We start from the raw sequence: 72089 nt of genomic DNA on the forward strand, positions 1-72089 counted from the left end.
CCATCATCAAGTTCGCTGACGACACCACTATTGTGGGGCGTATCACTGATGGGGATGAGTCAGAGTACAGAAGAGAGATCGAGCAACTGTCCATATGGTGCCAGCGCAATAACCTGGCCCTCAACACCAGCAAAACCAAGGAACTGATTGTGGACTTTGGAAGGAGTAGGAGGGGGACCCACAGCCCCATTTATATCAACGGGTCGATGGTTGAAAGGGTCAAGAGCTTCAAATTCCTGGGCGTGCACATCTCTGAAGATCTTTCCTGGTCCGAGAACACTAATGCAATCATCAAAAAAGCACATCAGCGCCTCTACTTCCTGAGAAGATTACGGAGAGTCAGATTGTCAAGGAAGACTCTCTCTAACTTCTACAGGTGCACAGTCGAGAACATGCTGACCGGTTGCATCGTGGCTTGGTTCGGCAATTTGAGCGCCCTGGAAAGGAAAAGACTACAAAAAGTAGCAAACACTGCCCAGTCCATCATCGGCTCTGACCTTCCTTCCATCGAGGGGATTTATTGCAGTCGCTGCCTCAAAAAGGCTGGCAGTATCATAGAAGACCCACACCATCCTGGCCACACACTCATCTCCCTGCTACCTTCAGGTAGAAGGTACAGGAGCCTGAAGACTGCAACAACCAGGTTCAGGAATAGTTACTTCCCCTCAGCCATCAGGCTATTAAACCTGGCTCGGACAAAACTCTGATTATTACCAACCACTTTCTGTTATTTGCACTATCAGTTTATTTATTCATGTGTGTATATATTTATATCATGGTATATGGACACATTTATCTGTTTTGTAGTAAATGCCTACTATTTTCTGTGTGCTTAAGCAAAGCAAGAATTTCATTGTCCTATACAGGGACACATGACAATAAACTCACTTGAACTTGGACTTGAACTTCATTCGTTCACACTGTAACATAATAGACAATAACACGCTATAATACACTAGAACACACATATACATGTACATAATACATAGCAATATACGGATGTGCCGGATGTGCGGCGACCTTGCCGGAAGTGTGGCGACCTTGCCGGAAGTGTTGCATGCCTTGCCTGATATGTGGCGACCATGCCGGAAGTGTGGAGACTTTGCCGGAAGTGTGGCGTGATTGCCGGATGTGTTGCATACCTTGCATGATGTGTGGCGAATTGCCGGATGTATGGCGACCCTGCCGGAAGTATGGAGACCTTGCCGGATGTGCGGCGACCTTCCCGGAAGTGCGGTGACCTTGCCGGAAGTGTGACGACGTTGCCGGATGTGTTGCGTGCCTTGCATGATGTGTGGCGACCGTGCCGGAAGTGTGGCGACCTTGCCGGATGTTTGGAGACTTTGCCGGAAGTGTGGCGCCCTTGCCGGAAGTGTGGCGCCCTTTCCGAAGTGAGGCGACCTTGCCGGAAGCATGGCGACCTTGCTGGAAGTATTGCAACCTTGCCGGAAGTATGGCGACCTTGCCGGAAGTATGGCGACAAGGCGGGAAGGTAGGCGACCTTGCCGGAAGTGTGGCGACCTTGTCGGAAGTGTTGCATGCCTTGCCTGATGTGTGGCGACCTTGCCGGGAGTGTGGCGACCTTGTCGGAAGTGCGGCGACCTTGCCGGAAGTATGGCGACCTTACCGGTAGTGTTGAATGCCTTTCATGATGTGTGGCGACCTTGCCGGATGTGTGGCGACCTTGCCGGAAGTGTGGAAACTTTGCGGGAAGTAAGGCGACCTTGCCGGAAGTGCGGCGAACTTGCCGGATGTGCGGTGACCTTGCCGGAAGTGTGGCGACCTTGCCTTAAGTATGGAGACCTTGCCGGATGTGCGGCGACCTTGCCGGAAGTGTGATGACCTTGCCGGATGTTTGGAGACTTTGCCGGAAGTGTGGCGCCCTTGCCGGAAGTGTGCCACCCTTTCCGAAGTGAGGCGACCTTGCCGGAAGTATGGTGACCTTGCCGGAAGTATCGCGACCTTGTGTGGCTTGCTTGCCGGAAGTGCGGCAAAACAATACTACACACTAATATAGACTATATTAGTGTGTAGTATTGTTTTGTGCGTTATGGGGTGAGTGTATTATAGTGTTGAAAGTGTGTTATAGTGTGTTATACTGTTGTGTATTAAAGCGTTACTGTGTTATATAATACATCTATTATGTATTATAGCGTTACTGTGATGTGACTGGTGTTATAATGTATTATAGTGTATTATAGTCTGTTTTAATAGTGAATGACCATTTACTGTATGGTTCTAAATAGTATTTTTCTAGTATTTTATGTATATATATATATATAAATGGTTAAAATGCTATAAGCAATATATTACAATATAACTATAATTGCGCTGCTGTAATACTAATTATCAGTATCACACTGTAACTATAATGAAGTATAATACATAATACACTAGAACAAACATCACACTATACAATACACTGCAGTAACACTATAGGATTATATACCATATAACAAACTAATAGTTAATGCTAATAGTTAATGCTGGTTTATTACTGTTTATAATACTATAGCTTATAATGGATTATAACACTGCAACAACCAATAACACACTATACACATTATACACTATCTCGCTTTAGCAGTATAACACTTAATAACACTTTAAGCAGTATAGCACTTAATAACACACTACAACACCTTATATTATAAACTCAGTATAGCACTAAAACAATAATATACTATAACATGTTATATTGTGCTAGACGTTAGAATGTATTATAATACATTCTAACGTCTAGCACAATATAACACTATAATACACTAAAACACGACAGTACACGCGATAATAACTATATACCAACAGTTTAACATTATAAAACAATACACTAAATACACCAGCACACACTAGAACACCACATTATTATACTCTCGCAATTTGAAAGTATAACTATTCACTGTATAACACTGTACTAAATAATGACACTACAATACTGTATTTACTGTACGTAATACGCACAAACACACTACACCAACACCCAACACCCAATTACACTATACAACTCTTGCTTTAGCAGACTATAGCACTTAATAACACCCTACAACACTATATTATAATCAGTGTAATACACTATAACAGTATAATACAATAATACAGTACACTATAACACAAAACTATAATACATTCTAAAAGTCTAGCACAATAATACATTAAAACACTAATAATATAACACAGGAAAGACACGATAGTACACGCGATAGTAACTATATACTAATTTTAACATTATAAAACAATACACTAAACACACCAGCGCACACTAGACAACATTATTATACTCGCAATTTGACAGTATAACAATTATTACCACTACATTATATTATAATCACGTTAATATTTTTACGCACACAATGAAATACGATAACATAACATAACGCTCTAGCACAATATAACACTATAATACACTAAAGTAAACCACGTTATAATACTCTGTACCATATAATGACACTAGAATACTCTGTACCAAATAATGACACTAGAATACAATAATTTATTATAACACTTGAACACTAAGATATAAGGGATATAAGATATAATACTAAACCACAAGACATACCTCATAACACTACATTATAACGCTATAACGCGATCACAGCAATATAAATCAAAATAACGCATTTTATGACCCTTATACGCTACCCACGAATAATCACCCAACAATACAACAATATGATACACTTTAACTCGTTCGTTCACACTGTAATTTATTGAGCTACCACTGAAACCTTACTCTCTATAGATTTCTCTCCAACCATACCTATCTCTCTATCGGTATAGCACAATCATATTTGTTGCGTGGTAATATAACACTATTGTAGTAGTGCGTTATAGTGTATTTATGCGTGTTATTGTGAATATAGTTTTAGGATGTGTATTATTGTTATGTGATATAGTGATATAGTGATAGTTAAAGTGTGATAATGCTTCATGTATTATGCCGTTATAGTGTATATATAGCGTTATAGTGTATTATGTATAGTGCATTATGAATTAAAATAACGCAATATACATTTTATCACCCTAATACGACGCAAATCACCCTAACCCACAATAACACAATATAAAATATTACACTTTCTCTTTCTTCCAATTTTATTGTACTACCACTGTAACCATACATCTTTATCTCCAACCATACCTATCTCTCTATCGATCTAGCTCAATCATATTTATTGCATTGTAATGTAAAACTATTGTAGTATAATGTAAATTTAAATGATAGTTATGTGGGTGCATTAGTTATAGTAGTGGTGTAGAGTTATAATGTATTTCTGCGTGTTAGTGTGTATAGTTTGATGATATAGTTAAAGTGTGTGCTTCGGTGTAGTGTAGATGATAGTTTATATACTTTTATCAAGTTTTTAAGTATGGTCGCTGGATAATTTAATAGCAGGAGTAAAATAAAAATCCTCTTCTAAAACCGTCAACGTCGACAACGGGCTCACGTACTGGACAAAGCCGTTAATTTTTACATATAAACGTTTTTCGGGAATTAAACACTACCTTCCATTTGGCCTATAAATTCATGACGATGAGATTTAATCATGTTATATTGATGCGTTTGTGTATTAGACTATATTGTTTTATGTGCGTTATGCTGCGAGTGTTGAAAGTGTGATATTATGTTATACATAGTCTATTATGGATTATAGGGTTACTGATGTGAATGGTATACTGTATTATTGTGTATTATTGTCTTTGTTTAATAGATTGTAATTGTATATTAGGTGACAATTTTCTGTATGGTTCTAAATAATATTCTTATAGTATATTATGTATATATAGTAGGTTATAGTGCTATGAGCAATATATTACAATATAACTATAGCGCTGCTGTAATACTGTAAATATCACTATCACTGTAATTATAATGAAGTATAATACATTATAACACTGTAACAAACATCACACTACATCACACTACAATACTACACCACTGCAGTAACACTATAGGATTATAAACAATATAACAAACTAATAGTTAATGGTACAGTTTATAATACTATAAAGTGCATTATAACACTATAACAAACACCACACTACATCACACTACAATACTACACCACTGCAGTAACACTATAGGTTTATAAACCATATTACAAACTAATAGTTAATGCTACAGTTTATAATACTATAATGCATAGTGCATGATGCATTATAACACTATAACACTATAACACATTTAACACAAAATAATACACAACACACCATAACGCACAAACTATATAAAACATCATCACATAATAACACATTTATCACAGTATAATACACACGTTACATATATAACATGACATGTAAATACACTATAAAAGCCCAAAAGCACATTACAATACATTATCACACATTATACTATAATACATTATAATACACCAGCACAAACACACTACACTGCAACACCCAATAACACAATAAAACTATAATATACTAAAACAATTTAATAATATAACAGGAAATCACACGATAGTGCACGCGATAATAACTAAATACTAACAGTTTAACATTATAAAACAATATAATGTATTTGTTAAATAACAATATAATGTATATAATATTATATATAAGTATGCAGATGATACTAAGATAGGTGGGGTTGTGGATAATGAAGTAGATTTTCAAAGTCTACAGAGTGATTTATGCCAGTTGGAAGAGTGGGCTGAAAGATGGCAGATGGAGTTTAATGCCGATAAGTGTGAGGTGCTACATCTTGGCAGGACAAATCAAAATAGGACGTACACGGTAAATGGTAGGGAATTGAAGAATGCAGGTGAACAGAGGGATCTGGGAATAACTGTGCACAGTTCCCTGAAAGTGGAATCTCATGTAGATAGGGTGGTAAAGAAAGCTTTTGGCCTTTATAAATCAGAGCATTGAGTATAGAAGTTGGGATGTAATGTTAAAATTGTACAAGGCATTGGTGAGGCCAATTCTGGAGTATGGTGTACAATTTTGGTCGCCTAATTATAGGAAGGATGTCAACAAAATAGAGAGAGTACAGAGGAGGTTTACTAGAATTTTGCCTGCGTTTCAGCAACTAAGTTACAGAGAAAGGTTGAACTTTAGGGCTTTATTCTTTGGAGCGCAGAAGGTTAAGGGGGGACTTGATAGAGGTTTTTTAAATGATGAGAGGGATAGACAGAGTTGACGTGGAAAAGCTTTTCCCACTGAGAGTAGGGAAGATTCAAACAAGGGGACATGACTTGAGAATTAAGGAACAGAAGTTTAGGGGTAACATGAGGGGAACTTCTTTACTCAGAGAGTGGTGGCTGTGTGGAATGAGCTTCCAGTGAAGGTGGTGGAGGCAGGTTAGTTTTTAACATTTAAAAATAAATTGGATAGTTATATGGACGGGAAAAGAATGGAGAGTTATGGTCTGAGCGCAGGTATATGGGACTCGGGGAGGATACGTGTTCGGCACGGACTAGAAGGGTCGAGATGGCCTGTTTCCGTGCTGTAATTATTATACTCTCGCAATTTGATAGTATCACAATTTGACAGTATTTGACAATATTACCACAACATTATATTATAATCACAATATTTTTACACACACATTATAACACAATAAAATACAATATAACACATAATATACTATATTGCTCTAGCACAATATAACACAATATAACTATAATACACCACAACAAACACACTTTAACACGTTATAATAGTTTAACACACTTTTATACACAATAATACATTATAACACATTATGGTGTGTTATAGTGTATTTATATAGTATATATAGTGTTATATTGTATCATGGTATGCTAGCGATAGTAGATGATAGTTTATAGTTTTATCGTTTTTAAAAGGTCGCTGGATAATTTAATAGCAGGAGTAAATTAAAAATCGTCTAAAAACGTCAACGCCGACAACGGGGCGGATCTCACGTTAATTTTTACATCTAAACGTAATGTACGGGAATTAAACACTAAATAACTTCAATTTGGCCTATAAATTTATGACAATGAGATTTAATCATGTTATATAGTATACTAGTGTTATATTGTTTTAGATTGCGTTACGGTGTGTTAAAAGTGTGTTATGGTGTGTTCTAATGTTATAATGTATTAAAATGTTTTTATAACGCTATAACATTGCAATACACAATCACGCTCTACAACGCAATATGATACATTTTATCACCCTTATGCGCTACACACGAATATTCACCCTAACACAATACAACAATATAATACACGTTCGTTCACTTCATTCGTTCACACTGTAACATAATAGACAATAACACGCTATAATACACTAGAACACACATTAATACGACTATACATGTACATAATACGTAGCAATATACGGATGTGCCGGAAGTGCGGCGATCTTGCCGGAAGTGCGGCGACCTTGCCGAAAGTGTGGAGACGTGGCCGGTAGTGTGGCGACCTTACCGGAAGCGAGGCGACCTTGCCGGAAGTGTGGCGACCTTGCCGGAAGTGTTGCATGCCTTGCCTGATGTGTGGCGACCTTGCCGAAAGTGTTGCATTTTCCGGAAGTGATGACCTTGCCGGATGTTTGGAGACTTTGCCGGAAGTGTGGCGCCCTTGCCGGAAGTGTGGCGCCCTTTCCGAAGTGAGGCGACCTTGCCGGAAGCATGGTGACCTTGCCGGAAGTATCACGACCTTGCCGGATGTATGGCAACCTTGCCGGATGTATGGCGACATGGCGGGAAGTTAGGCGACCTTGCCGGAAGTGCGGCGGACTTGCCGGATGTCCGGCGACCTTGCCGGAAGTGTGGCGACCTTGCCGGAAGTGTTGCATGCCTTGCCTGATATGTGGCGACCTTGCCGGAAGTGTGGCTATCTTGCCGGAAGTGTGGAGACTTTGCCGGAAGTGTGGCGTGCTTGTCGGAAGTGCGGTGACATTGCCGGAAGTGTGGCGACATTGCCAGAAGTGTGGCGCCCTTGCCGGAAGTGTAGCGCCCTTACCGGAAGTGCGGTGACATAGCCGGAAGTGTGGCGACCTTGCCGGGAGTGTGGCGACCTTGCCGGAAGTGCGGCCACCTTGCCGGAAGTATGGAGACCTTGCCGGATGTGCGACGACCTTGCCGGAAGTGTGGCGACCTTACCGGAAGTGTGGAAACTTTGCGGGAAGTAAGGCAACCTTGCCGGAAGTGCCGCGAACTTGCCGGATGTTCGGCGACCTTGCTGGAAGTGTGGCGACCTTGCCTTAAGTATGTAGACCTTGCCGAATGTGCGGCGACCTTGCCGGAAGTGTGATGACCTTGCCGGATGTTTGGAGACTTTGCCGGAAGTGTGGCGCCCTTGCCGGAAGTGTGGCGCCCTTTCCGAAGTGAGGCGACCTTGCCGGAAGCATGGCGACCTTGCCGGAAGTATTGCAACCTTGCCGGAAGTATGGCAACCTTGCCGGAAGTATGGCGACATGGCGGGAAGTTAGGCGACCTTGCCGGAAGTGCGGCGGACTTGCCGGATGTCCGGCGACCTTGCCGGAAGTGTGGCGACCTTGCCGGAAGTGTTGCATGCCTTGCCTGATATGTGGCGACCTTGCCGGAAGTGTGGCGCCCTTGCCGGAAGTGTAGTGCCCTTACCGGAAGTGCGGTGACATAGCCGGAAGTGTGGCAACCTTGCCGGAAGTGTAGTGCCCTTGCCGGAAGTGTGGCGCCCCATCCGGAAGTGTTGCATGCCTTGCCTGATGTATGGCGACCTTGCCGGAAGTGTGGCTACCTTGCCGGAAGTGTGGAGACTTTGCCGGAAGTGTGGCGTGCTTGTCGGAAGTGCGGTGACATTGCCGGAAGTGTGGCGACATTGCCAGAAGTGTGGCATTCCGGAAGTGAGGCGACCTTGCCGGATGCATGGCGACCTTGCCGGAAGTAGCGCGCCCTTTCCGGAAGTGTAGCGCCCTTACCGGAAGTGCGGTGACATAGCCGGAAGTGTGGCGACCTTGCCGGAAGTGTAGTGCCTTTGCCGGAAGTGTGGCGCCCCTTCCGGAAGTGTTGCAATCCTTGCCTGATGTATGGCGACATTGCCAGACGTGTGGCTACCTTTCCGGAAGTGTGGGGACTTTGCCGGAAGTGTGGCGAGCTTGCCGGATGTGTGGTGACCTTGCCGGAAGTGTGGTGCCCTTGCCAGGAGTGTGGCGCCCTTTCCAAAGTGAGGCAACCTTGACGGAAGCATGGCGACCGTGCCAGAAGTGTTGCATGCCTTGCCTGATGTGTAGCGACCTTGCCGGAAGTGTGGCGACCTTGCCGGATGTGCGGCGACCATGCCGGAAGTGTAGCGACCTTGCCGGAAGTGCGATCTTGCTGGAAGTGTGGAGACCTTGCCGGATGTGTGGCGACCTTTCCGGAAGTGTGGTGACCTTGCCGGAAGTGTGGCGACCTTACCGGAAGTGTTGCACCCTTTCCGGAAGTGTTGCATGCCTTGCATGATGAGTGGCGACCTTGCCGGAAGTGTGGCACCCTTTCCGGAAGTGAGGCGACCTTGCCGGATGCATGGCAACCTTGCCGGAAGTAGCGCGACCTTGCCGGAAGTATGGAGACCTTTCCGGATTTATGGCGACCTTGCGGGAAATAAGGCGACCTTGCCGGACGTGCGGCGACCTTGCCGGAAGTGTGGCGAACTTGCCGGAAGTGTTGCATGCCTTGCCTGATGTGTGGCGACCTTGCCAGAAGTGCAGCGTCGTTGCCGGAAGTATGGAGACCTTGCCGGATGTGCGGCGACCTTGCCAGAAGTGTGGAGACCTTCCCGCATGCGCGGCGACGTTGCCGGAAGTGTGGTGACCTTGCCGGAAGTGTGGCGACCTTGCCGGAAGTTTTTCATGCCTTGCCGGGAGTATGGCGACATTGCGGGAAGTAAGGCGACCTTGCCGGAAGTGCGGCGAATTTGCCAGAAGAGAGGCGACCTTGCAGTAAGCATGGTGACCTTGCCGAAAGTATCGCGACCTTGCCGGAAGTATGGCGACCTTGCCGGAAGCATGGCGACATTGCCGGATGTATGGCGACCTTGCCGGAAGTGCGGCGAACTTGCCGGATGTGTGGTGACCTTGCCGGAAGTGTGGCGATGGAAGTGTTGCATGCCTTGCCAGATGTGTGGCAACCTTGCCGGAAGTGTGGCTACGTTGCCGGATGTGCGGCGACCTTGCCGGAAGTGTGGCGACCTTGCCTTAAGTATGGAGACCTTGCCGGATGTGCGGCGACCTTGCCGGAAGTGTTGGAAGCCTTTCCGGCAGTGAGGCGACCTTGCCGGAGGTTTGGCGACGTTGCCGGAAGTATGGCGACCTTGCCGGAAGTATGGCGACATTGCCTGAAGTATGGCGACCTTGCCGGAAGTGCGGCGTACTTGCCGGATGAGCGGCGACCTTGCCGGGAGTGTGGCGATCTTGCCAGAAGTGTTGCATGCCTTTACTGATGTGTGACGACCTTGCCGGACGTGTGGCTACCTTGACGGAAGTGTGGAGACTTTTCCGGAAGTGTGGCGAGCTTGCCGGAAGTGTGGTGACCTTGCCAGATGTGTAGCCACCTTGCCGGAAGTGTTGCATGCCTTGCATGAAGTTTGGCGACATTGCCGGACGTATGGCGACCTTGCCGGAAGTATGGAGATTATGCCTGAAATGTGGAGCCCTTGCCGGAAGCGTGGCGCCCTTTACGGAAGTGAGGCGACCTTGACGGAAGCATGGTGACCTTGCCGGAAGTATGGCGACCTTGCCGGAAGTATAGCGACATTGCCGGAAGTATGGCAACCTTGCCGGAAGTGCGGTGAACTTGCCGCATGTGCGGCAACCTTGCCGGGAGTGTGGCGACCTTGCCAGACTTGTGGCGACCTTGCCGGAAGTGTGGAGACTTTGCCGGAAGTGTGGCGAGCTTGCCGGAAGTATGGTGACCTCGCCGGAAGTGTGGCGACCTTTCCGGAAGTGCGGCCTACTTGCCGGATGAGCGGCGACCTTGCCGGGAGTGTGGCGATCTTGCCAGAAGTGTTGCATGCCTTTACTGATGTGTGGCGACCTTGCCGGACGTGTGGCTACCTTGACGGAAGTGTGGAGACTTTGCCGGAAGTGTGGCGAGCTTGCCGGAAGTGTGGTGACCTTGCCAGATGTGTAGCCACCTTGCCGGAAGTGTTGCATGCCTTGCATGAAGTTTGGCGACCTTGCCGGAAGTATGGCGACCTTGCCGGAAGTATGGAGACTATGCCTGAAATGTGGAGCCCTTGCCGGAACCGTGGCGCCCTTTACGGAAGTGAGGCGACCTTGACGGAAGCATGGCGACCTTGCCGGAAGTATGGTGACCTTGCCGGAAGTGTGGCGCACTTTCTGAAGTAAGGCGACCTTGCCGGAAGCATGGCTACCTTGCCGGAAGTATCGCGACCTTGCCGGAAGTATCGCGACCTTGATGGAAGTGTGGCGACCTTGCCGGAAGAATGGCGACCTTGCCGGTGTGGAGACTTTGCCGGAGGTGTGGCGCCCTTGTCGGAAGTGTGGCGCACTTTCTGAAGTAAGGCGACCTTGCCGGAAGCATGGCTACCTTGCCGGAAGTATCGCGACCTTGACGGAAGTATGGCGACCTTGCCGGAAGTGCGGCGAACCTGCCCGATGTACAGCGACCTTGCCGGAAGTTTGGCGACCTTGCCGGAAGTGTTGCATGCCTTGCCTGATGTGTGGCGACCTTGCCGGAAGTGTGGCTACCTTGCCGAAAGTGTGGCGACTTTGCCGAAATGTGGCGAGCTTGCCGGAAGAGCGGTGTATTATAGTTTGTTGAACGTGTGTTATAGTGTGTTCTACTGTTATAATCTATTATGTGATACGGTGTGATTGTGATGTGATAACGTTATAGTATTATAGTGTCTTTTAGCTTGTTTTAATAAATTGTAATAGTATATTAGAATGTGACAATTTACTGGCTGGTTCTAAATAGTATTTTTATAGTATTTTATGTATACATATATAGTAGGTTATAATGCAATATATTACAATATAACTATAATAGCGCTGCTGTAATACTGTAAATATCACAGTCTGTAACTATAATGAAATATAACACATAACTATAACATCTGTAACATATAAACATATAAACTATAACTCTACAATACTACACCACTGCAGTAACACGATAGGACCTTAGTTAATGCTATTTTACTTCGGAGTCACGTGAGTGACTACGTGAAGAACCCGCTCAGTGCGCAGGCGCGGCATTACGCCAGCAGTGCAACAGCGGCTTGCAACGGGAGCTAGGCACTCTCGTTACAGGATGAACCGGACCGTCAGGTGAGCAGGGGGGGGCAGGAGAGGCATCCGGCAGGTGTTCCCAATGTCGGACGGGACGTCTCTCCACCCGCACGGGGGGAGAGAGAGCCGCCTGAGCCGCTGGAGCGGCTCACGGAGCAGATGCCTGCGAGACGCGCTGCTTGAGGGGCGCTCTCGCATCTACAAGGCAAAAGCTCCAGAAGAACCTGTCCCCCGCTCGACTCCAGCGGAGGAGCGTTCCATTGCAGGGGGGGGCAGCAACAGGCGGTAGGAACAATTACCGGGCGCCCCGCTATCCCCATCACCGCGCCGAGCCCAGTCCCGCTAGTGCCTGAACTGCGGGCTGGATGTCTAGCCATCCGAACAGGCATCCGGCCGGTGGCGTCCGATTCGTCGGACGGGGACATGTCTCCACCTAAATGGAGGAGAGACAGCCGCCTGAGCTGCATCCAACAGCAATTGGAGCAGCTCCAGCGAGATGCGCAGAAAGAGCGCTCTCGCGAAGGGAGGTCAGGCACCCCCTCCACAGTGCCTCATGCACTGCCCTTTGCTCCCTCATTACTGGAGGCTAGCATTGGTGACCAGGGCTGGGCTGGTCTGGAACAGGGGCAGGCGGACGAATTCGGGAGTATGCCAGGGGTGCAGGAACATGAAGAGCTGTTGGGTGTGATGGACCGCTTGTAGCAACCCCACGGGCTGGAGCACCGCTGGAACCAAGAATGGCGGCCAGCATCAACCATTACTGGAAAAGGTGCTCGCTGAGGTGCTGAAACAACACAGCACCAGAAAACGGTGAGGCCCTCAAAGTAAAAAGTGTCAACAGCCAAATCTGGGGGCATGTGGGTCACACATCCAGACCCAAGAACTCAAGCTACAGCGGATCCTAAGGCTCCTGACGTCAGCCATCACAGCCTTTGCTCGTTCCGTGGAGACCACGGAGATGGATACCTGCCAGCAGGATGTGCTGGCATTAATGTGTACCACACAATTTGAGATCAACAATCTCCGGAGGGAAACATAAGACCTGCCCTCAATCCCAAATTTGCTGGCTTGTGTAAAGCCCCAGCTGCGGAGACGGACGCGCTGCCATTTGGGAAAGATTTCAATAAAAACTGAAGGAGATGCAGGAAGCATCAAAAACCTTCGGCCTAATGAGGGCAGGCCCCGGGACGAGCAAACCAAGACCTCCGATACCCAAGTGGCAGCACCCCACGGCATCCACCAGTCGACGTCCGCAATATGGGACTGGTGAACGCTTGGGGTCCGCACATTATCCCCAAAGATCTTTCAGATCAGGGCCCGCAGCGGACCCTCTGGAAAATGCGCCTCCCCCCAACATCGCCAGCACGTCAGAACAAAATCTTCAGGAAAATGAAGAAACAGAATCGCCAATAACCATGGAGGTAGGTGGGTCTGGTCCCTACCAGCATATAGAGAATAAGGGTGCTTTATTAACAGGGGGGAGATTACACTTGTTTAAAGAAGCATGGGGTATGGTCACGAGTGACAAGTATATACTCAACAACATTACAGGATATAAAATACAATTCATGTCCGAAAAAACGCCGCCAGTTCAACAATGGCCCCAAAGGGTATTTCTCCCTCCGTCAAAGAGAAACGTGAGGGACAAGCTGAACTGGTGAGACTTATCACAAAGGGGGTCATCGAAAAGACCAAACATGAACCTTTGGAAATTGTATCGAATATATTCACTAAAACCAAAAAAGATGGTGTCTGTCGCATCATCATTGACTTAACATCACTAAACAAATTTGTTAAGTATATACATTTCAAAATGGAGACATATGTTACTGCCAAACAACTGAATTCCAAAGGACACTTCATGGCAAGCATTTATCTTAAAGATGCTTACTATCTAGTACCCATATACAAGGATCATCGCAGATACCTAACATTTATCTGGATGGTACAAAGCATTGCCCTATGGGCGAACTTCAGCCCAAGATTATTCACCAAAATATTGAACCCAGCCATGGCAATACTAAGAAAACATATTGTCATGGCATATCTGGAGGATATTCTCATAGTAGGGAAAACGATGGAATTGGCTGTGGCAGCAGTATCAGCTACAAAACAGCTCCTCGAAACTCTGGGGTTCGTCCTACATCCAGATAAATCTAAGTTGAAGCCATCCACTATCATGGACTACCTGGGCTTCACAATTAACTCAGTCCATATGACTGTTACCTTGCCAAAGGCAAAAATGGTTGAATTAGCACAATCATGCAACAAATTAATGGTCAACGAGCGACCAACTATTCGACAAGTAGCAAGAGTAATTGGGGAAATGGTAGCAGCATTTCCGGCTACACAATTCGGACCTTTGCACTATCAAAAATTTTACAGAGAGCAAAGGTACGGGCAATAAAACGACATACAGGTCACTATGATCGTGTCATGAACTTACCCACTGAAGCAATATCAGAGCTACAGTGGTGGGCAGAAAACGTTTGGCATAGTTTCAGCCCTATCTTTATCACTAACCATACATTAGTTATTCAAACAGATGCCAGTGCTCAAGGCTGGGGAGCGACTAACTCCATATCCAGCACAAGTGGTAGATGGACTAAACTAGAGTCATCATTACTACTTACACTGGGCATTAACTATCTAGAGATGTTGGGCGCCTTTTATGGTTTAAAAGCATATGTATCTAATATGCAGCACTTGCATGTTCGGTTACAAATTGATAAATACTACGGTGATGGCTTATATTAACCATATGGGTGGCATAAAATCATTATCATGCGACAAATTGGTCAACATGATTTGGCAATGGTATGTCGAAAGACATATTTGGCTATCAGCTACTTACCTACCAGGTAAGCTAAACACCCATGCCATGAGAAAATTAAACGCCAGGGTTGCAAGTTTGAACAGACCTTACCTGGAACTGGGATTGTCCAAACAAACCATCACCACCATGTCGGCATCCCTTCGAACATCCACCAAGAGGCAGTACTTAACCAGCATCAAAAAAGGGGAAGTACTGCCAGGAAACATGGACTACATACGCAACAGCTACAGCCACCAACATACTGGAGTTCCTGGCCATCTACACCACGATGTAGGGATCAGTTACATTGCCATCAACACAGCGCAGAGTGCTCTTTCTGCTTATCTCAAACCAGCGGCAGGACAACAGGCGATGGGATCCCATCCACTGGTGGTAAAACTGATGAAGGGCATTTACAATATCAAGCCCTAAGCCCAGGTATACCCATATTTGAGATATCAGTGTGGTCCTGACATATCTCAGGGAATGGCCACCAGCCAGATCCCCCGGCCTCGAGCAAGCTACACTAAAGACGCTTAGGTTGATGGCACTTGTATCCGCTCAGAGGGTCCAGTCACTACACCTATTGCGACTGGACAACATGATCACAGCTCCAGACCAGATCTGTCGTTATCCAGCGACTGGTCAAACAGAGCAGACCAGGAACACCTAATCCAGTCGTGGCTTACCCACCAGAACCACGGTTATGTGCCATGACCTACCTACTATCCTACATAGACACAACCAGAATATTCGAGGGAGATGAAAAGCCTTGTGGGTCAGTCACAAAAACCTTATGGTGGAGTAGGAGCCAAACCATTGCGAGATGGCTCAAGCAGGTGCTAGAAACTGCTGGGATAAACACTAACATGTACAAATTTTATTCCACCAGGGCAGCATCCATGTCGACGGCTAAAGAATGGACATGCCTATACACCACATCCTGGCTACAGCAGGATGGTGGGAAGGGAAAAGACCGTTCAGAAATTTTATAATAAGCCGTTGGCAAAACCTGGTTTATTTGCAGTAAAGATTTACGAACTGCAAATATTTAATTTAAGCCCAGGGGAGCAACTTAATTCTTTGTTGTTATTGTTTAAAAAATACCATTGTGTTTTTCTACAAATAGACTCATTGGTTCATTACGATAACACTTCCTCCCTCAAGAACTTCGGCAGTGAGTGAAATGAAACTGTTACACGGTTTGAAATCACAGAGCTTTGAAATCTTCACGTAGTCACTCACGTGACTCCGAAGTAAAATAGTAAGATTAAACGAGAACTTACCAGTTTGAAGTTTGATCTGTATTTTATGAGGAGTTACGATGAGGGATTACGTGCCCTCCGCTCCCACCCTCATTATATGGATCAAACTAATAAATTGATGTCTCCTTATCTTTACTATGTTTACTTCAAAATAACTGTGTCTATCTGTGATTCCACACCGCTGCTTGGAAGTAAGCCGCGCCTGCGCACTGAGCGGGTTCTTCACGTAATCCCTCATCGTAACTCCTCATAAAATACAGATCAAACTTCAAACTGGTAAGTTCTCGTTTAATCTTACTAGTTTATTTCACTGTTCATAATTCATTATAACATTATAACACAAAATAATACACACACCATAAAGCACTAAAACTATAACACACTAATATTGTGTAATATACACTAACATTATACTATAATGTACTATAAAACGATATACATCATAAAATAATATTAACATTACAATACGATAACACACTAAAATCTGTTATAACTATATCACAATGAAACACTAGGAATTAGTATAACACTATATAGTGTTAGTGATAGTGTTATACTTTATTATAGTGTGTTACAGTGAGATACTATTTTAGTGATATAGTGTTTTTATTGTTGTATTGTCGTGTATTATGTGTTAGTGTGTTATAGCGTGTTATTGTGTATTAAGTGTTAAATAGTACTATAGTTGTATAGTGTTAGTTTAATATTATAAAATGTTATTCTGAAAAATTACTAGTGTGTATTAAGTATTATAATGTATAATTATAATGTATATAATAATGTTAAAGGATTTTATGTAATTGTGTATTACGGTTTATTATAGGATATCTATCTAGAGACTCTCCATCTGCAACCACATCTATCTCTCTATCGATCTAGTTCATTATGTATATGCGTGTTATGTATTATTATATAGACTGATAATAGCGTTAAATTGCTTCGTGTACTGTGATGTGTTATAGTTTATGTATAGTTTTATAGTGTATCATGGTATATTACATGATAGTGTAAATAGGTGATATTATATTAAAGTGTATTGTAGTTTGTAAGTGTATTAGAATGTGTTATCACGTGTTATGGAATATATCTTTTTGTATAGTATGTTATAAAGTGTGCGTTTGTGTACTAGACTATATTAGTGTGTAGTATTGTTTTGAGCGTTATGGGGTGAGTGTATTATAGTGTTGAAAGTGTGTTATAGTGTGTTATACTGTTGTGTATTAAAGCGTTACTGTGTTATATAATACATCTATTATGTATTATAGCGTTACTGTAATGTGACTGGTGTTATAGTGTATTATAGTCTGTTTTAATAGTGAATGACCATTTACTGTATGGTTCTAAATAGTATTTTTCTAATATTTTATGTATATATATATATATAAATGGTTAAAATGCTATAAGCAATATATTACAATATAACTATAATTGCGCTGCTGTAATACTAATTATCAGTATCACACTGTAACTATAATGAAGTATAATACATAATACACTATAACAAACATCACACTACATCACAATGCAATACTACACCACTGCAGTAACACTATAGGATTATAAACCATATAACAAACTAATAGTTAATGCTAATAGTTAATGCTAGTTTATTACTGTTTATAATACTATAGTTTATAATGGATTATAACTGCAACAACCAATAACACACTATACACATTATACACTATCTCGCTTTAGCAGTATAGCACTTAATAACACACTACAACACATTATATTATAAACTCAGTATAGCACTAAAACAATAATACACTATAACACAAAACTATAATACATTCTAACGTCTAGCACAATATAACACTATAATACTAAAACACGACAGTACACGCGATAATAACTATATACTAACAGTTTAACATTATAAAACAATACACTAAATACACCAGCACACCCTACAACACGATATTATAATCAGTGTAATACACTATAACAGTATAATACAATAATACAATACACTATAACACAAAACTATGATACATTCTAAAAGTCTAGCACAATAATACATTAAAACACTAATAATATAACACAGGAAAGACATGATAGTACATGCGATAGTAACTATATATTAATTTTAACATTATAAAACAATACACTAAACACACCACCGCACACTAGACAACATTATTATACTCGCAATTTGACTATAACAATTATTACGACTACATGATATTATAATCACGTTAATATTTTTACGCACACAATAAAATACGATATAACATAGCATAACGCTCTAGCACAATATAACACTATAATACACAAAAGTACACCACGTTATAATACTCTGTACCAAATAATGACACTAGAATATTATAACACGTTATAATACACAATAATTTATTATAACACTTGAACACTAAGATATATGTACTACAACACAAGACATACCTCATAACACCACATTATAACGCTATAACGCGATCACTGCAATATAAATCAAAATAACGCATTTTATGATCCTTATACGCTACACACGAATAATCACCCAACAATATGATACACTTTAACTCGTTCGTTCACACTGTAATTTATTGTGCTACCACTGAAACCTTATTCTCTATAGATTTCTCTCCAACCATACCTATCGGTATAGCACAATCATATTTGTTGCGTTGTAATATAATACTATTGTAGTAGTGCGTTATAGTGTATTTATGCGTGTTATACTGGGTATAGTTTTAGGATGTGTATTATTGTTAGACTGTATTATGTGATATAGTGATAGTGTCCAAGAGTGATAATGCTTCATGTATTATGCCGTGTTAAAGTGTATATATAGCATAAGATAAGATAAGATAAGATAACCTTTATTGTCATTCAGACCGAAGTCTGAACGAAATTGAAGCAGTCATACATACAATACAATACAATAAAAAACAACAATAAACACATATTAACATCCACCACAGTGAGTCCACCCAACATCTCCTCACTGTGATGGAGGCAAAAGTCTTAGGTCTCCAGTCTCTTCCCTCCTCTTCTCCCTCTGCGCTGAGGCGATACCCCCCGGTCGATGTTAAAAACTGTCCCGCGGCTCAAACACCGCGGCCCGGGGTGGTCGAAGCTGCCGCCCACCAGTCCTGCTGACACAGCCGCTGGCCCGCGGCCGAACCCCGGACTCAGGCCACCACCGCCAGAACACCGTCCAAGCCACCGGAGCACCGTTCCAGCCCCGAGACGGATCGCCCTTACGTGAGTACCGTTACCATCTCAGCCTCGCGCCAGGCCGCCCCGACTGGGCACCGCTCCTCCCTCGGGCTGGGCCGCCCCGACCGGGCGCCGCTCCTCCCTCGGGCTGGGCCGCCCCGACCGGGCGCCGCTCCTCCCTCGGGCTGGGCCGCCCCGACTGGGCACCGCTTCCCCCTCGGGATGGGCCGCCCCGACCGGGCGCCGCTCCTCCCTCGGGCTGGGCCGCCCCGACCGGCGCCGCTCCTCCCTCTGGCCGCCCCGCCCTTTCCGCCTCTCCTCCCTCGGCTTTTCCGCCCCGCCCTTCGCCGCTCCTCCCTCGGGCTGGGCCGCCCCGACTGGGCGCCGCTCCTCCCTCGGGCTGGGCCGCCCTGACCGGGCGCCGCTCCTCCCTCGGGCTGGGCCGCCCCGACCGGGCGCCGCTCCTCCCTCGGGCTGGGCCGCCCCGACCGGGCGCCTCTCCTCCCTCGGGCTGGGCCGCCCCGACTGGGCGCCGCTCCTCCCTCGGGCTGGGAGCGCCGCACCTCCCCGAGCTCGGGCACTCCGACGGGAGCACCGTTCCTTCCTCGGGCCGGCCAGTCCCTCACGAAAGCACTGTTCCAGCCCCGAGCCGGGCCGTCCTCACGGGAGCGAGCCCAGTGCGAGTCCTAGCGGGCTCTGCCTCCTGAGCCTCGAGGTCGCCAGCTCCGCCATTAGGCATCAGCGCAGACGGAGGCAGAGAAGGGGAATACGACAAAAAGTCGCATTCCCCCGCAGGGAGAGACAGCAAGCCCCGTTTCAACCCCCTCCCCCCCCAAAACAGAAACTAAAAACCAAAACTAGACTAACCAAAACGAAAATAAACAACACAAAAAAACACAAAACAAACAGGACTGCCGGAGAGCCGCTGCAGCCAGAGCCGCGCCGCCACTAGGTTTAGTGTATTATAGTGTATTAGTGTATTATGTATTATGTATAGTGCATTATGAATTAAAATAACGCAATATAACACATTTTATCACCCTTATACGCTATATACGCAAATCACCCTAACCCACTATAACACAATATAAAATATTACACTTTCTCTTTCTTCCAATTTTATTGTACTACCACTGTAACCATACATCTTTATCGCCAACCATATCTCTCTATCGATCTAGCGATATTTATTGCATTGTATTGCATTGCATTGCATTGTAATGTAACACTATTGTAGTATAATGTAAATTTAAATGATAGTTATGTGGGTGCATTAGTTATAGTAGTGGTGCAGAGTTATAGTGTATGTCTGCGTGATAGTGTGTATAGTTTGATGATGTATTATTGTGTATTATTGTTAGACTGAATTATGTGATATAGTTAAAATGTGTGCTTCGTGTATTATACAATACAATACAATACAATACCTTTTATTTATCATTTGAACCTCACATGAGGTTCAAACGAAATTTGGTTTCTGCAGCCATACAAAAAAAAGAACCAAGACACACACCAACACAATTCAATTCACATAAACATCCATCACAGTGAGTCTCCTCCTCACTGTGATGGAAGGCAAAACTTGTCTCTCCCCTGCTCTCCACCCCCCTCCCGAAGTCGAGGTCAAAGCCCCCGGCGGGCGTTAGCAAGTCCGCGGTCACTCAAAGCCACGCCGGGCGATGTAGGCCCCTGTCCCGGGTCTTGATTTTGGAGCCCCCGGCGGGCGCTAGGTGTGTTATGGTGTATATATAGTGTTATAGTGTAGATGATAGTTTATATAGTTTTATCAAGTTTTTAAGTATGGTCGCTGGATAATATAATAGCAGGATTAAAATAAAAATCCTCTTCTAAAACCGTCAACGTCGACAACGGGCTCACGTACTGGACAAAGCCGTTAATTTTTACATATAAACGTTTTTCGGGAATTAAACACTACCTTCCATTTGGCCTATAAATTCATAATGAGATTTAATCATGTTATATTGATGCGTTTGTGTATTAGACTATATTGTTTTATGTGCGTTATGCTGCGAGTGTTGAAAGTGTGATATTATGTTATACATAGTCTATTATGTATTATAGTGTATTATTGTCTTTTTTTAATAGATTGTAATTGTATATTAGGTGACAATTTTCTGTATGGTTCTAAATAATATTCTTATAGTATATTATGTATATATATAGTAGGTTATAGTGCTATGAGCAATATATTACAATATAACTATAGCGCTACTGTAATACTGTAAATATCACAGTATCACTGTAATTATAATGAAGTATAATGCATTATAACACTATAACAAACATCACACTACTGCAGTAACACTATAGGTTTATAAACCATATTACAAACTAATAGTTAATGCTACAGTTTATAGTACTATAATGCATAGTGCATGATGCATTATAACACTATAACACTATAACACATTTAACACTAAATAATACACAACACACCATAACGCATAAACTATATAAAACATCATCACATAATAACACATTTTATCACAGTATAATACACACATGTTACATATATAACATGACATCTAAATACACTATGAAAGCCCAATAGCACATTACAATACATTATCACACATTATACTATAATACATTATAATACACCAACATAAACACACTACACTGCAACACCCAATAACACATTATACACTATCTCGCTTTAGCAGACTATAGCAATCAATAACACACTACAACACATATTACAATCTCAGTGTAATACACTATAATTCTATAATACATTAAAACAATAACACAAAACACTATAATACATTCTAACATCTAGCACAATAAAACTATAATATACTAAAACAATTTAATAATATAACAGGAAATCACACGATAGTGCACGCGATAATAACTAAATACTAACAGTTTAACATTATAAAACAATATAATGTATTTGTTAAATAACAATACAATGTATATAATATAACTGCTAAGTATGCAGATGATACTAAGATAGGTGGGGTTGTGGATAATGAAGTAGATTTTCAAAGTCTACAGTGATTTATGCCAGTTGGAAGAGTGGGCTGAAAGATGGCAGATGAAGTTTAATGCCGATAAGTGCTATATAACTGCTACATCTTGGCAGGACAAATCAAAATAGGACGTACACGGTAAATGGTAGGGAATTGAAGAATGCAGGTGAACAGAGGGATCTGGGAATAACTGTGCACAGTTCCCTGAAAGTGGAATCTCATGTAGATAGGGTGGTAAAGAAAGCTTTTGGCCTTTATAAATCAGAGCATTGAGTATAGAAGTTGGGATGTAATGTTAAAATTGTACAAGGCATTGGTGAGGCCAATTCTGGAGTATGATGTACAATTTTGGTCACCTAATTATAGGAAGGATGTCAACAAAGCATGGCGACCTTGCCGGAAGTATGGCGACCTTGCCGGAAGTATGGCTACATTGCCGGAAGTATGGCAACCTTGCCGGAAGTGCGGTGAACTTGCCGCATGTGCGGCGACCTTGCCGGAAGTGTGGCGACCTTGACGGAAGTGTGGCGACCTTGCCGGAAGAATGGCGACCTTGCCGGTGTGGAGACTTTGCCGGAGGTGTGGCGCCCTTGCCGGAAGTGTGGCGCCCTTTCTGAAGTAAGGCGACCTTGCCGGATGCATGGCTACCGCCGGAAGTATCGCGACCTTGCCGGAAGTATGGCGACATTGCCGGAAGTGCGGCGAACCTGCCCGATGTACAGCGACCTTGCCGGAAGTTTGGCGACCTTGCCGGAAGTGTTGCATGCCTTGCCTGATGTGTGGCGACCTTGCCGGAAGTGTGGCTACCTTGCCGGAAGTGTGGCGACTTTGCCGGAAATGTGGCGAGCTTGCCGGAAGAGCGGTGTATTATAGTTTGTTGAACGTGTGTTATAGTGTGTTATACTGTTATAATCTATTATGTGTTACGGTGTGACTGCCGATGCAGATGGAGTTTAATGCTGATAAGTGTGAGGTGCTACATCTTGGCAGGACAAATCAAAATAGGACGTACATGGTAAATGGTAGGGAATTGAAGAATGTAGGTGAACAGAGGGATCTGGGAATAACTGTGCACTGTTCCCTGAAAGTGGAATCTCATGTAGATAGGGTGGTAAAGAAAGCTTTTGGTGTGCTGGCCTTTATAAATCAGAGCATTGGGTATAGAAGTTGGGATGTAATGTTAACATTGTAGAAGGCATTGGTGAGGCCAATTCTGGAGTATGGTGTACAATTTTGGTCGCCTAATTATAGGAAGGATGTCAACAAAATAGAGAGAGTACAGAGATTTACTAGAATGTTGCCTGGGTTTCAGCAACTAAGTTACAGAGAAAGGTTGAACTTTAGGGTTTTATTCTTTGGAGCGCAGAAGGTTAAGGGCGGACGATAGAGGTCTTTAAAATGATGAGAGGGATAGACAGAGTTGACGTGGAAAAGCTTTTTCCACTGAGAGTAGGGACAGAAGTTTAGGGGTAACGAGGGGGAATGAGCTTCCAGTGAAGGTGGTGGAGGCAGGTTCGTTTTTAACATTTAAAAATAAATTGGATAGTTATATGGACGGGAAAAGAATGGAGATTTATGGTCTGACCGCAGGTATATGGGACTAGGGGAGGATACGTGTTCGGCACGGACTAGAAGGGTCGAGATGGCCTGTTTCCGTGCTGTAATTATTATTTTTATTTTATTTATTTATTTATTAGAAGTAGACATGTTATAAAATGTAGTTACATATTATAGTAAAAAAAAAAACTTTTCATATACATCAGTCATACATTATTAAAATTTTCCATTATCAATTACTTCTGCTTCTAGTGTTTTTATTTTTTATAGAAAGAGGGAAAAAGAGAGGGTAGAAAGTTACAAATAAAAAAGAAAGCAAAAAAAAAAAAACACAACAGAAAAACAAGGGAGGTGGAATGGGTTACCTGTAATACATTCCGTGCTGTAATTATTATACTCTCGCAATTTGATAGTATTATAATTTGACAGTATTTGACAATATTACCACAACATTATAATATAATCACAATATTTTTACGCACACTTTATAACACAATAAAATACAATATTACACATAATATACTATATTGCTCTAGCACAATATAACACAATATTGCAGGAAGTGTAGAGACTATGCCTGAAATGTGGAGCCCTTGCCGGAAGTGTGGCGCCCTTTACGGAAGTGAGGCGACCTTGACGGAAGCATGGCGACCTTGCCGGAAGTATGGCGACCTTGCCGGAAGTATGGCGACATTGCCGGAAGTATGGCAACATTGACGGAAGTGCGGTGAACTTGCCGCATGTGCGGCGACCTTGCCAGGAGTGTGACGACCTTGCCAGACTTGTGGCGACCTTGCCGGAAGTGTGGAGACTTTACCGGAAGTGTGGCGAGCTTGCCGGAAGTATGGTGACCTCGCCGGAAGTGTGGCGACCTTTCCGGAAGTGCGGCGACCTTGCCGGAAGTGTAGCGACCTTGCCGGAAGTGCGGTGACCTTGCCGGAAGTGTGGAGACCTCGCCAGATGTGCGGCGACCTTGCCGGAAGTGTGGCGACCTTGACGGAAGTGTGGTGACCTTGCCGGAAGAATGGCGACCTTGCCGGTGTGGAGACTTTGCCGGAGGTGTGGCGCCCTTGCCGGAAGTGTGGCGCCCTTTCTGAAGTAAGGCGACCTTGCCGGAAGCATGGCTACCGCCGGAAGTATCGCGACCTTGCCGGAAGTATGGCGACCTTGCCGGAAGTGCGGCGAACCTGCCCGATATACAGCGACCTTGCCGGAAGTTTGGCGACCTTGCCGGAAGTGTTGCATGCCTTGCCTGATGTGTGGCGACCTTGCCGGAAGTGTGGCTACCTTGCCGGAAGTGTGGCGACTTTGCCGGAAATGTGGCGAGCTTGCCGGAAGAGCGGTGTATTATAGTTTGTTGAACGTGTGTTATAGTGTGTTATACTGTTATAATCTATTATGTGTTACGGTGTGACTGCCGATGCAGATGGAGTTTAATGCTGATAAGTGTGAGGTGCTACATCTTGGCAGGACAAATCAAAATAGGACGTACATGGTAAATGGTAGGGAATTGAAGAATGTAGGTGAACAGAGGGATCTGGGAATAACTGTGCACAGTTCCCTGAAAGTGGAATCTCATGTAGATAGGGTGGTAAAGAAAGCTTTTGGTGTGCTGGCCTTTATAAATCAGAGCATTGGGTATAGAAGTTGGGATGTAATGTTAAAATTGTAGAAGGCATTGGTGAGGCCAATTCTGGAGTATGGTGTACAATTTTGGTCGCCTAAGTATAGGAAGGATGTCAACAAAATAGAGAGAGTACAGAGATTTACTAGAATGTTGCCTGGGTTTCAGCAACTAAGTTACAGAGAAAGGTTGAACTTTAGGGTTTTATTCTTTGGAGCGCAGAAGGTTAAGGGTGGACGATAGAGGTCTTTAAAATGATGAGAGGGATAGACAGAGTTGACGTGGAAAAGCTTTTTCCACTGAGAGTAGGGACAGAAGTTTAGGGGTAACGAGGGGGAATGAGCTTCCAGTGAAGGTGGTGGAGGCAGGTTCGTTTTTAACATTTAAAAATAAATTGGATAGTTATATGGACGGGAAAAGAATGGAGATTTATGGTCTGACCGCAGGTATATGGGACTAGGGGAGGATACGTGTTCGGCACGGACTAGAAGGGTCGAGATGGCCTGTTTCCGTGCTGTAATTATTATTTTTATTTTATTTATTTATTTATTAGAAGTAGACATGTTATAAAATGTAGTTACATATTATAGTAAAAAAAAAACTTTTCATATACATCAGTCATACATTATTAAAATGTTCCATTATCAATTACTTATGCTTCTAGTGTTTTTATTTTTTATAGAAAGAGGGAAAAAGAGAGGGTAGAAAGTTACAAATAAAAAAGAAAGCAAAAAAAAAAAAACACAACAGAAAAACAAGGGAGGTGGAATGGGTTACCTGTAATACATTCCGTGCTGTAATTATTATACTCTCGCAATTTGATAGTATTATAATTTGACAGTATTTGACAATATTACCACAACATTATATTATAATCACAATATTTTTACGCACACTTTATAACACAATAAAATACAATATAACACATAATATACTATATTGCTCTAGCACAATATAACACAATATTGCAGGAAGTGTAGAGACTGTGCCTGAAATGTGGAGCCCTTGCCGGAAGTGTGGCGCCCTTTACGGAAGTGAGGCGACCTTGACGGAAGCATGGCGACCTTGCCGGAAGTATGGCGACCTTGCCGGAATATGGCGACATTGCCGGAAGTATGGCAACATTGACGGAAGTGCGGTGAACTTGCCGCATGTGCGGCGACCTTGCCAGGAGTGTGGCGACCTTGCCAGACTTGTGGCGACCTTGCCGGAAGTGTGGAGACTTTGCCGGAAGTGTGGCGAGCTGGCCGGAAGTATGGTGACCTCGCCGGAAATGTGGCGACCTTTCCGGAAGTGCGGCGACCTTGCCGGAAGTGTAGCGACCTTGCCGGAAGTGCGGTGACCTTGCCGGAAGTGTAGCGACCTTGCCGGAAGTGCGGTGACCTTGCCGGAAGTGCGGTGACCTTGCCGGAAGTGTGGAGACCTCGCCGGATGTGCGGCGACCTTGCCGGAAGTGTGGCGACCTTGACGGAAGTGTGGCGACCTTGCCGGAAGAATGGCGACCTTGCCGGTGTGGAGACTTTGCCGGAGGTGTGGCGCCCTTGCCGGAAGTGTGGCGCCCTTTCTGAAGTAAGGCGACCTTGCCGGAAGCATGGCTACCGCCGGAAGTATCGCGACCTTGCCGGAAGTATGGCGACCTTGCCGGAAGTGCGGCGAACCTGCCCGATGTACAGCGACCTTGCCGGAAGTTTGGCGACCTTGCCGGAAGTGTTGCATGCCTTGCCTGATGTGTGGCGACCTTGCCGGAAGTGTGGCTACCTTGCCGGAAGTGTGGCGAATTTGCCGGAAATGTGGCGAGCTTGCCGGAAGAGCGGTGTATTATAGTTTGTTGAACGTGTGTTATAGTGTGTTATACTGTTATAATCTATTATGTGTTACGGTGTGACTGCCGATGCAGATGGAGTTTAATGCTGATAAGTGTGAGGTGCTACATCTTGGCAGGACAAATCAAAATAGGACGTACATGGTAAATGGTAGGGAATTGAAGAATGTAGGTGAACAGAGGGATCTGGGAATAACTGTGCACAGTTCCCTGAAAGTGGAATCTCATGTAGATAGGGTGGTAAAGAAAGCTTTTGGTGTGCTGGCCTTTATAAATCAGAGCATTGGGTATAGAAGTTGGGATGTAATGTTAAAATTGTACAAGGCATTGGTGAGGCCAATTCTGGAGTATGGTGTACAATTTTGGTCGCCTAATTATAGGAAGGATGTCAACAAAATAGAGAGAGTACAGAGGAGATTTACTAGAATGTTGCCTGGGTTTCAGCAACTAAGTTACAGAGAAAGGTTGAACAAGTAAGGGCTTTATTCTTTGGAGCGCAGAAGGTTAAGGGGGGACTTGATAGAGGTTTTTAAAATGATGAGAGGGATAGACAGAGTTGACGTGGAAAAGCTTTTCCCACTGAGAGTAGGGAAGATTCAAACAAGGGGACATGACTTGAGAATTAAGGGACTGAAGTTTAGGGGTAACATGAGGGGGAACTTCTTTACTCAGAGAGTGGTAGCTGTGTGGAATGAGCTTCCAGTGAAGGTGGTGGAGGCAGGTTCGTTTTTATCATTTAAAAATAAATTGGATAGTTATATGGATGGGAAAGGAATGGAGGGTTATGGTCTGAGCGCAGGTATATGGGACTAGGGGAGATTATGTGTTCGGCACGGACTAGAAGGGTCGAGATGGCCTGTTTCCGTGCTGTAATTGTTATATGGTTATATGGACTGTGATGTGATAACGTTATAGTATTATAGTGTCTTTTAGCTTGTTTTAATAAATTGTAATAGTATATTAAAATATGACAATTTACTGGCTGGTTCTAAATAGTATTTTTATAGTATTTTATGTATACATATATAATAGGTTATAATGCAATATATTACAATATAACTATAATAGCGCTGCTGTAATACTGTAAATATCACAGTAACTGTAACTATAATGAAGTATAACACATAACTATAACATCTGTAACATATAAACAAATAAACTATAACTCTACAATACTACACCACTGTAGTAACGCGATAGGACCTTAGTTAATGCTAGTTTATTTCACTGTTCATAATTCATTATAACATTATAACACAAAATAATACACACACCATAAAGCACGAAAACTATAACACACTAATATTGTGTAATATACACTAACATTATACTATAATGTACTATAAAACGATATACATCATAAATAATATTAACATTACAATACGATAACACACTAAAATCTGTTATAACTATATCACAATGAAACACTAGGAATTAGTATAACACTATATAGTGTTAGTGATAGTGTTATACTTTATTATAGTGTGTTACAGTGAGATTCTATTATAGTGATATAGTGTTTTTATTGTTGTATTGTCGTGTATTATGTGTTAGTGTGTTATAGCGTGTTATTGTGTATTAAGTGTTAAATAGTACTATAGTTGTATAGTGTTAGTTTAATATTATAAAATGTTATACTGAAAAATTACTAGTGTGTATTAAGTATTATAGTGTATAATATAGTTAGTATATTATAATGTTAAAGGATTTTATGTAATTGTGTATTACAGTTTATTATAGGATATCTATCTAGAGAATCTCCATCTGCAACCATATCTATCTCTCTATCGATCTAGTTCATTATGTATATGCGTGTTATGTATTATTATATAGACTGATAATAGAGCGTTAAATTGCTTCGTGTACTGTGATGTGTTTATGTATAGTTTTATAGTGTATCATGGTATATTACATTATAGTGTAAATAGATGATATTATATTAAAGTGTATTGTAGTTTGTAAGTGTATTAGAATGTGTTATCACATGTTATGGAATAAATCTTTTTATATAGTATGTTATAATGTGTGCGTTTGTGTACTAGACTATATTAGTGTGTAGTATTGTTTTGTGCGTTATGCGGTGAGTGTATTATAGTGTTGAAAGTGTGTTATAGTGTGTTATACTGTTGTGTATTAAAGCGTTACTGTGTTATATAATACATCTATTATGTATTATAGCGTTACTGTAATGTGACTGGTGTTATAGTGTATTATAGTCTGTTTTAATAGTGAATGACCATTTACTGTATGGTTCTAAATAGTATTTTTCTAGTATTTTATGTATATATATATATATAAATGGTTAAAATGCTATAAGCAATATATTACAATATAACTATAATTGCGCTGCTGTAATACTAATTATTAGTATCACACTGTAACTATAATGAAGTATAATACATAATACACTATAACAAACATCACACTACATCACAATACAATACTACACCACTGCAGTAACACTATAGGATTATAAACCATATAACAAACTAATAGTTAATGCTAATAGTTAATGCTAGTTTATTACTGATTATAATACTATAGTTTATAATGGATTATAACTGCAACAACCAATAACACACTATACACATTATACACTATCTCGCTTTAGCAGTATAGCACTTAATAACACACTACAACATATTATATTATAAACTCAGTATAGCACTAAAACTATAATATACTATAACACAAAAGTATAATACATTCAAACGTCTAGCATAATATAACTATAATACACTAAAACACGACAGTACACGCGATAATAACTATATACTAACAGTTTAACATTATAAAACAATACACTAAATACACCAGCACACAATAGAACATTATACTCTCGCAATTTGAAAGTATAACTATTATTGCCACACTACAACACGTTATAACACTGTACTAAATAATGACACTACAATACTGTATTTACTGTAAGTAATACGCACAAACACACTACACCAACCCAACACCCAATAACACTATACAATTCGCTTTAGCAGACTATAGCACTTCATAAAACCCCACAACACTATATTATAATCAGTGTAATACACTATAACAGTATAATACAATAATACAATACACTATAACACAAAACTATAATACATTCTAAAAGTCTAGCACAATAATACATTAAAACACTAATAATATAACACAGGAAAGACATGGCAGTACACGCGATAGTAACTATATACTAATTTTAACATTATAAAACAATACACTAAACACACCAGCGCACACTAGACAACATTATTATACTCGCAATTTGACAGTATAACAATTATTACCACTACATTATGTTATAATCACGTTAATATTTTTACGCACACAATAAAATACGATATAACATAACATAACGCTCTAGCACAATATAACACTATAATACACTAATGTACACCACGTTATAATACTGTACCAAATAATGACAGCAGAATATTATAACGTTATAATACACAATAAATTATTATAACACTTGAACATTGAGATATATGTACTACAACACAAGACATGCCTCATAACACTAACCTTATAAGCTACAGACGAATAATCACCCAACAATACAACAATATGATACACTTTAACTCATTCGTTCACTGTAATTTATTGTGCTACCACTGAAACCTTACTCTCTATAGATTTCTCCAACCATACCTATCTCTCTATCGGTGTTGTAATATAACACTATTGTAGTAGTGCGTTATAGTGTATTTATGCGTGTTACACTGGGTATAGTTTTAGGATGTGTATTATTGTTAGACTGTATTATGTGGTATAGTGATAGTGTTCAAATGTGATAATGCTTCATGTATTATGCCGTTATAGTGTATATATAGCATAGTGTATTATGTATAGTGCATTATGAATTAACATAACGCAATATAACACATTTTATCACCCTTATACGCAAATCACCCTAACCCACTATAACACAATAAAAAATATTACACTTCCACTTTCTTCCAATTTTATTGTAATACCACTGTAACCATACATCTTTATCTCCAACTATACCTATCTCTCTATCGATCTCTCACTCATATGTATTGCATTGTAATGTAATACTATTGTAGTATAATGTAAATTTAAATGATAGTTATGTGGGTGCATTAGTGCAGTTATAGTGTATTTCTGCGTGATAGTGTGTATAGTTTGATGATGTGTTACTGTTATGTGATATTGTTAAAGTGTGTTCTTCGGTGTATTATACAATACAATACCTTTTATTTATCATTTGAACCTCACATGAGGTTCAAACGAAATTTGGTTTGTGCAGCCATACAAAAAAAAGAACCAAGACACACACCAACACAATTCAATTCACATAAACATCCATCACAGTGAGTCTCCTCCTCACTGTGATGGAAGGCAAAACTTGTCTCTCCCCTGTTCTCCACCCCCCTCCCGAAGTCGAGGTCAAAGCCCCCGGCGGGCGCTAGCAAGTCCGCGGCCACTCAAAGCCACGCCGGGCGACGTAGGGCCCTGTCCCGGGTCTTGATGTTGGAACCCCCGGCGGGCGCTAGGTGTGTTATGGTGTATATATAGTGTTATAGTGTAGATGATAGTTTACATAGTTTTATCAAGTTTTTAAGTATGGTCGATGGATAATATAATAGCAGGATTAAAATAAAAATCCTCTTCTAAAACCGTCAACGTCGACAACGGGCTCACGTACTGGACAAAGCCGTTAATTTTTACATAAACGTTTTTCGGGAATTAAACACTACCTTCCATTTGGCCTATAAAATCATGACAATGAGATTTAATCATGTTATATTGATGCGTTTGCGTATTAGACTACATTGTTTTATGTGCGTTATGCTGCGAGTGTTGTGATATTATGTTATACATAGTCTATTATGTATTATAGGGTTACTGATGTGACAATGGTATACCGTTAAACAATCAATGTTCTCCAGAGACCTGTGTAAGCAGTGAACTGCACATGCTGGTTTAAATCGAAGACAGACACAAAAAGCTGGAGTAACAGCGAGTCAAGCAGCATCTCTGGAGAAAAATAGGTGATGTTTCGGGACGAGACATCTTCAGACTCAATTCCGATTAGGATGTCTGAAGAAGGGTTCCGATTCGAATCCCCCCCCCCCCCCCCCCCCCCCCCCAACTCCCACACACACACACAAATGCTGGAGAAACTCAGCGGGTGCAGCAGCATATATGGAACGAAGGAAATAGGCAACGTTTCGGCCCGAAAAGTTGCCTATTTCTTGTGCATGTGTCGGAAGGAACAGCAGATGCCGGTTTAAAGAGAATGCTGGAGTAACTCGACGGCAGGCAGCATCTCTGGGGAGAAGGAATGGGTGACATTTCGGCTCGAGACCCTTCTGATATGCTGCTTGTCCCGCTGAGCTACATGTTGTGTCTATCCGTTTTAATCCAGCATCTGCAGTTCCTTCCTGGCCGAACCCGATTGAAAGATGAGAGGCTGGGCGATAGAGCACTGAGTGTGACAAGGATCAAGCTTCAGTAAGCAAAGTAAAGAGAGGTGGCAACGTTATGGAAATGAAGCGGGTAATCCGAGTGATGGCGAGACGGTATCTAATGTGTCGGGAAGAACTGTAGATGTTGGTTTGCGCCGATGATAGACACAGTAATACTGGAGACAAACATAAAATACTGGACGGGCAGCATCTGGATAAAAGGATTGGGTGACGTTTCGGGACGAGACTCTGAAGAAGGGTCTCGAACCGAAACGTCACACATTCCTTCTCTCCAGAGATGCTGCCCGTCCCGCTGTGTTACTCCAGCATTTCGTGTCTATCTTCCGTATGCTCTGATGGTCATCTCGGAGTCAAGTGGCAACTCTGGTCTATAGACACGAGGAACTGCAGATGCAGGAATCACGAGCAAAACACAGAGCGTTGGACGAGCCTGACCCTTTGAGTTCCTCCATCACTTTGTGTTGAAGTCAGGTCTGGACATTGCTTGGCTCAGTCTCAGGCGCCGGCTAACTAGGAAGGTCGAGTCAAAGTCCAGCACTAACACTCAAGAAATAACGTTTGCGGCCTGATGTTCCCAATATTTAATTGAAATCATTAATAAATTAAATAAATAGATACCGGTCTAATCAGTATCTGCGGGATTGGACAGGCTAGATGCAGGAAGAATGTTTCCGATGTTGGGGGAGTCCAGAACCAGGGTCCCAGTTTTAGTCTTCATTTACTGGCGGCGGGTGTCTGTCACTGAAACAGGCAGGTGAGATTTCACATACACCTTGTGTGTGCCTCTCTCTCTCTCTCCCTCTTACACAGGGAGCTCTTACACAGGCTGAGAGACTCTGCCTCTGTGAGTGTACGTCTCTTTCTCCCCCTCTCCCACACACAGTAAGACCGAGGTACTGTGCTCAGTCCATCTGTGTCTCCCACATACACAGTGAAACATGTCTCTAAATGAGCCAATTCAACCCAGGGAGGATATTTATAGTGTGTAAAAAAAAAGTGACATCATTTGTGCCACGTGATGATTTAACAACACTTCACAATGTTCATTCAAGATATAACGGGAAAGCTCGGGAGACGGACAAGTCACTCGCACAAATGCCGAGTACCGTGGGAACTTTATCTACCCCCCGTTATATCGTGTGATAGCGTGCTAGACCACGACCACATCACTGCGTCGTCGCCCCGTGAAAAAGCCGCATTACTCTCCATTATTTTCCCGTCCATATAACTATCCAATTTATTTTTAAATGTTAAAAACGAACCTGCCTCCACCACCTTCACTGGAAGCTTATTTCACACAGCCACCAATCTCTGAGTAAAGAATTTCCCCTCATGTTATCCCTAAACTTCTGTCCCTTAATTCTCAAGTCATGTCCCCTTGTTTGAAACTTCCCTACTCTCAGTGGGAAAAGCTTATCCACGTCAACTGTCTATCCCACTCATCATTTTAAAGACCTCTATCAAGTCCCCCCTTAACCTGCGTTCCAAAGAATAAAGCCCTAAAGTTCAACCTTTCTCTGTAACTTAGTTGCTGAAACCCAGGCAACATTCTAGTAAATCTCCTCTGTACTCTCTTCTATTTTGTTGACATCCTTCCTAGGCGACCAAAATTGTACATCATACTCCAGAATTGGCGTCACCAATGCCTTGTACAATTTTAACATTAAATCCCAACTTCTATACTCAATGCTCTGATTTATAAAGGCCAAACGCTTTCTTTACCACCCTATCTACATGAGATACCACTTTCAGGGAACTGTGCACAGTTATTCCCAGATCCCTCTGTTCACCTGCATTCTTCAATAAGTCTCCTCCTCACTGTGATGGAGCCCTTGCCGGAAGTGTGGCGCCCTTTTCGGAAGTGAGGCGACCTTGACGGAAGCATGGCAACCTTGCCGGAAGTATGGCGACCTTGCCGGAAGTATGGCTACATTGCCGGAAGTATGGCAACCTTGCCGGAAGTGCGGTGAACTTGCCGCATGTGCGGCGACCTTGCCGGGAGTGTGGCGACCGTGCCAGGCTTGTGGCGAGCTTGCCGGAAGTGTGGTGACCTCGCCGGAAGTGTGGCGACCTTTCCGGAAGTGCGGCGACCTTGCCGGAAGTGTAGCGACCTTGCCGGAAGTGCGGCGACCTCGCCGGAAGTGTGGAGACCTCGCCGGATGTGCGGCGACCTTGCCGGAGGTGTGGCGACTTTGCCGGAAGAATGGCGACCTTGCCGGAAGAATGGCGACCTTGCCGGAAGAATGGCGACCTTGCCGGTGTTGAGACTTTGCCGGAGGTGTGGCGCCCTTGCCGGAAGTGTGGCGCCCTTTCTGAAGTAAGGCGACCTTGCCGGAAGCATGGCTACCGCCGGAAGTATCGCGACCTTGCCGGAAGTATGGCGACCTTGCCGGAAGTCCAGCGAACCTGCCCGATGTACAGCGAACTTGCCGGAAGTTTGGCGACCTTGCCGGAAGTGTTGCATGCCTTGCCTGATGTGTGGCGACCTTGCCGGAAGTGTGGCTACCTTGCCGGAAGTGTGGCGACTTTGCCGGAAATGTGGCGAGCTTGCCGGAAGAGCGGTGTATTATAGTTTGTTGAACATGTGTTATAGTGTGTTATACTGTTATAATCTATTATGTGTTACGGTGTGACTGTGATGTGATAACATTATAGTATTATAGTGTCTTTTAGCTTGTTTTAATAAATTGTAATACAGGTAGTATATTAGAATGTGACAATTTACTGGCTGGTTCTAAATAGTATTTTTATAGTATTTTATGTATACATATATAGTAGGTTATAATGCAATATATTACAATATAACTATAATAGCGCTGCTGTAATACTGTAAATATCACAGTAACTGCAACTATAATGGTATAACACATAACTATAACATCTGTAACATATAAACATATAAACTATAACTCTACAATACTACACCACTGCAGTAACACGATAGGACCTTAGTTAATGTTAGTTTATTTCACTGTTCATAATTCATTATAACATTATAACACAAAATAATACACACACCATAAAGCACTAAAACTATAACACACTAATATTGTGTAATATACACTAACATTATACTATAATGTACTATAAAACGATATACATCATAAAATAATATTAACATTACAATACGATCCACTAAAATCTGTTATAACTATATCACAATGAAACACTAGGAATTAGTATAACACTATATAGTGTTAGTGATAGTGTTATACTTTATTATAGTGTGTTACAGTGAGATTCTATTATAGTGATATAGTGTTTTTATTGTTGTATTGTCGTTTATTATGTGTTAGTGTGTTATAGCGTGTTATTGTGTATTAAGTGTTAAATAGTACTATAGTTGTATAGTGTTAATTTAATATTATAAAATGTTATACTGAAAAATTACTAGTGTGTATTAAGTATTATAATGTATAATATAGTTAGTATATTATAATGTTAAAGGATTTTATGTAATTGTGTATTACGGTTTATTATAGGATATCTATCTAGAGAATCTCCATCTGCAACCATATCTATCTCTCTATCGATCTAGTTCATTATGTATATGCGTGTTATGTATTATTATATAGTGATAATAGAGCGTTAAATTGCTTCGTGTACTGTGATGTGTTTATGTATAGTTTTATAGTGTATCATGGTATATTACATGATAGTGTAAATAGGTGATATTATATTAAAGTGCATTGTAGTTTGTAAGTGTATTAGAATGTGTTATCACGTGTTATGGAATATATCTTTTTATATAGTATGTTATAAAGTGTGCGTTTGTGTACTAGACTATATTAGTGTGTAGTATTGTTTTGAGCGTTATGGGGTGAGTGTATTATAGTGTTGAAAGTGTGTTATAGTGTGTTATACTGTTGTGTATTAAAGCGTTACTGTTATATAATACATCTATTATGTATTATAGCGTTACTGTAATGTGACTGGTGTTATAGTGTTTCTATAGTATATCTGTTTTAATAGTGAATGACCATTTACTGTATGGTTCTAAATAGTATTTTTCTAGTATTTTATGTATATATACATATATATATAAATGGTTAAAATGCTATAAGCAATATATTACAATATAACTATAATTGCGCTGCTGTAATACTAATTATCAGTATCACTGTAACTATAATGAAGTATAATACATAATACACTATAACAAACATCACACTACATCACAGCACAATACTACACCACTGCAGTAACACTATAGGATTATAAACCATATAACAAACTAATAGTTAATGCTAATAGTTAATGCTAGTTTATTACTGTTTATAATACTATAGTTTATAATGGATTATAACTGCAACAACCAATAACACACTATACACATTATACACTATCTCGCTTTAGCAGTATAGCACTTAATAACACTACAACATATTATATTATACTCAGTATAGCACTAAAACTATAATACACTATAACACAAAACTATAATACATTCAAACGTCTAGCACAATATAACTATAATACACTAAAACACGACAGTACACGCGATAATAACTATATACTAACAGTTTAACATTATAAAACAATACACTAAATACACCAGCACACAATAGAACACCACATTATTATACTCTCGCAATTTGAAAGTATAACTATTATTGCCACACTACAACACGTTATAACACTGTACTAAATAATGAAACTACAATACTGTATTTACTGTACGTAATACGCACAAACACACTACACCAACCCAACACCCAATAACACTATACAATTCCCTTTAGCAGACTATAGCCCTTCATAACACCCCACAACACTATATTATAATCAGTGTAATACACTATAACAGTATAATACAATAATACAATACACTATAACACAAAACTATAATACATTCTAAAAGTCTAGAACAATAATACATTAAAACACTAATAATATAACACAGGAAAGACACGACAGTCCACGCGATAGTAACTATATACTCATTTTAACATTATAAAACAATACACTAAACACACCAGCGCACACTAGACAACATTATTATACTCGCAATTTGACAGTATAACAATTATTACCACTACATTATGTTATAATCACGTTAATATTTTTACGCACACAATAAAATACGATATAACATAACATAACGCTCTAGCACAATATAACACTATAATACACTAATGTACACCACGTTATAATACTGTACCAAATAATGACAGTAGAATATTATAACGTTATAATACACAATAAATTATTATAACACTTGAACATTGAGATATATGTACTACAACACAAGACATGCCTCATAACACTAACCTTATAAGCTACAGACGAATAATCACCCAACAATACAACAATATGATACACTTTAACTCGTTCGTTCACTGTAATTTATTGTGCTACCACTGAAACCTTACTCTCTATAGATTTCTCCAACCATACCTATCTCTCTATCGGTGTTGTAATATAACACTATTGTAGTAGTGCGTTATAGTGTATTTATGCGTGTTATACTGGGTATAGTTTTAGGATGTGTATTATTGTTAGACTGTATTATGTGGTATAGTGATAGTGTTCAAATGTGATAATGCTTCATGTATTATGCCGTTATAGTGTATATATAGCATAGTGTATTATGTATAATGCATTATGAATTAACATAACGCAATATAACACATTTTATCACCCTTATACGCAAATCACCCTAACCCACTATAACACAATATAAAATATTACACTTCCCCTTTCTTCCAATTTTATTGTAATACCTGTAACCATACATCTTTATCTCCAACCATACCTATCTCTCTATCGATCTATCACTCATATTTATTGCATTGTAATGTAACACTATTGTAGTATAATGTAAATTTAAATGATAGTTATGTGGGTGCATTAGTGCAGCTATAGTGTATTTCTGCGTGATAGTGAGTGTAGTTTGATGATGTGTTATTGTTATGTGATATTGTTAAAGTGTGTTCTTCGGTGTATTATACAATACAATACCTTTTATTTATCATTTGAACCTCACATGAGGTTCAAACGAAATTTGGTTTCTGCAGCCATACAAAAAAAAGAACCAAGACACACACCAACACAATTCAATTCACATAAACATCCATCACAGTGAGTCTCCTCCTCACTGTGATGGAAGGCAAAACTTGTCTCTCCCCTGCTCTCCACCCCCCTCCCGAAGTCGAGGTCAAAGCCCCCGGCGGGCGCTAGCAAGTCCGCGGCCACTCAAAGCCACGCCGGGCGATGTAGGGCCATGTCCCGGGCCTTGTTTTTGGAACCCCCGCGGGCGCTAGGTGTGTTATGGTGTATATATAGTGTTATAGTGTAGATGATAGTTTACATAGTTTTATCAAGTTTTTAAGTATGGTCGATGGATAATATAATAGCAGGATTAAAATTAAAATCCTCTTCTAAAACCGTCAACGTCGACAACGGGCTCACGTACTGGACAAAGCCGTTAATTTTTACATATAAACGTTTTTCGGGAATTAAACTACCTTCCATTTGGCCTATAAAATCATGACAATGAGATTTAATCATGTTATATTGATGCGTTTGCGTATTAGACTACATTGTTTTATGTGCGTTATGCTGCGAGTGTTGTGATATTATGTTATACATAGTCTATTATGTATTATAGGATTACTGATGTGACAATGGTATACCGTTAAACAATCAATGTTCTCCAGAGACCCGTGTAAGCAGTGAACTGCACATGCTGGTTTAAATCAAAGACAGACACAAAAAGCTGGAGTAACTCAGCGAGTCAAGCAGCATCTCTGGAGAAAAATAGGTGATGTTTCGGGACGAGACATCTTCAGACTCAATTCCGATTAGGATGTCTGAAGAAGGGTTCCGATTCGAATCCTCCCCCCCCCCCCCCCCCAACTCCCACACACACACACAAATGCTGGAGAAACTCAGCGGGTGCAGCAGCATCTATGGAACGAAGGAAATAGGCAACGTTTCGGCCCGAAAAGTTGCCTATTTCTTGTGCATGTGTCGGAAGGAACAGCAGATGCCGGTTTAAAGAGAATGCTGGAGTAACTCGACGGCAGGCAGCATCTCTGGGGAGAAGGAATGGGTGACATTTGGGCTCGAGACCCTTCTGATATGCTGCTTGTCCCGCTGAGCTACATGTTGTGTCTATCCGTTTTAATCCAGCATCTGCAGTTCCTTCCTGGCCGAACCCGATTGAAAGATGAGAGGCTGGGCGATAGAGCACTGAGTGTGACAAGGATCAAGCTTCAGTAAGCAAAGTAAAGAGAGGTGGCAACGTTATGGAAATGAAGCGGGTAATCCGAGTGATGGCGAGACGGTATCTAATGTGTCGGGAAGAACTGTAGATGTTGGTTTGCGCCGATGATAGACACAGTAATACTGGAGACAGACATAAAATACTGGACGGGCAGCATCTGGATAAAAGGAATGGGTGACGTTTCGGGACGAGACTCTGAAGAAGGGTCTCGAACCGAAACGTCACACATTCCTTCTCTCCAGAGATGCTGCCCGTCCCACTGTGTTACTCCAGCATTTCGTGTCTATCTTCCGTATGCTCTGATGGTCATCTCGGAGTCAAGTGGCAACTCTGGTCTGTAGACACGAGGAACTGCAGATGCAGGAATCACGAGCAAAACACAGAGCGTTGGACGAGCCTGACCCTTTGAGTTCCTCCATCACTTTGTGTTGAAGTCAGGTCTGGACATTGCTTGGCTCAGTCTCAGGCGCCGGCTAACTAGGAAGGTCGAGTCAAAGTCCAGCACTAACACTCAAGAAATAACGTTTGCGGCCTGATGTTCCCAATATTTAATTGAAATCATTAATAAAGTAAATAAATAGATACCGGTCTAATCAGTATCTGCGGGATTGGACAGGCTAGATGCAGGAAGAATGTTCCCGATGTTGGGGGAGTCCAGAACCAGGGTCCCAGTTTTAGTCTTCATTTACTGGCGGCGGGTGTCTGTCACTGAAACAGGCAGGTGAGATTTCAAATACACCTTGTGTGTGCCTCTCTCTCTCTCTCCCTCTTACACAGGGAGCTCTTACACAGGCTGAGAGACTCTGCCTCTGTGAGTGTACGTCTCTTTCTCCCCCTCTCCCACACACAGTAAGACCGAGGTACTGTGCTCAGTCCATCTGTGTCTCCCACATACACAGTAAAACATGTCTCTAAATGAGCCAATTCAACCAATTTATAGTGTGTGAAAAAAAAGTGACATCATTTGTGCCACGTGATGATTTAACAACACTTCACAATGTTCATTCAAGATATAACGGGAAAGCTCGGGAGACGGACAAGTCACTCGCACAAATGCCGAGTACCGTGGGAACTTTATCTACCCCCCGTTATATCGTGTGATATCGTGCTAGACCACGACCACATCACTGTTTACATCTTGCGTCGTCGCCCCGTGAAAAAGCCGCATTACTCTCCATTCTTTTCCCGTCCATATAACTATCCAATTTATTTTTTAATGTTAAAAACGAACCTGCCTCCACCACCTTCACTGGAAGCTTATTTCACATAGCCACCAATCTCTGAGTAAAGAAGTTCCCCCTCATGTTATCCCTAAACTTCTGTCCCTTAATTCTCAAGTCATGTCCCCTTGTTTGAAACTTCCCTACTCTCAGTGGGAAAAGCTTATCCACGTCAACTGTCTATCCCAATCATCATTTTAAAGACCTCTATCAATTCCCCCCTTAACCTGCGTTCCAAAGAATAAAGCCCTAAAGTTCAACATTTTTCTGTAACTTAGTTGCTGAAACCCAGGCAACATTCTAGTAAATCGCCTCTGTACTCTCTTCTATTTTGTTGACATCCTTCCTAGGCGACCAAGATTGTACATCATACTCCAGAATTGGCGTCACCAATGCCTTGTACAATTTTAACATTAAATCCCAACTTCTATACTCAATGCTCTGATTTATAAAGGCCAAACGCTTTCTTTACCACCCTATCTACATGAGATACCACTTTCAGGGAACTGTGCACAGTTATTCCCAGATCCCTCTGTTCACCTGCATTCTTCAATAAGTCTCCTCCTCACTGTGATGGAGCCCTTGCCGGAAGTGTGGCGCCCTTTACGGAAGTGAGGCGACCTTGACGGAAGCATGGCGACCTTGCCGGAAGTATGGCGACCTTGCCGGAAGTATGGCTACATTGCCGGAAGTATGGCAACCTTGCCGGAAGTGCGGTGAACTTGCCGCATGTGCGGCGACCTTGCCGGAAGTGTGGCGACCTTGACGGAAGTGTGGCGACCTTGCCGGAAGAATGGCGACCTTGCCGGTGTGGAGACTTTGCCGGAGGTGTGGCGCCCTTGCCGGAAGTGTGGCGCCCTTTCTGAAGTAAGGCGACCTTGCCGGATGCATGGCTACCGCCGGAAGTATCGCGACCTTGCCGGAAGTATGGCGACATTGCCGGAAGTGCGGCGAACCTGCCCGATGTACAGCGACCTTGCCGGAAGTTTGGCGACCTTGCCGGAAGTGTTGCATGCCTTGCCTGATGTGTGGCGACCTTGCCGGAAGTGTGGCTACCTTGCCGGAAGTGTGGCGACTTTGCCGGAAATGTGGCGAGCTTGCCGGAAGAGCGGTGTATTATAGTTTGTTGAACGTGTGTTATAGTGTGTTATACTGTTATAATCTATTATGTGTTACGGTGTGACTGCCGATGCAGATGGAGTTTAATGCTGATAAGTGTGAGGTGCTACATCTTGGCAGGACAAATCAAAATAGGACGTACATGGTAAATGGTAGGGAATTGAAGAATGTAGGTGAACAGAGGGATCTGGGAATAACTGTGCACTGTTCCCTGAAAGTGGAATCTCATGTAGATAGGGTGGTAAAGAAAGCTTTTGGTGTGCTGGCCTTTATAAATCAGAGCATTGGGTATAGAAGTTGGGATGTAATGTTAACATTGTAGAAGGCATTGGTGAGGCCAATTCTGGAGTATGGTGTACAATTTTGGTCGCCTAATTATAGGAAGGATGTCAACAAAATAGAGAGAGTACAGAGATTTACTAGAATGTTGCCTGGGTTTCAGCAACTAAGTTACAGAGAAAGGTTGAACTTTAGGGTTTTATTCTTTGGAGCGCAGAAGGTTAAGGGCGGACGATAGAGGTCTTTAAAATGATGAGAGGGATAGACAGAGTTGACGTGGAAAAGCTTTTTCCACTGAGAGTAGGGACAGAAGTTTAGGGGTAACGAGGGGGAATGAGCTTCCAGTGAAGGTGGTGGAGGCAGGTTCGTTTTTAACATTTAAAAATAAATTGGATAGTTATATGGACGGGAAAAGAATGGAGATTTATGGTCTGACCGCAGGTATATGGGACTAGGGGAGGATATGTGTTCGGCACGGACTAGAAGGGTCGAGATGGCCTGTTTCCGTGCTGTAATTATTATTTTTATTTTATTTATTTATTTATTAGAAGTAGACATGTTATAAAATGTAGTTACATATTATAGTAAAAAAAAAACTTTTCATATACATCAGTCATACATTATTAAAATTTTCCATTATCAATTACTTCTGCTTCTAGTGTTTTTATTTTTTATAGAAAGAGGGAAAAAGAGAGGGTAGAAAGTTACAAATAAAAAAGAAAGCAAAAAAAAAAAAACACAACAGAAAAACAAGGGAGGTGGAATGGGTTACCTGTAATACATTCCGTGCTGTAATTATTATACTCTCGCAATTTGATAGTATTATAATTTGACAGTATTTGACAATATTACCACAACATTATATTATAATCACAATATTTTTACGCACACTTTATAACACAATAAAATACAATATAACACATAATATACTATATTGCTCTAGCACAATATAACACAATATTGCAGGAAGTGTAGAGACTATGCCTGAAATGTGGAGCCCTTGCCGGAAGTGTGGCGCCCTTTACGGAAGTGAGGCGACCTTGACGGAAGCATGGCGACCTTGCCGGAAGTATGGCGACCTTGCCGGAAGTATGGCGACATTGCCGGAAGTATGGCAACATTGACGGAAGTGCGGTGAACTTGCCGCATGTGCGGCGACCTTGCCAGGAGTGTGACGACCTTGCCAGACTTGTGGTGACCTTGCCGGAAGTGTGGAGACTTTGCCGGAAGTGTGGCGAGCTGGCCGGAAGTATGGTGACCTCGCCGGAAATGTGGCGACCTTTCCGGAAGTGCGGCGACCTTGCCGGTAGTGTAGCGACCTTGCCGGAAGTGCGGTGACCTTGCCGGAAGTGTGGAGACCTCGCCGGATGTGCGGCGACCTTGCCGGAAGTGTGGCGACCTTGACGGAAATGTGGCGACCTTGCCGGAAGAATGGCGACCTTGCCGGTGTGGAGACTTTGCCGGAGGTGTGGCGCCCTTGCCGGAAGTGTGGCGCCCTTTCTGAAGTAAGGCGACCTTGCCGGAAGCATGGCTACCGCCGGAAGTATCGCGACCTTGCCGGAAGTATGGCGACCTTGCCAGAAGTGCGGCGAACCTGCCCGATGTACAGCGACCTTGCCGGAAGTTTGGCGACCTTGCCGGAAGTGTTGCATGCCTTGCCTGATGTGTGGCGACCTTGCCGGAAGTGTGGCTACCTTGCCGGAAGTGTGGCGACTTTGCCGGAAATGTGGCGAGCTTGCCGGAAGAGCGGTGTATTATAGTTTGTTGAACGTGTGTTATAGTGTGTTATACTGTTATAATCTATTATGTGTTACGGTGTGACTGTGATGTGATAACGTTATAGTATTATAGTGTCTTTTAGCTTGTTTTAATAAATTGTAATAGTATATTAGAATGTGACAATTTACTGGCTGGTTCTAAATAGTATTTTTATAGTATTTTATGTATACATATATAGTAGGTTATAATGCAATATATTACAATATAACTATAATAGCGCTGCTGTAATACTGTAAATATCACAGTAACTGTAACTATAATGAAGTATAACACATAACTATAACATCTGTAACATATAAACATATAAACTATAACTCTACAATACTACACCACTGCAGTAACACGATAGGACCTTAGTTAATGTTAGTTTATTTCACTGTTCATAATTCATTATAACATTATAACACAAAATAATACACACACCATAAAGCACTAAAACTATAACACACTAATATTGTGTAATATACACTAACATTATACTATGATGTACTATAAAACGATATACATCATAAAATAATATTAACATTACAATACGATACACTAAAATCTGTTATAACTATATCACAATGAAACACTAGGAATTAGTATAACACTATATAGTGTTAGTGATAGTGTTATACTTTATTATAGTGTGTTACAGTGAGATTCTATTATAGTGATATAGTGTTTTTATTGTTGTATTGTCGTGTATTATGTGTTAGTGTGTTATAGCGTGTTATTGTGTATTAAGTGTTAAATAGTACTATAGTTGTATAGTGTTAGTTTAATATTATAAAATGTTATACTGAAAAATTACTAGTGTGTATTAAGTATTATAATGTATAATATAGTTAGTATATTATAATGTTAAAGGATTTTATGTAATTGTGTATTACAGTTTATTATAGGATATCTATCTAGAGAATCTCCATCTGCAACCATATCTATCGATCTAGTTCATTATGTATATGCGTGTTATATATTATTATATAGTGATAATAGAGCGTTAAATTGCTTCGTGTACTGTGATGTGTTTATGTATAGTTTTATAGTATCATGGTATATTACATGATAGTGTAAATAGGTGATATTATATTAAAGTGTATTGTAGTTTGTAAGTGTATTAGAATGTGTTATCACGTGTTATGGAATATATCTTTCTATATAGTATGTTATAATGTGTGCGTTTGTGTACTAGACTATATTAGTGTGTGGTATTGTTTTGTGCGTTATGGGGTATTATAGTGTTGAAAGTGTGTTATAGTGTGTTATACTGTTGTGTATTAAAGCGTTACTGTTATATAATACATCTATTATGTATTATAGCGTTACTGTAATGTGACTGGTGTTATAGTGTATCTATAGTATATCTGTTTTAATAGTGAATGACCATTTACTGTATGGTTCTAAATAGTATTTTTCTAGTATTTTATGTGTATATATATATATATAAATGGTTAAAATGCTATAAGCAATATATTACAATATAACTATAATTGCGCTGCTGTAATACTAATTATCAGTATCATACTGTAACTATAATGAAGTATAATACATAATACACTATAACAAACATCACACTACATCACAATACAATACTACACCACTGCAGTAACACTATAGGATTATAAACCATATAACAAACTAATAGTTAATGCTAATAGTTAATGCTAGTTTATTACTGTTTATAATACTATAGTTTATAATGGATTATAACTGCAACAACCAATAACACACTATACACATTATACACTATCTCGCTTTAGCAGTATAGCACTTAATAACACACTACAACATATTATATTATACTCAGTATAGCACTAAAACTATAATACACTATAACACAAAAGTATAATACATTCAAACGTCTAGCATAATATAACTATAATACACTAAAACACGACAGTACACGCGATAATAACTATATACTAACAGTTTAACATTATAAAACAATACACTAAATACACCAGCACACAATAGAACACAATAGAACATTATACTCTCGCAATTTGAAAGTATAACTATTATTGCCACACTACAACACGTTATAACACTGTAATGACACTACAATACTGTATTTACTGTACGTAATACGCACAAACACACTACACCAACCCAACACCCAATAACACTATACAATTCGCTTTAGCAGACTATAGCACTTCATAACACCCCACAACACTATATTATAATCAGTGTAATACACTATAACAGTTAATACAATAATACAATACACTATAACACAAAACTATAATACATTCTAAAAGTCTAGCACAATAATACATTAAAACACTAATAATATAACACAGGAAAGACACGACAGTACACGCGATAGTAACTATATACTAATTTTAACATTATAAAACAATACACTAAACACACCAGCGCACACTAGACAACATTATTATACTCGCAATTTGATAGTATAACAATTATTACCACTACATTATATTATAATCACGTTAATATTTTTACGCACACAATAAAATACGATATAACATAACATAACGCTCTAGCACAATATAACACTATAATACACTAATGTACACCACGTTATAATACTGTACCAAATAATGACAGTAGAATATTATAACGTTATAATACACAATAAATTATTATAACACTTGAACACTGAGATATATGTACTACAACACAAGACATGCCTCATAACACTACCCTTATAAGCTACAGACGAATAATCACCCAACAATACAACAATATGATACACTTTAACTCGTTCGTTCACTGTAATTTATTGTGCTACCGGTGAAACCTTACTCTCTATAGATTTCTCCAACCATACCTATCTCTCTATCGATGTTGTAATATAACACTATTGTAGTAGTGCGTTATAGTGGATTTATGCGTGTTATACTGGGTATAGTTTTAGGATGTGTATTATTGTTAGACTGTATTATGTGGTATAGTGATAGTGTTCAAATGTGATAATGCTTCATGTATTATGCCGTTATAGTGTATATATAGCATAGTGTATTATGTATAGTGCATTATGAATTAACATAACGCAATATAACACATTTTATCACCCTTATACGCAAATCACCCTAACCCACTATAACACAATATAAAATATTACACTTCCCCTTTCTTCCAATTTTATTGTAATACCTGTAACCATACATCTTTATCTCGAACCATACCTATCTCTCTATCGATCTCTCACTCATATGTATTGCATTGTAATGTAACACTATTGTAGTATAATGTAAATTTAAATGATAGTTATGTGGGTGCATTAGTGCAGTTATAGTGCATTTCTGCGTGATAGTGTGTATAGTTTGATGATGTGTTATTGTTATGTGATATTGTTAAAGTGTGTTCTTCGGTGTATTATACAATACAATACCTTTTATTTGTCATTTGAACCTCACATGAGGTTCAAACGAAATTTGGTTTATGCAGCCATACAAAAAAAAGAACCAAGACACACACCAACACAATTCAATTCACATAAACATCCATCACAGTGAGTCTCCTCCTCACTGTGATGGAAGGCAAAACTTGTCTCTCCCCTGTTCTCCACCCCCGTCCCGAAGTCGAGGTCAAAGCCCCCGGCGGGCGCTAGCAAGTCCGCGGCCACTCAAAGCCACGCCGGGCGATGTAGGGCCCTGTCCCGGGTCTTGATGTTGGAACCCCCGGCGGGCGCTAGGTGTGTTATGGTGTATATATAGTGTTATAGTGTAGATGATAGTTTACATAGTTTTATCAAGTTTTTAAGTATGGTCGATGGATAATATAATAGCAGGATTAAAATAAAAATCCTCTTCTAAAACCGTCAACGTCGACAACGGGCTCACGTACTGGACAAAGCCGTTCATTTTTACATATAAACGTTTTTCGGGAATTAAACACTACCTTCCATTTGGCCTATAAATTCATGACAATGAGATTTAATCATGTTATATTGATGCGTTTGTGTATTAGACTACATTGTTTTATGTGCGTTATGCTGCGAGTGTTGTGATATTATGTTATACATAGTCTATTATGTATTATAGGGTTACTGATGTGACAATGGTATACCGTTAAACAATCAATGTTCTCCAGAGACCCGTGTAAGCAGTGAACTGCACATGCTGGTTTAAATCGAAGACAGACACAAAAAGCTGGAGTAACTCAGCGAGTTAAGCAGCATCTCTGGAGAAAAATAAGTGATGTTTCGGGACGAGACATCTTCAGACTCAATTCCGATTAGGATGTCTGAAGAAGGGTTCCGATTCGAATCCGCCCCCCCCCCCCCCCAACTCCCACACACACACACAAATGCTGGAGAAACTCAGCGGGTGCAGCAGCATCTATGGAACGAAGCATCTATGCAACGTTTCGGCCCGAAAAGTTGCCTATTTCTTGTGCATGTGTCGGAAGGAACAGCAGATGCCGGTTTAAAGAGAATGCTGGAGTAACTCGACGGCAGGCAGCATCTCTGGGGAGAAGGAATGGGTGACATTTGGGCTCGAGACCCTTCTGATATGCTGCTTGTCCCGCTGAGCTACATGTTGTGTCTATCCGTTTTAATCCAGCATCTGCAGTCCCTTCCTGGCCGAACCCGATTGAAAGATGAGAGGCTGGGCGATAGAGCACTGAGTGTGACAAGGATCAAGCTTCAGTAAGCAAAGTAAAGAGAGGTGGCAACGTTATGGAAATGAAGCGGGTAATCCGAGTGATGGCGAGACGGTATCTAATGTGTCGGGAAGAACTGTAGATGTTGGTTTGCGCCGATGATAGACACAGTAATACTGGAGACAGACATAAAATACTGGACGGGCAGCATCTGGATAAAAGGAATGGGTGACGTTTCGGGACGAGACTCTGAAGAAGGGTCTCGAACCGAAACATCACACATTCCTTCTCTCCAGAGATGCTGCCCGTCCCGCTGTGTTACTCCAGCATTTCGTGTCTATCTTCCGTATGCTCTGATGGTCATCTCGGAGTCAAGTGGCAACTCTGGTCTGTAGACACGAGGAACTGCAGATGCAGGAATCACGAGCAAAACACAAAGCGTTGGACGAGCCTGACCCTTTGAGTTCCTCCATCACTTTGTGTTGAAGTCAGGTCTGGACATTGCTTGGCTCAGTCTCAGGCGCCGGCTAACTAGGAAGGTCGAGTCAAAGTCCAGCACTAACACTCAAGAAATAACGTTTGCGGCCTGATGTTCCCAATATTTAATTGAAATCATTAATAAATTAAATAAATAGATACCGGTCTAATCAGTATCTGCGGGATTGGACAGGCTAGATGCAGGAAGAATGTTCCCGATGTTGGGGGAGTCCAGAACCAGGGTCCCAGTTTTAGTCTTCATTTACTGGCGGCGGGTGTCTGTCACTGAAACAGGCAGGTGAAATTTCACATACACCTTGTGTGTGCCTCTCTCTCTCTCTCCCTCTTACACAGGGAGCTCTTACACAGGCTGAGAGACTCTGCCTCTGTGAGTGTACGTCTCTTTCTCCCCCTCTCCCACACACAGTAAGACCGAGGTACTGTGCTCATTCCATCTGTGTCTCCCACATACACAGTAAAACATGTCTCTAAATGAGCCAATTCAACCAAGGGAGGATATTTATAGTGTGTGAAAAAAAAGTGACATCATTTGTGCCACGTGATGATTTAACAACACTTCACAATGTTCATTCAAGATATAACGGGAAAGCTCGGGAGACGGACAAGTCACTCGCACAAATGCCGAGTACCGTGGGAACTTTATCTACCCCCCGTTATATCGTGTGATAGCGTGCTAGACCACAACCACATCACTGCGTCGTCGCCCCGTGAAAAAGCCGCATTACTCTCCATTATTTTCCCGTCCATATAACTATCCAATTTATTTTTAAATGTTAAAAACGAACCTGCCTCCACCACCTTCACTGGAAGCTTATTTCACACAGCCATCTGAGTAAAGAAGTTCCCCCTCATGTTATCCCTAAACTTCTGTCCCTTAATTCTCAAGTCATGTCCCCTTGTTTGAAACTTCCCTACTCTCAGTGGGAAAAGCTTATCCACGTCAACTGTCTATCCCACTCATCATTTTATAGACCTCTATCAAGTCCCCCCTTAACCTGCGTTCCAAAGAATAAAGCCCTAAAGTTCAACCTTTCTCTGTACCTTAGTTGCTGAAACCCAGGCAACATTCTAGTAAATCTCCTCTGTACTCTCTTCTATTTTGTTGACATCCTTCCTAGGCGACCAAAATTGTACATCATACTCCAGAATTGGCGTCACCAATGCCTTGTACAATTTTAACATTAAATCCCAACTTCTATACTCAATGCTCTGATTTATAAAGGCCAAACGCTTTCTTTACCACCCTATCTACATGAGATACCACTTTCAGGGAACTGCGCACAGTTATTCCCGGATCCCTCTGTTCACCTGCCTTCTTCAATATGTCTCCTCCTCACTGTGATGGAGCCCTTGCCGGAAGTGTGGCGCCCTTTACGGAAGTGAGGCGACCTTGACGGAAGCATGGCGACCTTGCCGGAAGTATGGCAACCTTGCCGGAAGTGCGGTGAACTTGCCGCATGTGCGGCGATCTTGCCGGGAGTGTGGCGACCGTGCCAGACTTGTGGCGACCGTGCCGGAAGTGTGGAGACTTTGCCGGAAGTGTGGCGAGCTTGCCGGAAGTATGGTGACCTCGCCGGAAGTGTGGCGACCTTTCCGGAAGTGCGGCGACCTTGCCGGAAGTGTAGCGACCTTGCCGGAAGTGCGGCGACCTCGCCGGAAGTGTGGAGAACTCGCAGGATGTGCGGCGACCTTGCCGGAAGTGTGGCGACTTTACCGGAGGTGTGGCGCCCTTGCCGGAAGTGTGGCGCCCTTTCTGAAGTAAGGCGACCTTGCCGGAAGCATGGCTACCGCCGGAAGTATCGCGACCTTGCCGGAAGTGTGGCGACTTTGCCGGAAATGTGGCGAGCTTGCCGGAAGAGCGGTGTATTATAGTTTGTTGAACGTGTGTTATAGTGTGTTATACTGTTATAATCTATTATGTGTTACGGTGTGACTGTGATGTGATAACGTTATAGTATTATAGTGTCTTTTAGCTTGTTTTAATAAATTGTAATAGTATATTAGAATGTGACAATTTACTGGCTGGTTGTAAATAGTATTTTTATAGTATTTTAAGTATAATGCAATATATTACAATATAACTATAATAGCACTGCTGTAATACTGTAAATATCACAGTAACTGTAACTATAATGAAGTATAACACATAACTATAACATTTGTAACATATAAACATATAAACTATAACTCTACAATACTACACCACTGCAGTAACACGATAGGACCTTAGTTAATGTTAGTTTATTTCACTGTTCATAATTCATTATAACATTATAACACAAAATAATACACACACCATAAAGCACTAAAACTATAACACACTAATATTGTGTAATATACACTAACATTATACTATAATGTACTATAAAACGATATACATCATAAAATAATATTAACATTACAATACGATACACTAAAATCTGTTTTAACTATATCACAATGAAACACTAGGAATTAGTATAACACTATATAGTGTTAGTGATAGTGTTATACTTTATTATACTGTGCTACAGTGAGATTCTATTATAGTGATATAGTGTTTTTATTGTTGTATTGTCGTGTATTATGTGTTAGTGTGTTATAGCGTGTTATTGTGTATTAAGTGTTAAATAGTACTATAGTTGTATAGTGTTAGTTTAATATTATAAAATGTTATACTGAAAAATTACTAGTGTGTATTAAGTATTATAATGTATAATATAGTTAGTATATTATAATGTTAAAGGATTTTATGTAATTGTGTATTACGGTTTATTATAGGATATCTATCTAGAGAATTTCCATCTGCAACCATATCTATCTCTCTATCGATCTAGTTCATTATGTATATGCGTGTTATGTATTATTATATAGTGATAATAGAGCGTTAAATTGCTTCGTGTACTGTGATGTGTTTATGTATAGTTTTATAGTATCATGGTATATTACATGATAGTGTAAATAGGTGATATTATATTAAAGTGCATTGTAGTTTGTAAGTGTATTAGAATGTGTTATCACGTGTTATGGAATATATCTTTTTATATAGTATGTTATAATGTGTGCGTTTGTGTACTAGACTATATTAGTGTGTAGTATTGTTTTGTGCGTTATGGGGTATTATAGTGTTGACAGCGTGTTATAGTGTGTTATACTGTTGTGTATTAAAGCGTTACTGTTATATAATACATCTATTATGTATTATAGCGTTACTGTAATGTGACTGGTGTTATAATGTATCTATAGTATATCTGTTTTAATAGTGAATGACCATTTACTGTATGGTTCTAAATAGTATTTTTCTAGTATTTTATGTATATATATATATATATATATATATATATATATATATATATAAAAGGTTAAAATGCTATAAGCAATATATTACAATATAACTATAATTGCGCTGCTGTAATACTAATTATCAGTATCACTGTAACTATAATGAAGTATAATACATAATACACTATAACAAACATCACACTACATCACAACACAATACTACACCACTGCAGTAACACTATAGGATTATAAACCATATAACAAACTAATAGTTAATGCTAATAGTTAATGCTAGTTTATTACTGTTTATAATACTATAGTTTATAATGGATTATAACTGCAACAACCAATAACACACTATACACATTATACACTATCTCGCTTTAGCAGTATAGCACTTAATAACACTACAACATATTATATTATACTCAGTATAGCACTAAAACTATAATACACTATAACACAAAACTATAATACATTCAAACGTCTAGCACAATATAACTATAATACACTAAAACACGACAGTACACGCGATAATAACTATATACTAACAGTTTAACATTATAAAACAATACACTAAATACACCAGCACACAATAGAACACCACATTATTATACTCTCGCAATTTGAAAGTATAACTATTATTGCCACACTACAACACGTTATAACACTGTAATGACACTACAATACTGTATTTACTGTACATAATACGCACAAACACACTACACCAACCCAACACCCAATAACACTATACAATTCGCTTTAGCAGACTATAGCACTTCATAACACCCCACAACACTATATTATAATCAGTGTAATACACTATAACAGTATAATACAATAATACAATACACTATAACACAAAACTATAATACATTCTAAAAGGCTAGCACAATAATACATTAAAACACTAATAATATAACACCGGAAAGACACGACAGTACACGCGATAGTAACTATATACTCATTTTAACATTATAAAACAATACACTAAACACACTAGCGCACACTAGACATTATTATACTCGCAATTTGACAGTATAACAATTATTACCACTACATTATGTTATAATCACGTTAATATTTTTACGCACACAATAAAATACGATATAACATAACATAACGCTCTAGCACAATATAACACTATAATACACTAATGTACACCACGTTATAATACTGTACCAAATAATGACAGTAGAATATTATAACGTTATAATACACAATAAATTATTATAACACTTGAACATTGAGATATATGTACTACAACACAAGACATGCCTCATAACACTAACCTTATAAGCTACAGACGAATAATCACCCAACAATACAACAATATGATACACTTTAACTCATTCGTTCACTGTAATTTATTGTGCTACCACTGAAACCTTACTCTCTATAGATTTCTCCAACCATACCTATCTCTCTATCGGTGTTGTAATATAACACTATTGTAGTAGTGCGTTATAGTGTATTTATGCGTGTTATACTGGGTATAAGTATACAAGTATACTGAGTATGGTGTACAATTTTGGTCGCCTAATTATAGGAAGGATGTCAACAAAATAGAGAGAGTACAGAGGAGATTTACTAGAATGTTGCCTGGGTTTCAGCAACTAAGTTACAGAGAAAGGTTGAACAAGTTAGGGCTTTATTCTTTGGAGCGCAGAAGGTTATGGGGGGACTTGATAGACGTTTTTAAAATGATGAGAGGGATAGACAGAGTTGACGTGGAAAAGCTTTTCCCACTGAGAGTAGGGAAGATTCAAACAAAGGGACATGACTTGAGAATTAAGGGACTGAAGTTTAGGGGTAACATGAGGGGGAACTTCTTTACTCAGAGAGTGGTAGCTGTGTGGAATGAGCTTCCAGTGAAGGTGGTGGAGGCAGGTTCGTTTTTATCATTTAAAAATAAATTGGATAGTTATATGGATGGGAAAGGTATGGAGGGTTATGGTCTGAGCGCTGGTATATGGGACTAGGGGAGATTATGTGTTCGGCACGGACTAGAAGGGTCGAGATGGCCTGTTTCCGTGCTGTAATTGTTATATGGTTATATGGTTATAGTTTTAGGATGTGTATTATTGTTAGACTGTATTATGTGGTATAGTGATAGTGTTCAAATGTGATAATGCTTCATGTATTATGCAGTTATAGTGTATATATAGCATAGTGTATTATGTATAGTGCATTATGAATTAACATAACGCAATATAACACATTTTATCAACCTTATACGCAAATCACCCTAACCCACTATAACACAATATAAAATATTACACCTCCACTTTCTTCCAATTTTATTGTAATACCTGTAACCATACATCTTTATCTCCAACCATACCTATCTCTCTATCGATCTCTCACTCATATTTATTGCATTGTAATGTAACACTATTGTAGTATAATGTAAATTTAAATGATAGTTATGTGGGTGCATTAGTGCAGTTATAGTGTATTTCAGCGTGATAGTGTGTATAGTTTGATGATGTGTTATTGTTATGTGATATTGTTAAAGTGTGTTCTTCGGTGTATTATACAATACAATACCTTTTATTTATCATTTGAACCTCACATGAGGTTCAAACGAAATTTGGTTTCTGCAGCCATACAAAAAAAAGAACCAAGACACACACCAACACAATTCAATTCACATAAACATCCATCACAGTGAGTCTGTTTACATAGTTTTATCAAGTTTTTAAGTATGGTCGATGGATAATATAATAGCAGGATTAAAATAAAAATCCTCTTCTAAAACCGTCAACGTCGACAACGGGCTCACGTACTGGACAAAGCCGTTAATTTTTACATATAAACGTTTTTCGGGAATTAAACTACCTTCCATTTGGCCTATAAAATCATGACAATGAGATTTAATCATGTTATATTGATGCGTTTACGTATTAGACTACATTGTTTTATGTGCGTTATGCTGCGAGTGTTGTGATATTATGTTATACATAGTCTATTATGTATTATAGGGTTACTGATGTGACAATGGTATACCGTTAAACAATCAATGTTCTCCAGAGACCCGTGTAAGCAGTGAACTGCACATGCTGGTTTAAATCGAAGACAGACACAAAAAGCTGGAGCATCTCTGGAGAAAAATAGGTGATGTTTCGGGACGAGACATCTTCAGACTCAATTCCGATTAGGATGTCTGAAGAAGGGTTCCGATTCGAATCCCCCCCCCCCCCCAACTCCCACACACACACACAAATGCTGGAGAAACTCAGCAGGTGCAGCAGCATCTATGGAACGAAGGAAATAGGCAACGTTTCGGCCCGAAAAGTTGCCTATTTCTTGTGCATGTGTCGGAAGGAACAGCAGATGCCGGTTTAAAGAGAATGCTGGAGTAACTCGACGGCAGGCAGCATCTCTGGGGAGTAGGAATGGGTGACATTTCGGCTCGAGACCCTTCTGATATGCTGCTTGTCCCGCTGAGCTACATGTTGTGTCTATCCGTTTTAATCCAGCATCTGCAGTTCCTTCCTGGCCGAACCCGATTGAAAGATGAGAGGCTGGGCGATAGAGCACTGAGTGTGACAAGGATCAAGCTTCAGTAAGCAAAGTAAAGAGAGGTGGCAACGTTATGGAAATGAAGCGGGTAATCCGAGTGATGGCGAGACGGTATATAATGTGTCGGGAAGAACTGTAGATGTTGGTTTGCGCCGATGATAGACACAGTAATACTGGAGACAGACATAAAATACTGGACGGGCAGCATCTGGATAAAAGGAATGGGTGACGTTTCGGGACGAGACTCTGAAGAAGGGTCTCGAACCGAAACGTCACACATACCTTCTCTCCAGAGATGCTGCCCGTCCCGCTGTGTTACTCCAGCATTTCGTGTCTATCTTCCGTATGCTCTGATGGTCATCTCGGAGTCAAGTGGCAACTCTGGTCTGTAGACACGAGGAACTGCAGATGCAGGAATCACGAGCAAAACACAGAGCGTTGGACGAGCCTGACCCTTTGAGTTCCTCCATCACTTTGTGTTGAAGTCAGGTCTGGACATTGCTTGGCTCAGTCTCAGGCGCCGGCTAACTAGGAAGGTCGTCAAAGTCCAGCACTAACACTCAAGAAATAACGTTTGCGGCCTGATGTTCCCAATATTTAATTGAAATCATTAATAAATTAAATAAATAGATACCGGTCTAATCAGTATCTGTGGGATTGGACAGGCTAGATGCAGGAAGAATGTTCCCGATGTTGGGGAGTCCAGAACCAGGGTCCCAGTTTTAGTCTTCATTTACTGGCGGCGGGTGTCTGTCACTGAAACAGGCAGGTGAGATTTCACATACACCTTGTGTGTGCCTCTCTCTCTCTCTCCCTCTTACACAGGGAGCTCTTACACAGGCTGAGAGACTCTGCCTCTGTGAGTGTACGTCTCTTTCTCCCCCTCTCCCACACACAGTAAGACCGAGGTACTGTGCTCATTCCATCTGTGTCTCCCACATACACAGTAAAACATGTCTCTAAATGAGCCAATTCAACCAAGGGAGGATATTTATAGTGTGTGAAAAAAAAGTGACATCATTTGTGCCACGTGATGATTTAACAACACTTCACAATGTTCATTCAAGATATAACGGGAAAGCTCGGGAGACGGACAAGTCACTCGCACAAATGCCGAGTACCGGGGAACTTTATCTACCCCCCGTTATATCGTGTGATATCGTGCTAGACCACGACCATATCACTGCGTCGTCGCCCCGTGAAAAAGCCGCATTACTCTCCATTCTTTTCCCGTCCATATAACTATCCAATTTATTTTTAAATGTTAAAAACGAACCTGCCTCCACCACCTTCACTGGAAGCTTATTTCACACAGCCACCAATCTCTGAGTAAAGAAGTTCCCCCTCATGTTATCCCTAAACTTCTGTCCCTTAATTCTCAAGTCATGTCCCCTTGTTTGAAACTTCCCTACTCTCAGTGGGAAAAGCTTATCCACGTCAACTGTCTATCCCACTCATCATTTTATAGACCTCTATCAAGTCCCCCCTTAACCTGCGTTCCAAAGAATAAAGCCCTAAAGTTCAACCTTTCTCTGTAACTTAGTTGCTGAAACCCAGGCAACATTCTAGTAAATCTCCTCTGTACTCTCTTCTATTTTGTTGACATCCTTCCTAGGCGACCAAAATTGTACATCATACTCCAGAATTGGCGTCACCAATGCCTTGTACAATTTTAACATTAAATCCCAACTTCTATACTCAATGCTCTGATTTATAAAGGCCAAACGCTTTCTTTACCACCCTATCTACATGAGATACCACTTTCAGGGAACTGTGCACAGTTATTCCCAGATCCCTCTGTTCACCTGCCTTCTTCAATAAGTCTCCTCCTCACTGTGATGGAGCCCTTGCCGGAAGTGTGGCGCCCTTTACGGAAGTGAGGCGACCTTGACGGAAGCATGGCGACCTTGCTGGAAGTATGGCAACCTTGCCGGAAGTGCGGTGAACTTGCCGCATGTGCGGCGACCTTGCCGGAAGAGCGGCGACCTCGCCGGAAGTGTGGAGACCTCGCCGGAAGTACGGTGAACTCGCCGGAAGTGTGGCGACCTTGACGGAAGTGTGGCGACCTTGCCGGAAGAATGGCGACCTTGCCGGTGTGGAGACTTTGCCGGAGGTGTGGCGCCCTTGCCGGAAGTGTGGCGCCCTTTCTGAAGTAAGGCGACCTTGCCGGAAGCATGGCTAACGCCGGAAGTATCGCGACCTTGCCGGAAGTATGGCGACCTTGCCGGAAGTGCGGCGAACCTGCCCGATGTACAGCGACCTTGCCGGAAGTTTGGCGACCTTGCCGGAAGTGTTGCATGCCTTGCCTGATGTGTGGCGACCTTGCCGGAAGTGTGGCTACCTTGCCGGAAGTGTGGCGACTTTGCCGGAAATGTGGCGAGCTTGCCGGGAGAGCGGTTTGTTGAACGTGTGTTATAGTGTGTTATACTGTTATAATCTATTATGTGTTACGGCGTGACTGTGATGTGATAACGTTATAGTATTATAGTGTCTTTTAGCTTGTTTTAATAAATTGTAATAGTATATTAGAATGTGACAATTTACTGGCTGGTTCTAAATAGTATTTTTATAGTATTTTATGTATACATATATAGTAGGTTATAATGCAATATATTACAATATATCTATAATAGCGCTGCTGTAATACTGTAAATATCACAGTAACTGTAACTATAATGAAGAATAACACATAACTATAACATCTGTAACATATAAACATATAAACTATAACTCTACAATACTACACCACTGCAGTAACACGATAGGACCTTAGTTAATGTTAGTTTATTTCACTGTTCATAATTCATTATAACATTATAACACAAAATAATACACACACCATAAAGCACTAAAACTATAACACACTAATATTGTGTAATATACACTAACATTATACTATAATGTACTATAAAACGATATACATCATAAAATAATATTAACATTACAATACGATACACTAAAATCTGTTATAACTATATCACAATGAAACACTAGGAATTAGTATAACACTATATAGTGTTAGTGATAGTGTTATATTTTATTATAGTGTGTTACAGTGAGATTCTATTATAGTGATATAGTGTTTTTATTGTTGTATTGTCGTGTATTATGTGTTAGTGTGTTATAGCGTGTTATTGTGTATTAAGTGTTAAATAGTACTATAGTTGTATAATGTTAGTTTAATATTATAAAATGTTATACTGAAAAATTACTAGTGTGTATTAAGTTTTATAATGTATAATATAGTTAGTATATTATAATGTTAAAGGATTTTATGTAATTGTGTATTACGGTTTATTATAGGATATCTATCAAGGGAATCTCTATCTGCAACCATATCTATCTCTCTATCGATCTAGTTCATTATGTATATGCGTGTTATGTATTATTATATAGTGATAATAGAGCGTTAAATTGCTTCGTGTACTGTGATGTGTTTATGCATAGTTTTATAGTATCATGGTATATTACATGATAGTGTAAATAGGTGATATTATATTAAAGTGCATTGTAGTTTGTAAGTATATTAGAATGTGTTATCACGTGTTATGGAATATATCTTTTTACATAGTATGTTATAATGTGTGCGTTTGTGTACTAGACTATATTAGTGTGTAGTATTGTTTTGTGCGTTATGGGGTATTATAGTGTTGAAAGTGTGTTATAGTGTGTTATACTGTTGTGTATTAAAGCGTTACTGTTATATAATACATCTATTATGTATTATAGCGTTACTGTAATGTGACTGGTGTTATAGTGTTTCTATAGTATATCTGTTTTAATAGTGAATGACCATTTACTGTATGGTTCTAAATAGTATTTTTCTAGTATTTTATGTATATATATATATATATATATATATATATAAATGGTTAAAATGCTATAAGCAATATATTACAATATAACTATAATTGCGCTGCTGTAATACTAATTATCAGTATCACTGTAACTATAATGAAGTATAATACATAATACACTATAACAAACATCACACTACATCACAACACAATACTACACCACTGCAGTAACACTATAGGATTATAAACCATATAACAAACTAATAGTTAATGCTAATAGTTAATGCTAGTTTATTACTGTTTATAATACTATAGTTTATAATGGATTATAACTGCAACAACCAATAACACACTATACACATTATACACTATCTCGCTTTAGCAGTATAGCACTTAATAACACTACAACATATTATATTATACTCAGTATAGCACTAAAACTATAATACACTATAACACAAAACTATAATACATTCAAACGTCTAGCACAATATAACTATAATACACTAAAACACGACAGTACACGCGATAATAACTATATACTAACAGTTTAACATTATAAAACAATACACTAAATACAGCAGCACACAATAGAACACCACATTATTATACTCTCGCAATTTGAAAGTATAACTATTATTGCCACACTACAACACGTTATAACACTGTACTAAATAATGACACTACAATACTGTATTTAATGTACGTAATACGCACAAACACACTACACCAACCCAACACCCAATAACTATACATTTCGCTTTAGCAGACTATAGCACTTCATAACACCCCACAACACTATATTATAATCAGTGTAATACACTATAACAGTATAATACAATAATACAATACACTATAACACAAAACTATAATACATTCTAAAAGTCTAGCACAATAATACATTAAAACACTAATAATATAACACAGGAAAGACACGACAGTACACGCGATAGTAACTATATACTCATTTTAACATTATAAAACAATACACTAAACACACTAACGCACACTAGACAACATTATTATACTCGCAATTTGACAGTATAACAATTATTACCACTACATTATGTTATAATCACGTTAATATTTTTACGCACACAATAAAATACGATATAACATAACATAACGCTCTAGCACAATATAACACTATAATACACTAATGTACACCACGTTATAATACTGTACCAAATAATGACAGTAGAATATTATAACGTCATAATACACAATAAATTATTATAACACTTGAACATTGAGATATATGTACTACAACACAAGACATGCCTCATAACACTAACCTTATAAGCTACAGACGAATAATCACCCAACAATACAACAATATGATACACTTTAACTCGTTCGTTCACTGTAATTTATTGTGCTACCACTGAAACCTTACTCACTATAGATTTCTCCAACCATACCTATCTCTCTATCGGTGTTGTAATATAACACTATTGTAGTAGTGCGTTATAGTGTATTTATGCGTGTTATACTGGGTATAGTTTTAGGATGTGTATTATTGTTAGACTGTATTATGTGGTATAGTGATAGTGTTCAAATGTGATAATGCTTCATGTATTATGCCGTTATAGTGTATATATAGCATAGTGTATTATGTATAGTGCATTATGAATTAACATAACGCAATATAACACATTTTATCACCCTTATACGCAAATCACCCTAACCCACTATAACACAATATAAAATATTACACTTCCCCTTTCTTCCAATTTTATTGTAATACCTGTAACCATACATCTTTATCTCCAACCATACCTATCTCTCTATCGATCTCTCACTCATATTTATTGCATTGTAATGTAACACTATTGTAGTATAATGTAAATTTAAATGATAGTTATGTGGGTGCATTAGTGCAGTTATAGTGTATTTCTGCGTGATAGTGTGTATAGTTTGATGATGTGTTATTGTTATGTGATATTGTTAAAGTGTGTTCTTCGGTGTATTATACAATACAATACCTTTTATTTATCATTTGAACCTCACATGAGGTTCAAACGAAATTTGGTTTCTGCAGCCATACAAAAAAAAGAACCAAGACACACACCAACACAATTCAATTCACATAAACATCCATCACAGCGAGTCTCCTCCTCACTGATGAACGAACGAGTTAAAGTGTATCATATTGTTGTATTGTTGGGTGGTTATACGTGTGTAGCTTATAAGGGTAGTGTTATGAGATGTAGTGATGTAGCACATATATCTTAGTGTTCAAGTGTTATAATAAATTATTGTGTATTATAACGTGTTATAATATTCTACTGTCATTATTTGGTACAGTATTATAACGTGGTGTACATTAGTGTATTATAGTGTTATATTGTGCTAGCGTTATGTTATGTTATATCGTAATTTATTGTGTGCGTAAAAATATTAACGTGATTATAACATAATGTAGTGGTAATAATTGTCATAGTCAAATTGCGAGTATAATAATGTTGTCTAGTGTGTGCTGGTGTGTTTAGTGTATTGTTTTATAATGTTAAAATGAGTATATAGTTATTATCGCGTGTACTGTCGTGTCTTTCCTGTGTTATATTATTAGTGTTTTAATGTATTATTGTGCTAGACTTTTACAATGTATCATAGTTTTGTGTTAGAGTGTATTGTATTATTGTATTATACTGTTATAGTATTACACTGATTATAATATAGTGTTGTGGGGTGCTATAGTCTGCTAGTTATATAGTGTTATTGGGTGTTGGGTGTTGGTGTAGTGTGTTTGTGCGTGTTACGTACAGTAAATACAGTATTGTAGTGTCATTATTTAGTACAGTGTTATAACGTGTTGTAGTGTGGCAATAATAGTTATACTTTCAAATTGCGAGAGTATAATAATGTGGTGTTCTATTGTATGCTGGTGTATTTAGTGTATTGTTTTATAATGTTAAACTGTTAGTATATAGTTATTATCGCGTGTACTGTCGTGTTTTAGTGTATTATAGTGTTATATTGCTAGACGTTAGAAGTATTATAGTTTTGTGTTATAGTGTATTATTGTTTTAGTGCTATACTGAGTTTATAATATAATATGTTGTAGTGTGTTATTAAGTGCTATACTAATGTTATATTGCTAGACGTTAGAATGTATAAGTTTTGTGTTATAGTGTATTATTGTTTTAGTGCTATACTGTTTATAATATAATATATTGTAGTGTGTTATTAAGTGCTATACTATAGTGTTATATTGCTAGACGTTAGAATGTATTATAGTTTTGTGTTATAGTGTATTATTGTTTTAGTGCTATACTGAGTTTATAATATAATATGTTGTAGTGTGTTATTAGCGAGATAGTGTATAATGTGTATAGTGTGTTAATGGTTGTTGCAGAGTTATAATCCATTATAAACTATAGTATTATAAACAGTGATCAACTAGCATTAATTATTAGGATTAACTATTAGTTTGTTATATGGTTTATAATCTTATAGTGTTACTGCAGTGGTGTAGTATTGTATTGTGATGTAGTGTGATGTTTGTTATAGTGTATTATGTATTATACTTCATTATAGTTACAGCGTGATACTGATAATTATTATTACAGCAGCGCAATTATAGTTATATTGTAATATATTGCTTATAGCATTATAACCATTTATATATATATACATAAAATACTAGAAAAATACTTAGAACCATACAGTAAATGGTCATTCACTATTAAAACAGTATAATACACTACAATACATTATACCAGTCACATCACAGTAACGCTATAATACATAATATAACACAGTAACGCTTTAATACACAACAGTATAACACACTATAACACACTTTCAACACTATAATACACTCACCCCATAACGCACAAAACAATACTACACACTAATATAGTCTAGTACACAAACGTACACATTATAACACACTATAAACTATATAAAAAGATATATTCCATAACACGTAATAACACATTCTAATACACTTAGAAACTACAATACACTTTAATATAATATCACATATTTACACTATCATGTAATATACCATGATGCTCTATCACATAAACACATCACAGTAAACGAAGCAATTTAACGCTCTATTATCAGTCTATATAATACATAACACGCATATACATACTATGATGAATGAACTAGATCGATAGAGAGATAGATATGGTTGCAGATGGAGATTCTCTAGATAGATATCCTATAATAAACCGTAATACACAATTACATACATAAAATTCTTTAACATTATAATATACTAACTATATTATACATTATAATACTTAATACACACTAGTAATTTTTCAGTATAACATTTTATAATATTAAACTCACTATACAACGATAGTACTATTTAACACTTAATACACTATAATACACTAACACATAATACACGACAATACAACAATAAAAACTATATCACTATAATAGAATCTCACTATAACACACTATAAAGTATAACACACTATCACTAACACTATATATAGTGTTATACTAATTACTAGTGTTTCATTGTGATATAGTTATACCATGTAGTGTGTTATCGTAATGTAATGTTAATGTTATTTTATGATGTATATCGTGTGATATAGTATTATATAGTATAATGTTAGTGTATATTACACAATATTAGTGTGTTATAGTTTTAGTGCTTTATGGTGTGTGTATTATTTTGTGTTATAATGTTATATTGAATTATGAACAGTGAAATAAACTAGCATTAACTATGGTCCCATAGTGTTACTGCAGTGGTGTAGTATTGTAGTGTATGTAGTAATGTTATAGTTATGTTATACTTCATTATAGTTACAGTTACTGTGATATTTACAGTATTACAGCATCGCTATTATAGTTATATTGTAATATATTGCATTATAACCTACTATATATGTATACATAAAATACTATAAAAATACTATTTAGAACCAGCAAGTAAATTGTCACATTCTAATATACTACTACAATTTATTAAAACAAGCTAAAATACACTATAATACTATAACACGTTATCACATCACAGTCACACCGTAACACATAATAGATTATAACAGTATTTTAATACTGTTAAATACCAACAATTATGCCTGTAAAGAATGTTGTACTTCCAGAAAATTAACAAGTTATTTTTTTTTTTTTAAAAGGCATCGGAAATACACATTCCAAGCTTATATCATCGGTAAAAATGATGTGCCATAACGTGACTGTCAATTGGGTTAAACGGTTTGTTCAACAAACGTTCAACAAACTATAATACACCATAATACTGCAAGGTCACCGCTCTTCCGGTAAGCTCGCCACACTTCCGGCAAAGTCTCCACACTTCCGGCAAGGTAGCCACACTTCCGGCAATGTCGCCATACTTCCGGAAAGGTCTCCATACTTCTGGCAAGGTCGCCATTCTTCCGGCAAGGTCGCCACATTTCCGGCAAGGTCGCCGCACATCCAGCAAGGTCGCCGCACATCCGGCGAGGTCTCCACACTTCCGGCAAGGTCGCCGCACATGCGGTGAGGTCTCCACAATTCCGGCAAGGTCACCGCACTTTGTTCCAAAGAATAAAGGCCTAAAGTTCAACCTTTCTCTGTAGCTTAGTTGCTGAAACCCAGGCAACATTCTAGTAAATCTCCTCTGTACTCTCTTCTATTTTGTTGACATCCTTCCTAGGCGACCAAAATTGTACATCATACTCCAGAATTGGCGTCACCAATGCTTTGTACAATTTTAACATTAAATCCCAACTTCTATACTCAAAGCTCTGATTTATAAAGGCCAAATGCTTTCTTTACCACCCTATCTACATGAGATTCAACTTTCAGGGAACTGTGCACAGTTATTCCCAGATCCCTCTGTTCACCTGCATTCTTCAATTCCCAACCATTTACCGTGTACGTCCTATTTTGATTTGTCCTGCCAAGGTGTAGCAGTTATATAGCACTTATCGGCATTAAACTCCATCTGCCATTTTTCAGCCCACTCTTCCAACTGGCATAAATCACTGTAGACTTTGAAAATCTACTTCATTATCCACCCCACCTATCTTAGTATCATCTGCATATTTAGCAGTTATATTATATACATTATATTGTTATTTAACAAATACATTATATTGTTTTATAATGTTAAACTGTTAGTGTTTAGTTATTATCGCGTGCACTATCGTGTGATTTCCTGTTATATTATTAAACTGTTTTAGTATATTATAGTTTTATTGTGCTAGACGTTAGAATGTATTATAGTGTTTTGTGTTATAGTGTATTGTTTTAATGTATTATAGAATTATAGTGTATTACACTGAGATTGTAATATGTGTTGTATTGTGTATTTGTCTGCTAAAGCGAGATAGTGTATAATGTGTTATTGGGTGTTGCAGTGTAGTGTGTTTGTGCTGGTGTATTATAATGTGTGATAATGTATTGTAATGGGCTTTCATAGTGTCATGTTATATATGTAACATGTGTGTATTATACTGTGATAAAATGTGTTATTATGTGATGATGTTTTATATAGTTTGTGCGTTATGGTGTGTTGTGTATTATTTTGTGTTAGTGTTATAGTGTTGTAATGCATCATGCATTATGCATTATAGTATTATAAACTATAGCATTAGTTTGTTATATGGTTTATAATCTTATAGTGTTACTGAAGTGGTGTAGTATTGTAGTGATGTAGTGTGATGTTTGTTATTATGTTATAATGCATTATAGTATTATAAACTGTAGCGTTAATTATTAGTTTGTTATATGGTTTATAATCCTATAGTGTTACTGCAGTGGTGTAGCATTAGTGTGATGTAGTGTGATGTTTGTTAGTGTTATAATGCATTATAGTATTATAAACTGTAGCATTAACTATTAGTTTGTTATATCGTTTATAATCCTATAATGTTACTGCAGTGGTGTAGTATTGTAATGATGTAGTGTGATGTTTATTACAGTTATAATGTATTATACTTCATATAATTACAGTGATACTGATATTTACAGTATTACAGCATCGCGATAGTTATATTGTAATATTGCTCATAGCACTATAACCTACTATGTATATACATAATATACTATAAGAATATTATTTAGAACCATACAGAAAATTGTATTACAATTATTAAAAAAAGCAGTATAACATTGCTTTATTTTAATTAATGATGCACTATACATAAAACTATAACGGCATAATGCATGAAGCATTATCACACTTTAACACTATCACTATATCACATAATACAGTCTAACAATAATACACATCCTAAAACTATACCCACTATAACACGCATAAATACACTATAACGCACTACTACAATAGTGTTATATTACAACGCAACTAATATGATTGTGCTATACCGATAGAGAGATAGGTATGGTTGGAGAGAAATCTATAGACAGTAAGGTTTCCGTGGTAGCACAATAAATTGCAGTGAACGAACGAGTTAAAGTGTATCATATTGTTGTATTGTTGGGTGGTTATTCGTGTGTAGCTTATAAGGGTAGAGTTATGAGGTATGTCTTGTGTTGTAGCACATATATCTTAGTGTTCAAGTTTATAATAAATTATTGTGTATTATAACGTGTTATAATATTCTACTGTCATTATTTGGTACAGTATTATAACGTGGTGTATTATAGTGTTTTATTGTGCTAGAGCGTTATGTTATGTTATATCGTAATTTATTGTGTGCGTAAAAATATTAACGTGATTATAACATAATGTAGTGGTAATAATTGTTATAGTCAAATTGCGAGTATAATAATGTTGTCTAGTGTGTGCTGGTGTGTTTAATGTATGGTTTTATAATGTTAAAATTAGTATATAGTTACTATCGCGTGTTCTGTCGTGTCTTTCATGTGTTATATTATTAGTGTTTTAATGTATTATTGTGCTAGACTTTTAGAATGTATCATAGTTTTGTGTTATAGTGTATTGTATTATTGTATTATACTGTTATAGTATTACACTGATTATAATATAGTGTTGTGGGGTGTTATTAAGTGCTATATTCTGCTAAAGCGAGTTATATAGTGTTATTGGGTGTTGGGTGTTGGTGTAGTGTGTTTGTGCGTGTTACGTACAGTAAATACAGTATTGTAGTGTCATTATTTAGTACAGTTATAACGTGTTGTAGTGTGGTCATAATAGTTACACTTTCAAATTGCGAGAGTATAATAATGTGGTGTTCTAGCTGGTGTATTTAGTGTATTGTTTTATAATGTTAAACTGTTAGTATATAGTTATTATCGCGTGTACTGTCGTGTTTTAGTATATTATAGTGTTATATTGCTAGACGTTAGAATGTAATATAGTTTTGTGTTATAGTGTATTATTGTTTTAGTGCTATACTGAGTTTATAATATAATATGTTGTAGTGTGTTATTAAGTGCTATACTGCTAAAGCGAGATAGTGTATAATGTGTATAGTGTGTTATTGGTTGTTGCAGAGTTATAATCCATTATAAACTATAGTATTATAAACAGTAATCAACTAGCATTAATTATTAGGATTAACTATTAGTTTGTTATATGGTTTATAATCTTATAGTGTTACTGCAGTGGTGTAGTATTGTATTGTGATGTAGTGTGATGTTTGTTATAGTGTATTATGTATTATACTTCATTATAGTTACAGCGTGATACTGATAATTATTATTACAGCAGCGCAATTATAGTTATATTGTAATATATTGCTTATAGCATTATAACCATTTATATATATATATACATAAAATACTAGAAAAATACTTGGAACCATACAGTAAATGGTCATTCACTATTAAAACAGACTATAATACACTACAATACATTATAACACCAGTCACATCACAGTAACGCTATAATGCATAATAGATGTATTATATAACACAGTAACGCTTTAATACACAACATTATAACACACTATAACACACTTTCAACACTATAATGCACTCACCCCATAACGCACAAAACAATACTACACACTAATAGTCTAGTACACAAACGCACACATTATAACACACTATAAACTATATAGAAAGATATATTCCATAACACGTAATAACACATTCTAATACACTTAGAAACTACAATACTTTAATATAATATCACATATTTACACTATCATGTAATATACCATGATACTATAAAACTATACATAAACACATCACAGTACACGAAGCAATTTAACGCTCTATTATCAGTCTATATAATAATACATAACACGCATATACATAATGAACTAGATCGATAGAGAGATAGATATGGTTGCAGATGGAGATTCTCTAGATAGATATGCTATAATAACGTAATACACAATTACATAAAATCCTTTAACATTATAATATACTAACTATATTATACATTATAATACTTAATACACACTAGTAATTTTTCAGTATAACATTTTATAATATTAAACTAACACTATACAACTATAGTACTATTTAACACTTAATACACAATAACACGCTATAACACACTAACACATAATACACGACAATACAACAATAAAAACACTATATCACTATAATAGAATCTCACTGTAACACACTATAATAAAGTATAACTATCACTAACACTATATAGTGTTATACTAATTACTAGTGTTTCATTGTGATATAGTTATACCATATAGTGTGTTGTCGTAATGTAATGTTAATATTATTTTATGATGTATATCGTTTTATATAGTATTATATAGTATAATGTTAGTGTATATTACACAATATTAGTGTGTTATAGTTTTAGTGCTTTATGGTGTGTGTATTATTTTGTGTTATAATGTTATAATGAATTATGAACAGTGAAATAAACTAGCATTAACTATGGTCCTATAGTGTTACTGCAGTGGTGTAGTATTGTAGTGTATGTAGTGATGTTATAGTTATGTGTTATACTTCATTATAGTTACAGTTATAGTATTCAGTTATTATCGCGTGCACTATCGTGTGATTTCCTGTTATATTATTAAATTGTTTTAGTATATTATAGTTTAATTGTGCTAGACGTTAGAATGTATTATAGTGTTTTGTGTTATTGTTTGAAGTATTATAGAATTAGAGTGTGTTATTGATTGCTATAGTCTGCTAAAGCGAGATAGTGTATAATGTGTTATTGGGTGTTGCAGTGTAGTGTTTGTGCTGGTGTATTATAATGTATTATAGTATAATGTGTGATAATGTATTGTAATGTGCTATTGGGCTTTCATAGATGTCATGTTATATATGTAACATGTGTGTAAGACAGTGATAAAATGTGTTATTATGTGGATGTTTTATATAGTTTGTGCGTTATGGTGTGTTGTGTATTATTTTGTGTTAAATGTGTTATAGTGTTATAGTTATAATGCATGCACTATGCATTATAGTATTATAAACTATAGCATTAACTATTAGTTTGTAATATGTTTTATAAACCTATAGTGTTACTGCAGTGGTGTAGTATTGTAGTGATGTAGTGTGATGTTTGTTATAGTGTTATAATGGATTATAATATTATAAACTGTAGCATTAACTATTAGTTTGTTATATGGTTTATAATCCTATAGTGTTACTGCAGTGGTGTAATATTGTAGTGTGATGTAGTGTGATGTTTGTCACGGTGTTATAATTACAGTGATACTGTGATATTTACAGTATTACAGCAGCGCTATAGTGATATTGTAATATATTGCTCAAAGCTATAACCTACTATATATATACATAATATACTATAAGAATATTATTTAGAACCATACAGAAAATTGTCACCTAATATACAATTACAATCTATTAAAAAAAGACAATAATAGTTAGCCGGCGCCTGAGACTGAGCCAAGCAATGTCCAGACCTGACTTCAACACAAAGTGATGGAGGAACTCAAAGGGTCAGGAGACCTTGCCGGATGTGCGGCGATCTTGCCGTTGGTGTTGCATCTTTCCGGAAGTGAGTTGACTTTGCCGGAAGTGTGGCGACCTTGCCGGAAGTGTTGCATGCCTTGCCTGATGTGTGGCGATCTTGCCGTAAGTGTTGCATCTTTCCGGAAGTGAGGCGACCTTGCCGGAGGTTTGGCGAACTTGCCGGAAGTGTAGCGCACTTACCGGAAGTGAGGCGGACTTGCCGGAAATATGGAGACCTTGCCGGATGTGTGGCGACCATAGTGTGGCGACCTTACCGGTAGTGTTGCATGCCTTGCATGATGTGTGGCGACCTTGCCGGAAGTGTGGCGACCTTGCCGGAAGTGTGGAAACTTTGCGGGAAGTAAGGCGACCTTGCCGAAGTGCGGCGGACTTGCCGGATGTGCGGCGACCTTTCCGGAAGTGTGGCGACCTTGCCTTAAGTGTGGAGACCTTGCCGGATGTGCGGCGACCTTGCCAGAAGTGTGATGACCTTGCCGGAAGTGTGGCGACCTTGCCGGAAGTGTGGAGACTTTGCCGGATGTGTGGCGCCCTTGCCGGAAGTGTGCGCCCTTTCCGAAGCGAGGCGTCCTTGCTGGAATGGCGACCTGGCCGGAAGTATCGCGAACTTGCCGGAAGTATGGTGACATTGCGGGAAGTAAGGCGATCTTGCCGGAAGTGCGGTGGTCTTGCCGGATGTGCGTCGACCTTGCCGGAATTGTGGCGACCTTGCCGGAAGTGTTGCATGCCTTGCCTGATATGTGGCGACCTTGCCGGAAGTGTGGCTACCTTGCCGGAGGTGCGGTGACATTGCCGGAAGTGTGACGACATTGCCAGAAGTGTGGCGCGCTTGCTGGAAGTGTAGCGCCCTTACCGGAAGTGCGGTGACATTCCCGGAAGTATCGCGACCTTGCCGGAAGTATGGCGACCTTGCAGGAATTATGGCGACCTTGCGGGAAGCAAGGCGATCTTGCCGGACGTGCGGCGGACTTGCCGGATGTGCGGCGACCTTGCCGGAAGTGTGACGACCTTGCCGGAAGTGTTGCATGCCTTGCCCGATATGTGGCGACCTTGCCGGAAGTGTGTCTACCTTGTGTGATGTTTGTTACAGTTATAATGTATTATACTTCA

General features: G+C 39.4%; 2 long non-coding RNA genes across 2 annotated transcripts in view; both read left to right on the forward strand.

Moving 5' to 3' along the window:
• Nucleotides 1–2152: 2152 nt before the first annotated feature.
• LOC116987776 lies at nucleotides 2153–20427 on the forward strand. The gene is made up of 3 exons (XR_004415787.1): nucleotides 2153–2204; nucleotides 4246–4250; nucleotides 20387–20427. It is a non-coding gene; the product is annotated as an uncharacterized LOC116987776 (long non-coding RNA).
• A 42654-nt stretch (nucleotides 20428–63081) lies between these two features.
• The window catches only part of LOC116987777, a 14135-nt gene continuing 5127 nt past the window's right edge, over nucleotides 63082–72089 (forward strand). The window contains exons 1-2 of the long non-coding RNA XR_004415788.1: nucleotides 63082–63119; nucleotides 67614–67617. This is a non-coding gene — a long non-coding RNA (uncharacterized LOC116987777). The remainder of the gene's footprint in view (nucleotides 63120–67613; nucleotides 67618–72089) is intronic.

Source organism: Amblyraja radiata, chromosome 26 (assembly GCF_010909765.2).
Source record: "Amblyraja radiata isolate CabotCenter1 chromosome 26, sAmbRad1.1.pri, whole genome shotgun sequence".
Taxonomy (NCBI): Eukaryota; Metazoa; Chordata; class Chondrichthyes; order Rajiformes; family Rajidae; genus Amblyraja; species Amblyraja radiata.